The sequence below is a fragment of the Pseudophryne corroboree genome, chromosome 1 (genome assembly GCF_028390025.1).
Source record: "Pseudophryne corroboree isolate aPseCor3 chromosome 1, aPseCor3.hap2, whole genome shotgun sequence".
NCBI classification, from domain to species: Eukaryota; Metazoa; Chordata; class Amphibia; order Anura; family Myobatrachidae; genus Pseudophryne; species Pseudophryne corroboree.
In genome coordinates, this window is record NC_086444.1 from 969,314,203 (window position 1) to 969,386,291 (window position 72,089).

The following is a 72,089-nucleotide window of genomic DNA, read 5'->3' on the forward strand; positions in this document are numbered from 1 at the left end:
GAGTTCTAATACTTCTTTTCCTTTGAAGAATGTTTCCCTCCTGAACTTTGTTAAGACCCTTGATATATTTGAAAGTTTCTATCATGTCCCCCCTTTCCCTTCTCTCCTCCAAACTATACATGTTAAGATCTTTTAGCCTTTCCGGGTAAGTTATGTGATGTAGGCCATGCACCATTTTAGTTGCCCTTCTTTGTACACTCTCTAATGTATTTATATCCTTCTGGAGACAGGGTCTCCAGAACTGGACACAGTATTCCAGATGGGGCCGTACCAATGACCTATACAGTGGCATTATCACTTCTTTTTTCCTGCTACTGATTCCTCTCCCTATGCAACCAAGCATCTGACTTGCCTTTCTCATTGCTTTGTTGCATTGCTTTCCTACCTTCAAGTCACTTGAAATAGTGACTCCTAAATCTCTTTCCTCCTCAGTAGTTTCCATTATAGTACCCTTGATACTATACTTAGCCTTTGGGTTTTTGAGACCCAAGTGCATGATTTTGCATTTTTTAGCATTAAACTGTAGTTGCCACGTTCTTGACCATTTCTCCAGCCTACCTAGGTCATTAATCATTTGTTTGACCCCTCCCGGTGTGTCTACCCTGTTGCATATCTTTGTATCATCTGCAAAAAGGCATATCTTCCCTTCAATACCATCTGCAATGTCACCAACAAAGATATAAAGAGAACTGGACCAAGTACAGATCCCTGGGGTACTCCACTGGTAACATTTCCCTCCATAGATTGCACTCCATTAACTACGACTGTCTGTTTCCTATCCTGCAACCAGGTTCTTATCCATTAACTGATTTATAATCCACCCCCAGGCTTTCAAGTTTATTTAGCAGTCTGCGATGTGGGACAGTGTCAATTGCCTTACTAAAGTCTAGATATGCTACATCCACAGCTCCCCCTTGATCTATTATTTTCATCACAGAGTCAAAAAAGTCAATAAGATTTGTTTGGCATGATCTTCCACCAGTAAATCCATGCTGTTTTGGATCCTGTAAATTGTTTGATTTAAGATATTCCACTACTCTTTCTTTTAATAGTGTTTCCATTACTTTCCCTACTACTGATGTAAGGCTTACTGGTCTGTAGTTACTTGCTTCTTCCTTGCTTCCACTTTTGTGCAGTGGAACTACATTTGCTCTTTTCCAGTCCTCTGGAATAGCACCTGTATTTAGTGACTGGTTAAATAATTCTGTTAAAGGTGTAACCAGCACATCTTTTAGCTCTTTGAGTATCCTTGGGTGTATCCCATCTGGTCCCATTGATTTATCCACTTTTAGTTTTGAAAGTTCTGTTAGGACCTTCTCCTCTGTAAATGTATTTTCATCTACCTTATTTTTATGAATGTCCTTGCAACTTAACTGTGGCCCCATCCCTTCTTCTGTAGTAAATACTGAGCAAAAATAATTATTTAGGTGATCTGCTATTGCCTTGTCTCCCTCCACCAAATGCTCACTCTCTGTCTTAAGTCTTATTATTCCTCAATTTGATTTTCTCCTTTCACTTATATACTTAAAAAAAGTTTTGCCCCCTTTATCTACTGACTGGGCCATTTTCTCCTCAGCTTCTGCCTTTGCACATCTGATCACTTTCTAAGCATCCTTCCGTCTGTCCAGATACACCTCTTTGTCGTTATTATTTTGAGTCTGTTTGTATTTCCTAAAAGCCATCTTTTTTGCTTTCACACTAGTTGATACTTCTTTTGTGAACCACACTGGCTTCCTTTTCCTGGTGCTTTTCCTAACCATTTTGATACAAAGGTCTGTTGCACTTAGTATTGCACTTTTCAGTTTTTTCCACCTCTCCTGCACTCCTTCCAAGTTCCTCCAGTCTGCCAATTAATCACTTAAATATCTCCCCATTTTTGCAAAGTCAGCATTTCTAAAATCCAACACCTTTGTTTTTGTGTGACAGGAGTTGGATCCTGTCTTTATACTAAACCATACTGCTTGATGATCACTGGATCCCAGGTGCTCACCCACATATATATCAGATATCCTATCACCATTTGTAAGAATTAGATCTAATATTGAGTCTTTGCGAGTGGGCTCCCTCACCAATTGCTTGAGAGATGCTCCCTGTAAGGAATGTAGAAATTTGCCACTTGTAGCTGAACTTGCAAAAGACCCCTCCCAATTTAAATCAGGTAAATTAAAGACTCCCATGATTATGACTTCTCCCTTTAAAGCCATTTTAGAGATGTCCAACAATAGGTTCCTGTCCAAATCCTGCCCCTGGCCTGGTGGTCTATAGATCACCCCAATGCGAATAATGTCCTTCTTCCCAGTTTCTATGGTGACCCAAAGGGCCTTAGTTTTGGCTTCAATATTTTGTATTAAAGTAGCATTTATGCTTTTTTTCACATACATTGCTACCCCTCCTCCTATTCTTCCTATTCTATCCGTCCTAAATAAATTGTATCCTGGTATAGCTAAGTCCCAGTCATGATTCTCATTGCACCAAGACTCTGTAATTGCCACAAAATCCAGGTTATCCCTTGTCATTATCGCAATTAGCTCTGGAATTTTGTCTCCTAAGCTCCTAGCATTTGCAGACATAGCTTTAAGAATTTTGTCTGTAATCAGAGTACTCTGATGAAGGATTAAACTTCGAAACATCAGTACTGTGCTGGTGGTAGTGCAGTGTCTTTATTTGTATGTATAAGTCCGGTGAGTGCCGCCACTAACAAATTGCCTATAATATATATATATATATATATATATATATATATATATAGCCCAGATGTGAAGACAGCACTCGGATACTTCCACACTCACATTAAAATTAAGCAAACATGTGTTTTTATTCGTCAACTGTGTGTTGTTTCCTTATGAAGGGGGTTCGGCCCCCAAAACGTTGAAGAAAAAAAACACGTTTGCTTAATTTAAACACGAGTGTGGAAGTCTCCTAATGCCGCCTTCACATCTGGGCCATATTGGGGCTGCACACCCCGCAAGAAGGGCACTGGAGCCATTACCCTGGCGGAATAGGGGATGCCGGACTGAACGCTGGTTTTATATATATATATATATATATATATATATGTGGAGGAAGCAATGGCACTCCCCAAGCAATAACAGGCAAAGCAGCCGGTGCCCTCACAATAAATGCATATAATAGAATGGAGGTGCGGCACTCACGGCTTACAATAACGGACACATCGCGGTCACGTCTTTATAGTAACGTTTCAGTGCCCCAGCACTGTCGTCAGACTTTATTAAAGAATAAAAGAATAATACACATACCTTTATAGCAAGTGAACAAGAAAAGTGAAACCACGCTGGACGCCGGGACCGGGACGAAGCACCCGTCCAGTGGCAGCAAGTGATGACATCATATTACTGAGCACCAGTAAACGAATACCAATACACCCTCATCACCATGGTGATACTAAAAACAGGAAGTAAGCGGAAGAAATGCAGCAGTATAGTAAATGATGGATATAATACCATAAATAACACAGTACAAAATCAATACTGTAAGCTGGCAACAGAAATAGCAACAAACAGATCAATGAATTATAATGCCAACTAATATACCAAACTAACACATAAAAATAGCAGCATGTAGAGCCAGACCGAATAAACATTCAATAGAAGCAAGCATATGAAATACCATCATTCAGACCTTTAGGTGCTAGGACACCCAAGCGCATAATCCAACGGGTCTCACATTGTAATAGTTTGCGTGATCTATCACCTCCTCTAATAGAGGGAGGGATCTGATCGATCATACGATAACGCAAACTATTAAGGGGGTGGCGAAGCTCGACAAAATGACGAGCAACAGGTTGATCTGAGCAGCCACTTTTCAGTGCATTCCTAATTACAGAACGGTGCGCAGAGATCCGTTCTTTAAATTTACGTTCGGTCTTGCCCACGTAGCTAAGGCCACATGGGCAAATGAGCTTGTAGACTACAAAGGTTGAATTACATGTTAACAAGTGGTTAATAAAAATCATCTTTCCAGTATGAGGGTGTGCAAACCTGTTACCTGTCAAAAGAAATTGGCAGGTAACACATGTACAACGTATACAACCTGTCTGTTGTGAAGTAGGAAGTTTTTTAGCAATATCCGATTTCACAAGGATGGGCAAATTAATACATCATTATTTACGAAACCAACTGACCGTAGTATGCTTTTACAAGCTACTAGTTGCCATCCTAAAAGCCTTATACGTGGTTTGCCTTATTCGCAAATGATTCGTTTGCACAGAATTAATTCTAATATCGAGGTAGCTGCTAAACAAATTGATATATTGATTACAAAATATGTCCAAAGGGGTTACTCTTTAAGTGATTTGCTTGACACCAAGGCTAGAGTATTGAAAATTGATCGTGACACACTTTTGGTATCTAGTTCTAGAAGTTCTAACAACTCCAATAGATTCCCTTGGGTTAATAGAAACAATGTATCTTCCCCTTTAATCAATAACATCACTAAAAATCATTGGCCCATGATTGAGTCTGACCATAATTTAGCATTAAGTCACACTCGTCTTATGCCCTGTTATTCCCGTGGTCGCAATTTACGTGATTTCCTTGTGAAATCGGATATTGCTAAAAAACTTCCTACTTCACAACAGACAGGTTGTATACGTTGTACATGTGTTACCTGCCAATTTCTTTTGACAGGTAACAGGAGTGCACACCCTCATACTGGAAAGATGATTTTTATTAATCACTTGTTAACATGTAATTCAACCTTTGTAGTCTACCAGCTCATTTGCCCATGTGGCCTTAGCTACGTGGGCAAGACCGAACGTAAATTTAAAGAACGGATGTCTGCGCACCGTTCTGTAATTAGGAATGCACTGAAAAGTGGCTGCTCAGATCAACCTGTTGCTCATCATTTTGTCGAGCTTTGCCACCCCCTTAATAGTTTGCGTTATCGTATGATCGATCAGATCCCTCCCTCTATTAGAGGAGGTGATAGATCACGCAAACTATTACAATGTGAGACCCGTTGGATTATACGCTTGGGTGTCCTATCACCTAAAGGTCTGAATGATGGTATTTCATATGCTTGCTTCTATTGAATGTTTATTCGGTCTGGCTCTACATGCTGCTATTTTTATGTGTTAGTTTGGTATATTAGTTGGCATTATAATTCATTGATCTGTTTGTTGCTATTTCTGTTGCCAGCTTACAGTATTGATTTTGTACTGTGTTATTTATGGTATTATATCCATCATTTACTATACTGCTGCATTTCTTCCGCTTACTTCCTGTTTTTAGTATCACCATGGTGATGAGGGTGTATTGGTATTCGTTTACTGGTGCTCAGTAATATGATGTCATCACTTGCTGCCACTGGGCGGGTGCTTCGTCCCGGTCCCGGCGTCCAGCGTGGTTTCACTTTTCTTGTTCACTTGCTATAAAGGTATGTGCATTATTCTTTTATTCTTTAATAAAGTCTGACGACAGTGCTGGGGCACTGAAACGTTACTATAAAGACGTGACCGCGATGTGTCCGTTATTGTAAGCCGTGAGTGCCGCACCTCCATTCTATTATATACATTTATTGTGAGGGCACCGGCTGCTTTGCCTGTTATTGCTTGGGGAGTGCCATTCCTTCCTCCACATATGTTGGTTTATGCGGGTGGTCACTGCATAGATCTGTTTGGGCACCCAGTACCATTCACTTGGATTCGGAAGAACCGGGTGTACTCTTTGCCGCTCACTGCTATGTGAACTTTTGGAACGTGAGACTTATATCATTTTATTGTGGTATTTTTTGCACTTTATATCACTTTTGCACTTTTTGGACATTGTTTTGCACAGTACTTTAATGATAAGTTAATACAGCTTGGTCGTTTTTATACACAAATATGGCAGCTGATAACCATGACCAATAATCCTATCTTAATTACCCTATTGGTGATACGTTGACCTTCTCTGAATCTGATGCTGACTCTCGCCTATATGCTACTGGTATTAATGATGAAGCCGAGGCAACATCATCTGATGTAATTTTTTGTGACCTTTTAAAATTAAAAAAGAAGGAAACCGATTTTTATTTGCACGGACTGTCACTCAGTGATTATTATAAATCTAAAAAGATTCCACGAGGATTCCGCATTAGGAACTGTCCCACCATTGGCCGCTACGATCCTGCATTTTGTAAACGCTGGAGAGCTATTCTGAATAAGTGTAGTTTTGATTTACTCCTTTTAGTAATCGAACAATCCACTAAAGAGCTTGAGAAGATAAAACAAAAAATAATAGCTTTTGAAACCATACACCTGCCGGTCTTGTCATCGGATAAAGATAATGACTGGATTAATAAATTGCAGACCCAGGTTTCTCAATATAAGCGTGATCTTATCCGCTTTAAGAAAGATAAGCTGGCTAAAGTGGAACTTGATTATGAGAAACACACTGTATATAAATGGCTTAGTAATGACAATCCTAGAAGTGACTCTCGTCCTTTTTTTAGGAAATATAGAAAACCTTTTTCTCGGTTTGATACTGATACATCTAAAGATTCCGGTAGCTCTAATAGTGACTTTGATGCTAATGGACACACTAGTGGCCCTTTAGGAGTAGCTACAAGAGCAATTGCAAAGCCAAAGGCAGGAACTTCACGAGGCGTGGAGGCCAAAACAAAAGGTAGGGGGCGTGTAGGAAGACCGCCTTACAAAAGGAACTAATATTCAATCTCTCCTCTTATGATCTCAGTGCATCTGAATGTAATTTGCTTGGTAAAGGGCTTTCTTTTGTGCCAACTGTACCCTTCAACGAGCTTCAATGGAACATTGAAAAAAATTATCTTCAAAGGAAACAAACTCAAAGAATTTTTCAATAATAAAGATTCTGAGCACACCAGCACTGTGCCTAAACAATTACTTAAGTTCCGTTCACCATCAACCTTTGATCCTCTCTCCAGTAATTCATCAATCAAGACCTACATGCGTATGGTTGATCAACAGGTTTCTACATCTATTGGAACTTTTGAAAACCCACATTCCAATCTAACTAAACTTGAACGTGAAGCACTTCATACTTTGTCCAATAATCATAATCTCATCATTCGTCCAGCGGACAAGGGCGGAGCTATCGTTTTGCAAGATCTTTGTGATTACCGCCTTGAAGCCGAAGTCAATTATCTGATTCTTCAATTTATCAAAAATTACATCATGATCCTACCGTGAAGTTTAAGAGGGATCTTAGTGAAATTCTCCAACAAGGTGTTGATTCAAGTTTGATTACACAAGAACTGATGGATATCCTTATTCCAGCATTTCCCACCACCCCTTTGTTTTACACATTACCTAAGATACATAAAAAATTGGACCCCCCTCCTGGACGCCCCATTATTGGAGCAAGGGGTTCCTTGTTCCAACCGGTTGCGACCTATATTGATTCTGTGCTGCAGCCTTTGGTTCAAAAAGAATCCACCTTCCTACTGGATACTACTACATTGTTGAACAAATTGGCTAATTGTTCTATTAATTTTGAAAATTGCTGGCTGATTAGCGTTGATGTTGTCAACTTGTACACTTCTATTCCGCATTGTTGTGGTCTTCATGCTGTCAGGAAATTCATGTTGCAAAGTGGGCTATTTTCTGCTTTGTACATTGAATTTTTTCTAATTGATTTTGACAAAAAACTTCTTTCTATATGATAACCAATTTTTCTTGCAGGTTAAAGGTTGCTCAATGGGCTCTAGCGCAGCCCCTTCTTATGCAAATACAGTAATGTTTGCCGTTGAGCATGATTTATTTTTTATGGATCCTTTAATATCTAGCAGATTGGAGTTTTTTTCACGCTTTATTGACGACCTTTTGATTGTCTGGCATGGTGATATCTGTGATTTTATTAAGATCATTGATACCCATAATGCTGGGTCATCTCCCATCAAATTTACTTATAATTACAGTAGAGAACAGGTTTCTTTTCTGGATGTCATGATTTCTTTGAAGGATGGGCAAATTAATACATCATTATTTACGAAACCAACTGACCGTAATATGCTTTTACAAACTACTAGTTGCCATCCTAAAAGCCTTATACGTGGTTTGCCTTATTCGCAAATGATTCGTTTGCACAGAATTAATTCTAATATCGAGGTAGCTGATAAACAAATTGATACATTGATTACAAAATATGTCCAAAGGGGTTACTCTTTAAGTGATTTGCTTGACACCAAGGCTAGAGTATTGAAAATTGATCGTGACACACTTTTGGTATCTAGTTCTAGAAGTTCTAACAACTCCAATAGATTCCCTTGGGTTAATAGATACAATGTATCTTCCCCTTTAATCAATAACATCACTAAAAATCATTGGCCCATGATTGAGTCTGACCATAATTTACCATTAAGTCACACTCGTCTTATGCCCTGTTATTCCTGTGGTCGCAATTTACGTGATTTCCTTGTGAAATCGGATATTGCTAAAAAACTTCCTACTTCACAACAGACAGGTTGTATACGTTGTACATGTGTTACCTGCCAATTTCTTTTGACAGGTAACAGGTTTGCACACCCTCATACTGGAAAGATGATTTTTATTAATCACTTGTTAACATGTAATTCAACCTTTGTAGTCTACCAGCTCATTTGCCCATGTGGCCTTAGCTACGTGGGCAAGACCGAACGTAAATTTAAAGAACGGATGTTTGCGCACCGTTCTGTAATTAGGAATGCACTGAAAAGTGGCTGCTCAGATCAACCTGTTGCTCGTCATTTTGTCGAGCTTCGCCACCCCCTTAATAGTTTGCGTTATCGTATGATCGATCAGATCCCTCCCTCTATTAGAGGAGGTGATAGATCACACAAACTATTACAATGTGAGACCCGTTGGATTATGCGCTTGGGTGTCCTATCACCTAAAGGTCTGAATGATGGTATTTCATATGCTTGCTTCTATTGAATGTTTATTCGGTCTGGCTCTACATGCTGCTATTTTTATGTGTTAGTTTGGTATATTAGTTGGCATTATAATTCATTGATCTGTTTGTTGCTATTTCTGTTGCCAGCTTACAGTATTGATTTTGTACTGGGTTATTTATGGTATTATATCCATCATTTACTATACTGCTGCATTTCTTCCGCTTACTTCCTGTTTTTAGTATCACCATGGTGATGAGGGTGTATTGGTATTCGTTTACTGGTGCTCAGTAATATGATGTCATCACTTGCTGCCACTGGGCGGGTGCTTCGTCCCGGTCCCGGCGTCCAGCGTGGTTTCACTTTTCTTGTTCACTTGCTATAAAGGTATGTGTATTATTCTTTTATTCTTTAATAAAGTCTGACGACAGTGCTGGGGCACTGAAACGTTACTATAAAGACGTGACCGCGATGTGTCCATTATTGTAAGCCGTGAGTGCCGCACCTCCATTCTATTATATATATATATCCCGGAAAGAAGCAGCACTCTAAAAAGGTTGTTTCAAATAAGTGGTGGCAGTTCCACATTGCAGTAATATACACACTCACTTTTCACAGCAGGATGAAAAGATAACGGAATAGCACTCACATTTAAGCAGGGTTTATTGGTCCAACAGCATAACACAGTAATAATCAGCGGCGGCCCGATGGCCGTTTCAACCACGCTTCTGTGGTTTTCCTCAGGGGCTAAAAGAGACTCATCACCAGGTGTGCTTATTTATAGAAAAAAAGGCTCCAAAACCACTTCCCATGTCACCAGCATGACCCGGAGCTGTCCGCACTCCCATTGGTCCAAATGTTGTGACAGTGTGGGCGGAGACCAAAATGTAAACAAATCCGCCCCCTGGCTTAAACACCAGGTGAGAGCAAGCCACATTATTACGTCTATCACATTACACCTCCCTGGGGTGTGACATCGCTGTGAACAGGTAAACAATGCCTGGATTAGTATATTAGAGAAGTGTGAAAAAGAACGACAGTTCCCTGACCTTTAGAATATACACAAAGCCAAACTACACCATTTAGTGCAAAACAGCTCTATAAAGTGCAATGTTGGTGGGACGTGAAAAAGGCTGTGATGCATCTGACAGTGGCCACCAGCATAGACAATAAATATAAAGAGATTATCAGGTGCAGATGCAAAGTAGGTGCATGCCCCAGAGAACCTTTTATCTTTCTCTATTTGGGAGTCAAATATAAATGTCCATTCAATACAGCACCCAGTATTCCCTGGAGGTCTCCCATCCAGGTACTGGCGGGGCCCATCACTGCTTAGCTTCCAAGATCGGACGGGTATTGGGCATTTCCAGCGAGGTCTGGCTGTAGCAAATAGAAACAAAATCCTAGGCACACATTGACTGTACGTAGGACATGCACCTTCCTATTCTCCTCCACCAGATATAGCTAAATAAATGGCACTCGGCGGTGCCCCAATGTAAATAGCAAAATGTCTTCAATTAAGCAGTACCTTAGACACACGGCGGTGTCATCACATCAATATATCCAGTTCAGGCGCATACGGCAATGCACAATAAAGAGTCTAAATACTGCTAATTGTGGACAGGGTTAAAGAGTCATTTGTGAAGTATTATCATAGTTAATACAGTCATATTCATCAAGGGTGAAACATCAAAACAGAGGGTATAACCCTTCAAAGACAGCATCCAAAACGGAAATCTTCATTCAGACAATGGGGGATAAGCATCGTAGCCTGTGGATCCATTGTAGTTCCCTCTGTATCAAGATCCTGTCCCTGTCCCCTCCCCTTCTGAGCGGAGGTATATGGTCAATAATGCAGCATTTGAGTTGATTAGTAGTGTGATTAGCTGATCTGAAGTGTCTTGCTACTGGTAAATTAATTAGTTCTTTCAAGTCAGTACTGGTGTTAAGGCTTTTCTTGATGGAGGAGCGATGTTGGCTTAATCTCTCTTTCATCATTCTGCTGGTCTTGCTAACATAAAGTAGGTTACACGGACATATCAAAACATACACCACGAATCTGCTGTTACAGTCAAGTCGGTGTTTTATGGTGTACTTTTTATTGTCCCTTGGGTTCAAAAAATGATTACCCACCAACAAAAATTGACAGTTGGAGCATCCTGTGCAGCGGAATACTCCTGTCTTTAATTTCAACCAAGATGTCTTGGATATCATACTTTTCTTTGAATAGTCCGTGACTACCAATAAGTCTTTCAGGTTCGGTCCACGTTTATATGTAAAGCGGGAATATTCAACTATATTCTTTGCTAAAGCTGGATCACTAGTGATCAGTTGCCAATGCTCCAAAATCTTCTTCCGAATAAAGCATGAGGCTGTGGTATACATACTGCAAAAATGTAACTTGTCTGGACCTACAGTCTCCGTGGGCACTATTTAGTTAGAAGGTCTTCCCTCCTAAGTTGTCCTATTCTAGTAAGAGCTTTTTCCACTTCTGCCTTCGAATAGCCCCTCTCCAGAAATCTTTGGCTCATTGCTTTCAAGGCTGTGGGTAACAGGGCTTGATTGGAAGTTATGCGCATAACGCGGAGTAGCTGTGAGAACGGCAGTCCTCTCTTCAGAGGAGCTGGATGGAAGCTGGATGCCAGTAGTAGAGAATTCCGGTCCGATGTTTTGCTATATATGGAGGTAGAGATCTCATTTCCCATCTTGTCAATGGATATGTCCAAAAAACTAATGTGGCACCTGCTAAATGTGAGGCTGAACCTAATAGATCCTGATTTGCTGTTAATATAGTCAATAAATTCCAGCAATTTAGATTCACCACCCTGTCAGATAAAGAACAAGTCATCAATGTATCTGACATAAAACAACAGATGTTTCCTAAAACATCGATTGCCAATTATGTGGGCATATTCATACTCCACCATGAAGATGTTGGCATAAGATGGGGCCATATTAGACCCCATCACGGTCCCTTGTTTATGTAAGAAAAATGCATTCTCAGAAAGGATTTTTTTAATGAAGAATCAAATGTATGAGAAGTGTGAGGTATTCCGCTGGGGGCCCAAAGTAATTTGCATTATTGGAAATCATATTCCGGCAGGCCTGTATGCCCTGTTCATGTGGGATATTCGTATACAGGCTGGAGACATCAAGTGTTACCAGTAGGTCATCCTGTGGAATCTCATTAATGCGTTTCAACCTCATCAAAAAGTCAGTGGTGTCTTCAATGAAGCTCTCCATGTGTCTCACGATGGGTTGCAGATAAAAGTCCACCACTTGGGAGAGTGGTTGGCACAGGGATCCCCTTGCCGAGATAACTGGCCTTCCCGGAGGCTGGGTCAAAGACTTTTGTATCTTTGGCAAGGTGTACAAGATAGGTGTCCTAGGGTGTGACTATGTCAGAAAATCCACTGTACTGGAGCTGATATAGCGATTATTGACCCCTAAGTTGATTGCAGCATCTGTCTATTTCTTATAGTTATTTGTGGGGTCATGGTTGAGTCTCTGATAACAATTAGTGTCAGCAAGTTGTCCATAGATCTCATCCTTGTAGTATTCATAGTTCAGAAGCACGATCCCACCTCCCTTGTCGGCTGCTCTGATGACCAGATTAGAGTCTTCTCATAATGTTTTTATCGTTCTTTTTTCTTGTAGTGTGATGTTATGAAAGGAGATCTTCTGTTGCTCTGCAAAGGGAACTGTGTCTCGTTTGAGTAGCCTCAAGAATGTGAGAATTGAAGGGTTCGTGGTCGGAGGATCAAAATTACTTGGCCTCTTTGGTGGTCATCTATCCCTGTCACAGGTTCCTTCTCCTTCAAGGTATTCACTGATAGTGGATTGCGAGAAGTAGTCCTTTAATCTTAGCTGTCCGCCCAGATGATGCATGTCGACCTGCCAGTCAAAACTATTTTGTGTTGTGGGAACAAAGGAGAGTCTCTTATTTAGGAGGGAAAGCTCTGCTGTTGTCAAACTGTTCTGAGAGATTAAATACAACATTATTTAAGTGTTCCCCTGATTTCTTCTTCTTCCTCTGTTTCTCACCTCTGCGGGTGGGTAAAGAGGGTCAGACCACAGTTTGACAACATCAGAGCTTTCCCTGCTAAATAAAGCACTCTCCTTTGTTTCCACAATAACACAAAATAGTTTTGACTAGCAGGTCAACATGCACCGTCTGGGCGGACAGCTAAGATTAAAGCACTACTTCTCGCAATCCACTATCAGTGAAGAACTTGAAGAAGGAACCTGTGATAGGGATAGATGACCACCAAAGAGGCTGAGTAATTTTGATCCTCTGACCACAAATCCTTCAATTCTCACATTCATGAGGCTACCCAAACGAGACACAGTTCCCTTTGTAGAGCAACAGAAGATCTCCTATCATAACATCACACTACAAGAAAAAAGAGCGATAAAAAAATTACGAGAAGACTCTAATCTGGTCATCAGAGCAGCCAACAAGGGAGGCGGGATCGTGCTTCTGTACTATGAATACTACAAGGATGATATCTATGGACAACTTGCTGACACTAATTGTTATCAGAGACTCAACCATGACCCCACAAATAATTATAAGAAAGAGATAGATGCTGCAATCAACTTAGGGGTCAATAATTGCTATATCAGCTCCAGTACAGTGGATGTTCTGACACAGTCACACCTTAGGACACCTATCTTGTACGCCTTGCCAAAGATACAAAAGTCTTTGACCCAGCCGCAGGGAAGGCCAATTATCTCACCAAGGGGATCCCTGTCCCAGCCACTCTCCCAATTGGTGGACTTTTATCTGCAACCCATTATGAGACACATGGAGAGCTTCATTGAAGACACCACTGACATTTTGATGAGGTTGAAACGCCTTAATGAGATTCCACAGGATGACCTACTGGTAACACTTGATGTCTCCAGCCTGTATATGAATATCCCACATGAACAGGGCATACAGGCCTGCCGGAATATGATTTCCAATAATGCAAATTACTTTGGGCTCCCAGTGGAATACCTCACACTTCTCATACATTTGATTCTTCATAAAAATTATTTCCTTTTTGAGAATGACTTTTTCTTACAAAAACAAGGGACCACGATGGGGGTCTAATATGGCCCCATCTTATGCCAACATCTTCATGGTGGAGTATGAATATACCCCCATAATTGGCAATCAATGTTTTGGGATACATCAGTTGTTTTATGTAAGATACATTGACGACTTGTTCTTTATCTGGCATGGTGGTGAATCTAAATTACTTGAATGTATTGACTATCTTAACAGCAGACCGGGATCTATTAGGTTCAGTCTCACATTTAGCAGGTGCCACATTAATTTTTTGAAAAGGTATCCATTGACAAGTACGTACCCATTGACAAATGAGATCGCTACCTCCATATATAGCAAAACATCAGACCGGAATTCTCTACTACTGTCATCCAGCTTCCATCCAGCTCCTCTAAAGAGAGGACTGCCGTTCTCACAGCTACTCCGCGTTATGTGCATAACTTCCAATCAAGCCCAGTTACCCACAGCCTTGGAAGCAATGAGCCAAAGATTTCTGGAGAGGGGCTATTCGAAGGCGGAAGTGGAAGAAGCTCTTACTAGAATCGGACAACTTAGGAGGGAAGACCTTCTAACTAAAAAAGTGCCCATGGAGACTGTAGGTCTAGACAAGTTCAATTTTTGCAGTATGTATACCACAGCCTCATGCTTTATTCGGAAGAAGATTTTGGAGCATTGGCATCTGATCACTAGTGATCCAGCTTTAACCAAGAATATAGTTGATTATCCCCGCTTTGCATATAAACATGGAGCGAAAATGAAAGACTTATTGGTAGTCATGGACTATTCGAAGAAAAGTATGATATCCAAGACATCTTGGTTGAAATTAAATACAGGAATATTCCGCTGCACAGGATGCTCCAACTGTCAATTTTTGTTGGTGGGTAATCATTTTTTGAACCCATGGGACAATAAAAAGTACACCATAAAACACCGACTTGACTGTAACAGCAGATTCGTGGTGTATGTTTTGATATGTCCATGTAATCTACTTTATGCTGGCAAGACCAGCAGAATGATGAAAGAGAGATTAAGCCAACATCGCTCCTCCATCAAGAAAAGCCTTAACACCAGTACTGATTTGAAAGAACTAATTAATTTACCAGTAGCAAGACACTTCAGATCAGCTAATTACACTACTAATCAACTCAAATGATGCATTATTGACCATATACCTCCGCTCAGAAGGGGAGGGAACAGGGACAGGATCCTGATACAGAGGGAACTACAATGGATCCACAGGCTATGATGCTTATCCCCCAATTGTCTGAATGAAGATTTCTGTTTTGGATGCTGTCTTTGAAGGGTTATACCCTCTGTTTTGATGTTTCACCCTTGATGAATATGACTGTATTAACTATGATAATACTTCACAAATGACTCTTTAACCCTGTCCACAATTAGCAGTATTTAGACTCTTTATTGTGCATCGCCGTATGCGCCTGAACTGGATATAATGATGTAATGACACTGCCGTGTGTCTAAGGTACTGCTTAATTGAAGTCGTTTTGCTATTCACATTGGGGCACCGCCGAGTGACATTTATTTAGCTATATCTGGTGGAGAAGAATAGGAAGGTGCATGACCTACGTACAGTCAATGTGTGCCTAGGATTTTGCTTCTATTTGCTACAACCAGACCTAGCTGGAAATGCCCAATACCCGTCTGATCTTGGAAGCTAAGCAGTGGTGGGCCTGGCCAGTACCTGGATGGGAGACCACCAGGGAATACCGTGTGCTGTATTGAATGGACATTTACAGTATATTTGACTCCTAATCAGAGAAAGATAAAAGGTTCTCTGGGGCATGCACCTACTTTGCATCTGCACCTGATAATCTCTTTATATTTATTGTCTTTGCTCGTGGCCACTGTTAGATGCATCACAGCTTTTTTCATGTCCCATCAACTTGCACTTTATAGGGCTGTTTTGCACTAAATGGTGTACTTTGACTTTGTGTATATTCTAAAGGTCCGGAAACTGGTGTTCTTTTTCACACTTCTCTAATATGCTAATCCGGGCATTGTTTACCTGTTCACAGCGATGTCACACCACAGGGTTGTGTAATGTGATAGAAGTAATAATGTGGCTTGCTCTCACCTGGTGTTTAAGGCAGTGGGGGTGGATTTGTTTATATTTTGGTCTCCAAAAAACAGAATTTAGAAAACTGCAATACATCACAAGCGCTAAAAGACTTTAGTGCAACATCACCAGAACGTTCCTTTTGGGTTGGATGGAATGTTCTTTTTATCTGATGTTCTCCTTTGGTTCAGACCATTTAGGTATAGAGACTCCAACAGAGGTAGTATGGAATAAAACAGATATAATAAAAACCAATGTGTAGTAAGTTTTGTAAAAACCAAGGTAAGTATAAGTGCCTTTTTAAAGGGCTTTTTTTTCTTCTAGGAGACTATACAGAATCCAAAGCGTACCCCACTCACACTTTAAGCGGGGATATATAAGCACATCAAGGTTTCTTTATAAGGATGGTGGCTTCTACCGTTTTCTATACACCCAGTGCAGATCTCAAGGGGTTCAACCAAGCAAAGCTGTGAATGATTTAGATGTAAGGAGTTGATGCGTACCCCAGTACTCACACTAGGAAGGCGGATATGAAGCTTATCAAGGTATCTTTATCTTCTTAAAGTGGAAGTAGCGGTCCTGATGTAGTGTATTTCAAATCACAGATCAGACCACGTGGTCTGATCTGTGATTTGAAATACACTACATCAGGACCGCTACTTCCACTTTAAGAAGATAAAGATACCTTGATAAGCTTCATATCCGCCTTCCTAGTGTGAGTACTGGGGTACGCATCAACTCCTTACATCTAAATCATTCACAGCTTTGCTTGGTTGAACCCCTTGAGATCTGCACTGGGTGTATAGAAAACGGTAGAAGCCACCATCCTTATAAAGAAACCTTGATGTGCTTATATATCCCCGCTTAAAGTGTGAGTGGGGTACGCTTTGGATTCTGTATAGTCTCCTAGAAGAAAAAAAAGCCCTTTAAAAAGGCACTTATACTTACCTTGGTTTTTACAAAACTTACTACACATTGGTTTTTATTATATCTGTTTTATTCCATACTACCTCTGTTGGAGTCTCTATACCTAAATGGTCTGAACCAAAGGAGAACATCAGATAAAAAGAACATTCCATCCAACCCAAAAGGAACGTTCTGGTGATGTTGCACTAAAGTCTTTTAGCGCTTGTGATGTATTGCAGTTTTCTAAATTCTGTTTTTTGTATGTATAGCTAAATGTGGTGACATTTATTTGAAATCTGTTGCATCTAAGCTGCTTGGCGCCAGTGAGGACTACTCCCTAAACACATTTATTCTTATATTTTGGTCTCCGCCCACACTGTCACAACATTTGGACCAATGGGAACGCGGACAGCTCCGGGTCATGCTGGTGACATGGGAAGTAGTTTGGCTGTTTTGGAACCTTTTTTTCCTATAAATAAGCACACCTGGTGATGAGTCTCTTTTAGCCCCTGAGGAAATCCACAGAAGCGTGGTTGAAATGGCCGTCGGGCTGCCGCTGATTATTACTGTGTTATGCTGTTGGACAAATAAACCCTGCTTAAATGTGAGTGCTGTTCCGTTATCTTTTCATCCTGCTGTGAAAAGTGAGTGTGTACATATATATATTTATACATATATATATTTATATTATATTATATAAAATATGTATATATATATATATATATATATAGAGAGAGAGAGAATACATATATAAGTATATATATATATATATATATATATATATATATATAGATATATATATAGAGAGAGATAGAGAGAATATATATATATATATATATATATATAGAATATATATATTATATATACTGTGTATATATATAAATATAATATATATATACACATATATATATATATATATATATACAGCTAGTTCTTCTCACCATATAGACACTTCATATACATGATGGTACTCACAGTCATGCCACACACCTAATCTGGCACAGCATTCGATGGGTGCTGGGTCTTATTGTTAAATAGCTGCAGCAGGCAGCACAGCATGCTTGCATGTAAGGGGAGGCCGGGCTCTGTGAAGGCTTATGGGGGAGCTGCTGCAGCTGCGCATGCGCAGCAGCTTTCCCTGCGGCCATGTTTCTTTCGTCTTTATTGAGCTTCTGCACAATGAAGCTCCCGGTTAACACTGTTGGATCGGAGCTGAGCTCCGATCGCGGCAGCGGCTGGGAGGTGTGGTGACGGGCGGCCGGTGAGGGGACAATGGGACAAGCCAACTAGGATCTGGCATGGCGTCCCAGTGGCCCAATCCGCCCCTGTGCAGGGCTGCGCCTCCTGCGATTAGGCCATGTTCCCTGAAAAGTACCTGGGCCCAGCCAGGCTCTCTACTGCCCTGTTTGTTACTCCCATGTACAAGCTTCTATGAGTTATGTATATGCATAAAGGACACTAGTTTTATTACCAACCAAGAGCCACTACGTGTAACAGCCGACTGTAACAAGTGATTTATTGATAAAGAACCTGTTCACTTAAATTATTATTTTCTCTTGCTATTGATGTGCTGGACTATACTATTGATTTACTGGTTCCTGGTTTGGGGATAGTGGCTGTACTAGGAGATTATTTTATATATAATAGTCTACTTTAATTTTGTATAGAATCCTTAGCATTTGGGTGCACTGTATTTGTAAATATATTTGAAACAAATATTGCAAATATCTGTAAAGAGATCTTCACTATTGCTGATCCAGTGTTTTATTGAAACTGTAAATGTATTTTTTTATAGATTCTACTGCAAAATATTTAACTTTTTCTTGATTATACAACTGTAAGGGGTTCTATTATTATAGATGATTGTAGAATAAATAATATTTTCATATTGCATCTGAATTGTGTTGCATCTCTCTGTGTCTGGGGAATCCTTGCCTCTCTGTTGGGGAGTGGTATAGTGAGTAACTGTTGTTGAAAGAAGACTACCCCACCAAGGTAACTCATATCTGTACAAAGGGTGTAGTATGGTATGCCGGCGGCCGGGCTCCCGGCGACCAGCATACCGGCGCCGGGAGCCCGACCACCGGCATACCGACAGCGTGGTGAGCGCAAATGAGCCCCTTGTGGGCTCGCTGCGCTCGCCACGCTGCGGGCATGGTGGCGCACTACGTGGCACGTTATTTTATTCTCCCTCCAGGGGGGTCGTGGACCCCCATGATGGAGAAAAAGTGTCGGTATGTTGGCTGTCGGGATTCCGGCGCCGGTATACTGTGCGCCGGGATCCTGACAGTCGGCATACTGAAGACCACCCTGTACAAATACCAGTATCACCCATACCACTTTGGGGTATCAGATAGAGACTTGTTTAACCTGTAGAACTGATAAATCCTAGCTGTCTGACATAGCGAGTAGACTGTTCTCCTACAGAGCTCACTCTCTACTTTTCTATTATCTTGTTGGTATGAGGATATACAGCAGTCAGATGTGAAGAAGGGTGATTTCCCTCTCTCTATGTTCATGAATATGGCCTGATTAAGTGTGTACTAGACTAATACACTTGTTGCACAGTATATAGCATGAGAGCAAAAGCAGTCTCAGGGGATGTCAATTTGAATAGAGGGTGCTTATTGTGCCCCATAATTGAGTGCTTGGCTTAGAGTCTCCAGTAAAAGTTAATGAGTCCATAGAGCGTAGTGAATAGAGCACAGAGAATTCATTTTGTGTTACCAAAAACTAACACTGTGCTGAATTTAATGTTCCAGACCTTGTCAAACAGATCCTTCTTTCTCTCCTCAACCTCCCACTTTATTACTGTCTCAATCCCCCCTGCACTGATTATTAAAATCGCCAGTAACTATCTGCAGCCAGTTGAAAGTTATTGCGCAGACTGCTTTTTTACGCTGATGGCAGGTAGATCCTCAGCATCTGGTCTGCTGTTTCAGCTGCTGTGGGCAAGGGAACTGATGTGTACAAGGAAAATACTCAGCGTAGAAGTGAGTGGATCAGTCTGTGTTGGACAGGTGATATTCATGACTCATTTAGGCTTAAAATAACAGAAAACTTAAAACATAACAAAACACACACGGCAATGTTCTGATTAAATTGCCCCATGATGTTAAGCAGATTGTCTTGCACCCCTGCCCTAGGGATACTGGGCCATTGCAATCATTAGTGGGGCCCTGTGCTGTGCTCTACACTAGAAGAAGCTGGAACAATCAGTCAGTGGGGTCCAACCCTGGCCATCATGATTGAGGTGAGTGCAATTGATCTTCATTTTATTGTTATTTAAAGAATACACTGTCAGTGTAGAATGCAGAAATCTGAGGACCTGTACATTAGCTGCACGCTTAAATGTTTTGATCCAAATATGAATGAAATGATGCCTCTTACTGTACATTACTTCTGGGGGGTTTTATGCATATAGGGTTGATCCATACTTTCCTACTCTCCAGAAGGTGTTGGAGACTCCCAGAGACAAGAGATTTAAAGTCAGTAAGTATGGGTTGATCATTCACATTAGACTCTACTTATGGGACTTACAATTGATATTCCCTACCAAACAATTGGGAGATCTGAATCCATAAACTCAAGCAACTCAATAAATACATAAAAACAATAAGTCAGAAGTATTTGTAAGATACCACGGAGTAACACAGAATGTAGAATGTCTTTTATATCCAGACTTCATTAGTACTGTAGGAATTTAATTGGTAGGTACCCTGTCCTGGTAGGAGCAGTGCAAATGTCTCTTTTGCCTCTATGAACATGGCAATACTCAATGCTGTTAACCCATACCTCCCAACTTTTGATGCATTTGATCAGGGCTGTTTCTAGCCAATTTGGCTCCCAGTGCGAGATTTAAAAATGCGCCCCCCCATGACATAAAAAAATGTGCCCCCCCCCCCCACACACCTAGATGAAAAAAAACAACTTGCGCGCGCACCTGGCAAGGGGGCGTGGCCTCATCTAAATGGGTGTGGCCTCATTTAAATGGGCATGGCCTCGTCTGAAAAGTATACCTCACAATCCAGTTTTTGACCCTGCTCCAACAGATCACGACCACCACAGGAAAAAAAAATTCTACCATATTAAACCCCACACAGTAATGCCCCCTGCACCATATTATGCCACACACCGCAATGCCCTTGATACATTAAATCCCCACACTACGGCAGGCAAGAGTCCCCATTTCACACATTACGGCAGGTGTCCCCATTTTACACATTGAGAGAGAGAGAGAGAGAATACTTACAGAGGCGATTACCGCTCTTCGGCCCGCCTCACCAGTCGCTCCTCGCGCCGGCCTTTCCCTCTTCCTAACTTGGATCCCCCTCTGTACTCCGCTCGGGGGGGGGGGGAGTTTCGAGGAATGACAGGGTTGCGTTGTGACGTAACGACGCAACCGTGTCATTCCGTGAAACTCCGCCACCCAAGCGGGTTACTCGGGGAGAAATAGGAGGGGGAAGCAGGGAGCCACAGTTAGTGCCGCGGCGGGCACCCAGTGCGGTTGCACTGCTCGCCTGCCCCAAGAAACGGCCATGCATTTGATTCATATGAAAAGGGGGCGTGATATCAATGGAATGGAGGCATAGCCTCGATTGGGTGATATTTGACCTAATGGCATGTCCCCCGTTTTCCTCATTTTGGTGGTGTGCAGCTTGGCAGCCCACGGCTCACCTCCTTACACTGTTTAGATGCTGTGCATATGCAATGCCATCTATTGAGTGAACACCTGTTGCTTTGCAGAGCAGAGCAGCAGTGATCAAATGCTCCCCTACCCACGGGACACTGTGGCCTGTAGGTGGGACAGTGTGACAGTGTTCAAATACCAGGACTATCCCGCTGGAATCAGAACAGTTGGGAGGTATGGTTAATCCATACTTACATTTGCCAAGTGGAACACATTGCTTGCATCCGTGGATCAGCAGTTCCCACCTACATGTATCAGTAAATCATACATTTCATGTAATACCTTCACTTTCCAATATGCTAGAACTATAAGTCACACAAAGTGGAATCTCAACTTTCTAGTTACTGAAAATTATCAGCAACAGTCTTTCCAATTGAAAATAAGAAAACCCACTTTGCTAGGGTGTATACTATATGTCAAAACAAAAAGAAAATCAACTCAAATTTCAGAGTATAAAGTCAAACCCACAAAATAATTAGGAGAGTACATTAATAGCTACAATGTATAACTAGTCAGAAATGCTGCTTCATACATCTTAATAAGATAAAACCAGAAGTTACTGATCTCATGCAAGATTACAATTTACTCTACGGAATTTCTTAGATGCTTACTGATGAATGTCAGTGTACAGTGGGTCATAACTAGGTCAGCCAGCATTTAGCTTTACAAGAGCAATTCAAGTGAATGGAGGTTCCTAAATTCATACTACAGTATCACTTTTAAGGTTATCATGGAACTGTACATGGAATCGATACATGAAATCTGAAGAAATGCAATGTTTGATTATCTATCTACAGATGTGTCCTCATATACCTAACATCAATGCACCATACAGCGCTGAGACACCCAGTGCAGCTGAGCCGCCCCAAGAGGTGCAGCGTGCCATTTCTTTCTTTACATTTTGTATCTTATTTGCATTGCAGATGCAGCAAAACACTACTCACAGTGTACTGCAGACACAGGGCTGCAACATTCACCTTACAGGAATTTGTTTTAAACACATACAAAGTCTCTGATAGAGCACAACAGAACTTGGCATCAGGAAAGTCGCAGGCGCTGCATAGTAGCACTTCATACTCAGTCACACGGCTGTACAAATGTCTCAAATCAAATTAATCAGTGCAGTCTATCTAAGTAGATTTGTTGCTCCCAGTTGTTTTATTTGTGCGAATAAGATGCATATTTTGAGTGAAAAAGACACTCAGCATGTCCAAGTCGCCAGGGATCTTGCATGCCGAGAGTGGCTGTTTGGTGCGCCTGACGCGAGTAATGACACATCTCTATCTAAACTATGCTTGCCTCTTTGAGCCGCCATAGAAACTATGCTTGCCTCTTTGAGCCGCCATACATGCTTGCCTCTTTGAACACACACAGCACCAATCAGGTCTGAATTAGTCCCTTTATGTGAGGAAATTAGAATTATGTGAAAATTATTATAATTAATATGCAATTGTGTTATGTCATCTATTACACTCTAGAGGGTATATTTACTAAAATTCATAATTGTCGGGATTTGGTGGGAGATTAAACACGAATTACATCGGTAGTGTGAATTTGCAACTTTTTGGTTTTTTTACGTCTCATTTACTATGCTATCATATTCTGCATTTTCGTATTTTCCGATGTCGATGTCATTCGTAATGTCGGGCAGTGTTTTACGGGAGTGATTAGTAAAACACTGCCTGACAAAACACAATGAATCCCGTCCGGATCTGTGAGATCCATGCAGGGCTTCATTGTGTATATTATGAAAAGTGAAGAAAGAGTTAAAAATCATTTTAAAAAAAATGCGTGGGGTCCCCCTCCTAAGCATAATCCAGCCTCGGGCTCTTTGAGCCAGTACTGGTTGTAAAAATACAGGGGAAAAATTGACTGGGGTCCCCCCATATTTAAACAACCAGCACCGGGCTCTGCGCCTGGTCCTGGTGCAAAAAATACAGGGGACAAAAAACGTAGGGGTCCCAGCACCGGGCTCCACTAGTCAGAGAGATATTGCCACAGCCGGGGGACACTTTTATATTGGTCCCTGTGGCCCTGGAATTAAATCCCCAACTAGTCACCCCTGCCCGGGGTACCCTGGAGGAGTGGGGACCCCTTAAATCAAGGGGTCCCTCCCCTCCAGCCACCCAAGGACCAGGCCACTTAACCTCGCGGTCTACCGCAGACCACAAAGTTCCCACCATTGGATATAACGTAGCGCCGCTACGCTACATTGTATCCACAGTGCTCCGCCTGACTGACAGTGCAGGAGCGCACAGCCAATCAGGAGAGTGCCATGACGTGGTGCTCCCTGATTGGCTGAAGGTACCCTCTTTGACAGGAGTATGGGGGTCCCGACATTCGGGGAAAGGGGATCCATGTGTAAATATGGATTTCCTTTCAGTTCGTGGGTCGGGTGATCAGTTTGTTTTTATGCCAAGTCCCTGGATTATAACTTTTAAGAAGAGAACCGATGTACACTGGATTCTTTGTAAGTATAATTTTATTTACAAGTACTCCTGGATTCTACTGGACAAGGGGACTGAGTGCTTCGGGTCAACATAGGTAAGTATGTATGTATGTAAGTGTGCATGTATGTACATTAAAGTTTTACTGTCACGGTGTGTGTGTTTTGTTTTTATTTGGGTATTTTTTTGTAGTAGAACTATAGGTTCCAGTGGGCCCATTTCCCCCCGCATGCTGGTACTTGTGGTTCTCCAAGTACCAGCTTGCGGGGGAGGCTTGCTGAGACCTGTAGTTCTGCTACAGAAAACAATATTCTTTCTTTTTACACAAAAGGCTGTCAGCCTCCCATCCACCGCCCACGGATGGGGGCGACAGCCTCGGGCTGCACTCCTGGTCCTTGGGTGGCTGGAGGGGGGTCCCCACTCCTCCAGGGTACCCCGGCCAGGGGTGAATAGTTGGGGATTTAATGCCAGAGCTGCAGGGACCAATATAAAAGTGTCCCCCGGCTGTGGCATTATCTCTCTGACTAGTGGAGCCCGGTGCTGGTGTTAAAAATACGGGGGACGCCTACGTTTTTTTGTCCTCCGTATTTTTTGCACCAGGACCAGGCGCAGAGCCCAGTGCTGGTTGTTTAAATATGGGGGGACCCCAGTCAATTTTTCCCCTGTATTTTTACAACCAGGACCGGCTCAAAGAGCCCGAGGCTGTTTATGCTTAGGAGGGGGGACCCCACGCCAATTTTTTTTCATGATTTTTAACTCTTTCACACCCCTTCCCACAGATAAACATGCACGGATCTCAGTGATCCATGCATGCCTATCAGAATACGGGGGGAAAAAGCAGGTCTATTTGAAAACTGCTTTTTTTTACGATTTGTACTTTTTCACGGCAGTGTTTGGCTATTGCCGGCAGTGATTGTGAATACAAATTTTTAGTAAATTACCGAATTGTATAAAATAACAGGCGTGTTTGACCGATGGTGTATCCATTCGTATTTTTTTTTCTCTGCCTTCAAAAAAAAGACGAATGCCCTCATCACTGCCAAGATTTGAGTTTAGTAAATTCCTGAGTTGACACTTTGAACAAAAAACACTAAATCGGCCAAAATCGGGAGCTTAGTAAACATACCCCTGGGTACAGTATTCATGTGAGCCCTATTTTTCTATTGTTCACTTACACAGTACAACAGGGGATACTGAAAGGTTAAGTGATTTAAGGTACCATTGTCCTTTCAACAGAAGTGATCTTTATTTACCCAAATAACAGGAGATCCAGCTAAATTTATTGTCCCCTCCTTTGTTCCATTTATGCTCAGACAGGTTGGTTCTTTGTGGCTTATTCAGTCATCTTGATTAAAAAATATGTATAAATTACAGAAGAAAGCAAAACACACCCATATAGCCGGAGGCTATTATGGGGGTATAAATAGAGCTACCCAGATAGATAAGAGGGAGATGGCAACCTGGTAATCTGGTCTTGACAAAGGCTCTGCTGTGAGCCGAAACGTTGACCTTCTGTTTGTATGTGCTGTCTGGATTAAAATCTATCAATTTCACCCTGGAGAAGTCTGGTGAGTGCATCCTTATTTGTGCACAGATAGATAAGGGGAGAGATTATCTGCTCCTAGGCTAAGAAGGGATATACTGCCAGGGGTTTATTATGGGAACTGTCATTTTGGATTGCACTACTGAAGGGTGCTGAGCTGTTGTCACCCATACTTTTCAATAAACAACAGTTGATTTTCATCTACCACCGTGCTTGAGTGATTTGGAACCCTGTATCTTCACATTTGGTGGCAGTAGTGGGATCACTGAAGTTACAACAAGCATGGAAGCAAGATTGCACAGCAGAATGGAGACAACAGTAAAACAGAATGTCCACTGAAGGGGTTCTGAAAAGGTACAAGTGATGTGCCGTGGTACTGGCTAGAGTAGAGGTTGTCTGCACACTCAGCAGTACCAGGAGAAGCCTAAGAGCCACATTTCCAGGGGCCCAGCAAGTGAGCTGGTGTCAGTCCTTTGCAAGATAAAATGTTTCCATGGAAAGAAGATCAATGCCTCAAGCCTTGCAGAGCAGTGGAACTTGTGGATGGAGGTTAGTTGGCATATCGGCAGGCTGGGAAGGTGGATAGGTTATTTATTATTACAAAGATGCAGTACATTTGGGAGTACTGCAATGAATCTCAGTGGATGATCAGTGGATGGAAAGTATCCAGCATACAAGACAAATTGCGTCATCTGGGGAATGCGTTCATGCGCTGCTGAAGTGAGGCAACCACACGGAATCTGCTGGGGGAACCAAAGTTTGTAGAATTCAAGGAGAAAGTGATCACTACAGTGGCCCAAATGACACAAAGAATCCAATATCCAGGGACAGTAGGGCAAAACCAGAATAAATTGTCTTCCCAGACAGAGACAAAGGTAAGGTCCAAAATAGGTCTACTGCGACCTTGGCAGATGACCAATGAGTCCACCATGGGATTATCCGTTAAAGGAGAAGGGTCTTTGTCAGTGGGGCCCGCAACATCTTAAATAAATAAACATGCAGGAGTAAGTATCAGAATGTGAGCTGCAAGGTATCGCCTACCAACATTTAACATAGGCGGAAAAAATTATTTGCCTTATCGGCTGTCAAGAGGATCCCATCTGGGTTTTTAGTCAATACCAGAGTTGGATCATGCTCCAGGAATACCAGAAGGAAATTAATGAACATTTTTAGTGTCTGGAGGAGAACTTAGATCTAGCGGTGAAAGAATCAATGGACCAGGGGGTGATTGATACTCCAGAATGGTTAGACCAATGCTACTAGCTGGATGTGTAACGGAAATGCATGAAGCAGCTTCTCCAGCCTCCAAGGGTAGCAGCTGTCCAGCACATGCTTGGGGAGGCCATTGGAAATGAGAAATAATTGGGGCCTGCCATTCTGACACTCCAGGAGGAACTGCACTACAACTTCCCTTTTGCTGAGTTAGAAGATGAGGACTTGGTTAGAGAGTGCCAAGAACTGTCTGCCCAGTGTGTTACACTGGGGGAAGCCAACCCTGACCAGGTGAATGCAAGAAGGCACTGCCTGCAACTCCTTCTCTCCTCCCTGGGGGAATGTCACAGTGAAACTGGAATATTGTGTTCAGTTTTGGGCACCATTGTATAAAAAAGACATCAGTGAACTCGAAAGGGTTCAAAAGCGAGCTACTAAATTGATTAAAGGCCTAGAAGGACTGAACTGTAAGGAAAGACTTACTAGGTTGAATATGTATACACTAGAAAAGAGGCGCCTCAGAGGAGATATTATTAATATCTTCAAATATGTAAAGGGATATCACAAAGAGTTATCAGAGGAATTGTTTATTAGAAGACCAAAGTTTAGAACATGTGAGCACTCGCTGCGACCGGAGGAAAGAACGTTTCGAACGCAACAGAGGAAAGGGTTCTTCACTGTTAGGGCAATCAGGATGTGGAATTCCATGCCAGGGAAGGTGGTAATGGCGGACTCTGTAATTGGATTTAAAAAAGGAATGGATACTTTTCTGAATAAAAAAGCTATCCAAGGTTATAATACATAAATATCAACGTGGTTAATCCGGGGGTAACATTAGTTATAGTAGCTAACAAGTCATAAAACATTATTCAGCAAGTATGTAGAATCATCACAACTTAAAACAGGTTGAACACGATGGGCAATTTGCCTCTATTCAACCTCATGTTACTATGTTATGTAAACACTCTGTGACCAGTCTGAGCTGTGCTACAACTAGCCATTTGCGACTCGGAGGATGAGATATTGGCAAGTGAATGCCAGGTCAAAGATGATTTATTGGAAGTCCTGGATCAAGGATGTTGCAATGACCCTACAGAACATACAGCTGGGTGGATGTCAGGAAACATCACCTCCAATTGCTTTCTGTAGCTTAGGAAGAAGTAGTCACACAGTCTGTCTACAATACAGTCACAGAGCAACAGTTATTGAGTTTCCTGTATGCTGATTTGGAGGATATAGAAGTCATCACAGAGTGTCAACTAGACATGAGGAAAAGTCACTACGATCGCGATACCACCACTCAAGGCAACAGAACCGCCATGGGAATCCCCAAGTGAGCACCAACCAGTTCTTGCTACAGAGCTTTTCATCGTGTTGCGTTTGGGAGAGGGGGAATTGGCTTTTGAGGGAGAAGATCCGAACAGGGATCAGTCAGTCCTGACAACTTCTCTGCAGCCACATGGCGGATTACTTGAGGGAACAGTGGAAGTAGCTTTTGAAGGGGAAGAGTTGAGAGATAAATTGTCAGATCTTGCTACTTCCCTGCAGCCTAAGCTCAATTTGTATTTGGCACTAGGACAGGAGCCCCAACATGTTACTGCCATTGGGCAGATTTTTGTGAATGCAATCTGGGGAGGTGCAAGGTGAGCCCCACTCTGTATCAGGAGCCATGGCATAGCTATAATGGGTAAAGGCCTGCCATTGCTATGACACCCAGAGGCTTAGAGAGACCTGGACTCTGGTTATGAGGTTGCATACCAATTTCCCAGATTCTGCCTAATAAGGAATGGGTCTGATCCATTGCCCAGCATGAATTGTGTGTCATTTTCAGTGAGAGGTGTGTGTAGTGACTGTAATAATGGTAAGGGGGCACTGTAATGTGGCACGGTATGAAATAGAGACACTATAGGTTGGCATAATATGAAATGGGGCACTGTAACATGGCATAATTTAAACTGCAGGCCACTCTAATGTGGCACAGTATGAACAGAGTGGCACTGTAATGTGGCATAATATGAACTGGGGACACAGTGGTGTAATGTGAATTGGGGATACTGTGTGGCATAATATGTACTGGTAGCCCTACAATAATGAAAACTAGGGAACTACAATGGTTTATAAAATAAAATAGAGCACTACATGAGACATAATATTAACTAGGGCACTACTATTGTTCATCAAATGGGGTGTGGTATGCAAGGTCGACAGTAATTAGGTTGACAGGGTCTCTAGGTCAAAGTTTCAAAAGAAAAGAGAGACTCTGTGTTGGGGCACGCTTGAAAACTAAAACTTAACTTTTAATTAGAGTATGATAAAATTATCGTACACAGATAAACACACATATAATACTTTAGGAGAAGGTCATAAAAAATTATTATAGCCTCTCTCCACTTGTATTCTTGTATCTGAGAACTGATTCTCAATAGTCAAAAATAGGGGGATAAATAGGAGTAACAATTCTCCAAATAATATGAGTATTTAAGGTGACAGTGACACCCGAGATGAAAATATCAAAAATTTAATTTCAGCATAACAGAAAAAATTCCGACATGTGGTACATAGGCATTTGATATAATAAATTTTGACTATGATTTTAGTCCATCAACCAATGCCTATTGTGATGGTATATCCTGGTAAAGGTTAATCTGATATTTCTAAGTTTCTGATCAACATGTACAGTAAGAGAAAGACTCTAAATGAGTCAATGATCAGAAAAAATAATTGAATAAGAAGAAGGGAATATAGTTGTGAAATTGGTAAGGGTCAAAGGTTGCTCCAACACTTCTGCTTTTCACATGGATACAGAGGTATTTATTACTGCACCTAATATTCCCTAGCAGTCTCCCATCTAGGTACTAATCAGGCTATTCACTGCTTAGCTTCCAAGATCAGGCGAGATTGGGCGTAACCAGTGAGATATGGCAGTAATATCACATAGATTGTGAATGAGAGGGTGCATGGTTATTGGCACAAGATATAGGAAACGTATAGGTTCAGGGCCCATCTTCTGCTGTCCACTGTCATATAAAGAATATAGCGGACAGTAGATGACAGTGGCGGGTTACCTAGGCCTATTGAATATTCGTATGAAATTACACAGGTATCTTAAAGTTTCTTATGATAATACAGCATCCAAATTCAGATATTGCATATTCTTAATCATAACAGTAGTGGGCAGAAATGTTTTTGCTATTAGCGATGCCCCTAGGGTACAGCAATGGAGAACCGAAATCAGCTGTTGGAGATATCACATAAACATACGTGATCAGTAAAAATTACATAACACAAATTAAAGTATGCGAATGAAAGTAAAGAACATTTAAAACACGTTAGACATTTAACACTGTAGTTGAGTAATAAATAGCAGTTCAGCACCACTAAACACAGACGAGCCACCTTCAGGTGAAACGGCCGTCTGTGTTTAGTGGTGCTGAACAGTGCACGGTTCAGCTCACTCACCTCCTGGTATCGTATATTTGACGAAATTTTGGTAATCAAATTATTTATTATTTGTTAAATCTGCTATTTATTATTACTCAACTACAGTGTTAAATGTCTAACGTTTTTTAAATGTTCTTTACTTTCATTCGCATACTTCAATTTGTGTTATGTAATTTTTACTGATCACGTATGTTTATGTGATATCTACAACAGCTGATTTCGGTTCTCCATTGCTGTACCCTAGGGGCATCGCTAATAGCAAAAAAAATTCTGCCCACTACTGTTATGATTAAGAATATGCAATATCTGAATTTGGATGCTGTATTATCATAAGAAAATTTAAGATACCTGTGTAATTTCACATGAATATTCAATAGGCCTAGGTAACCCGCCACTCTCATCTACTGTCTATATTCTTTATATGACAGTGGACAGCAGAAGACGGACCCTGAACCTATACGTTTCCTATATCTTGCTCTTTCAGTACTCTCTCATCCTGACGCCAGTCACATAACTTCTCTGCAATGCAAAAGTAACAGAGAGACTGTGCGCAATAATGGACAGCAGAAGTACTCTTTCTGGTATGTGCCAATAACCATACACCCTCTCATTCACAATCTATGTGATATTACTGCCATATCTCACTGGTTACGCCCAATCTCGCCTGATCTTGGAAGCTAAGCAGTGAATAGCCTGATTAGTACCTAGATGGGAGACTGCTAGGGAATATTAGGTGCAGTAATAAATACCTCTGTATCCATGTGAAAAGCAGAAGTGTTGGAGCAACCTTTGACCCTTACCGATTTCACATCTATATTCCCTTCTTCTTATTCAATTATTTTTTCTGATCATTGACTCATTTAGAGTCTATCTCTTACTGTACATGTTGATCAGAAACTTAGAAATAGCAGATTAACCTTTACCAGGATATACCATCACAATAGGCATTGGTTGATGGACTAAAATCATAGTCAAAATGTATTATATCAAATGCCTATGTACCACATGTCGGAATTTTTTCTGTTATGCTGAAATTAAATTTTTGATATTTTCATCTCGGGTGTCACTGTCACCTTAAATACTCATATTATTTGGAGAATTGTTACTCCTATTTATCCCCCTATTTTTGACTATTGAGAATCAGTTCTCAGATACAAGAATACAAGTGGAGAGAGGCTATAATAATTTTTTATGACCTTCTCCTAAAGTATTATATGTGTGTTTATCTGTGTACCATAATTTTATCATACTCTAATTAAAAGTTAAGTTTTAATTTTCCAGCGTGCCCCAACACAGAGTCTCTCTTTTCTTTTGAAACTTTGACACGTACTATTGACTCTGGGTGCACCACCAACAACAGCAACTCCTTGAATACCGATTCAGGCATTTCTTATGCATATGCACTGTTGGTTCACAAGGGACAAATTTTACAAGAGCCCATTATAAAGAGATTTCTAGAGTCCTGTGCGGCACCAAACTGACCTTTTTCAGGGTCTCTAGGTCGACATGGTGTAGGTCGACAGGTGAAAAGGTCGACATGAGTTTTTTATGGGGGGTTTTGTGTCGTTTTCTCCGTACAGTGACCGGGAACCCCAATTAGTTCACTGTGTCCCCTCGCATGGCTCGCTTCACTCGCCATGCTTCGGGCAAGGTGCCTCGCTCCGCTGCCACTACGCTCGGCACTGGTTACCGTTCCCAATCATAGTCCACGTGGATCATTAAGTATGAAAAAGGTCAAAAAAAAAATTGTGATAAACTCATGTCAACCTTTTGACCTGTCGACCTAGAACATGTCAACCTAGAGACCCTGTCGACTTAGTTACTGTCGACCAATAGTGGTTGACCTAGTTACTATCAACCTAGAGACCGGATCCCCATTAAATGAACTAGGTCACTGTTATGGGGCATAAAATGAATAAATACTGCGGAGAGGTGTCTCTCAGGAATCACTGGGACAGGGGTAACTTCAATTGTTGCTATGGGGCCCACAAAGTTCTGGTTATGCCCCTGCCTCCAAGGGAAGCAGATAATTCTTATGTGAGCTCACAAATCAGTCCCGCAGCAAAATTCCAAACTAGTGGTGACAGGTTGCTCTCTGTGTCCAGTGTACAGAATGGAAATGGTACAATAGCTGCTCATGACAGATGGGAGTAGTCTGGCTAGTTTCAGGTCTAAAGGTTCTAAGAGTGATTGTCTCACTAATCTGTCTTCCTTATATACAGCTCTAAATTAAATTGTCTCTTTATTAGTTAATAGGTTTGCAGTTGTTAAGACAGGTGTGCAGCTTGTAATTTCATAGCGTTGGATTATAACTGTTTAAAAAAACACATATGACAATCTAGTAAATAAATGGTCCATACACAAACATTTATATCTCAAAAACGTATGCAAATTGTGTTTTAATTAGTAATGTGTCTTAATTATCAAATAATAACTTTATATAAATAAATATGAATTGTCTTACGTGCAGCTACACCTGTACTCTAATGTTGTGGGTTTTGGAGGGTCTGACTAAGAGAACCTGCTGCTTTTGGAATTGTATCCAATCGTAGTGGTGCTGGAGCCATGGGACGATTGTTTGTGCAATCAGAGCATTGTGTGCTGGTGTTACCGAGCCTGCAAGGTGCTTTCTAGCACTGCCCCGCTGCTGGCATTTTGACGACCAGGATCCCGATGTCAGTATACTGACCTCCGGGATCCCTGCTGCCGGGATTCCATCCCCAACCTGCTTTACCAGCTCATCCTCCTTTTGTCTATTCTGTAACATACTGTAGTGTTTCGAGCCAGACACATACTGGGGATTGACAATTCTGTTGCTTACTCTCTTTATATTTCTTTGGGATAGTTTCCACTCTGACTGGCTCCCCAGGCCATGGCTGTGGATGACCCCCTTCCTGTCCTTTTTTCTACCAGGTTGTTAGGTCAGAATGGAATTACTTGCCACATTATATAATCTGGCTTCTTCTGGTTCTAGAGGTGAGAGTGGTTGGCAGGCCATGCTATCATTTATCTGGGATCATTATTTATCTGGTACTGTAGTTCTAGGGCAGTGGTTGCAAGGTGTTTATCAGACCGACTTCTTGGTGACAAATGCTCTCAAGGGTTGGGTCAAGGTACACCTGGTTTGCTTGGATGCCAGGTGGCCTATTGCTTTGCCCCTTTTATTATTTTTTATGTATGTGACATCCAGTGGCATAACTAGAAATTTTTCTCCCCCAAGCCAAAAAATTCTACGGCGCCCCCCTTCCCCCATCCCCTATAATTGGCACTAGTAAAGGGATAAACCTGTGCGCACGTCACAAAAGGGGCGTGGTTTCATTGAAATGGGCGTGGCTTTGCATAAAGGGGCATGGCATTGCAGGAAAAGACTACCTCATAGCCCAGTTTTGCAACCTGCACGCCCAGACGTTGGCCACCACAGGAAAGAAAAAGAATCCTGATTCATGTCCCTTACATTATTTGTCATTTTTTCTCCTTATAGTAATGCCCAGTATACATTATGCCACATACCAGAGGCAGAACTCTGGGAGGCAACGGAGACATCTGCCACCGGGCTCCTGCTCTGAAGGGGGCACCTCTCCTCCCATTCTGTGACACCATTGAATTAAGTTAATTGATAGCTGCCACTGTCTTTTCAGTGGCCGACTTTCTCACTGGTCCCTGCACCTTACAAATCACACCCTTTTTATTACACTGTACATACACATTTTACAAGGGTCACACCCAAGATTAGAAACCACGACCTATTACACTGGAAGCAGACACCTTACTAGTGGAGCTATTTGCTCCTGTATAGGAAATATGAGAATTTTAACTATATGAAGATACGTCTCTGACAATTACATGTAGCTTCATATAGTTAGAATTTTCATGCTTCCTCTACAGGAGCAAATAGCTCCATCAGTAAAGTTTCTGCTGTCAGTGTAACAGGTCATGGGTTCTAATCCTGGGAATGACTTCTAAGAATTGTGTGATTTAAAATAAAACACAATTAAATGTATTAATACAGTATATACATTTTTTTCAGAACACTCCACACACACACATACACACACATATATACGCACACATACATACATTTATTTATCTCAATATAGGTAATAGGGGGGGGCACCAATATTTATCTTGTCTCCGGGCAACTGGGACGAACTTCCACCACTGCCACATACTGCAATGGCCCTTAGACATTATGCCACACACAATAATGCACATGACACAATATGCACACACCATAATGCCCCCGACACATTATGCCACACACCGTAATGCCTGTGACACATTATGACAGGAATCGCTATGCCCGTTATACATTATGCTACACACTGCAATGCTCCTGATACATTATAGCACATACAATGTCTGTGACACATTATGACACACACCGCAATGACCCTGAGACATTATACCACATACCACAATGGCCGTGATATAGTATACCACACACCGCAATGCCTGACACATTATGACACACACCGCAATGTCCGTGATACATTATGCCACACACTGCAATGACCCTGAGACATTATGCCACATACCACAATGCCCGTGATATAGTATACCACACACCGTAACACCTGTGACACATACCACAATGCCCGTTATACCCTATGCCACACACCGCAATGCCCGTTATACATTATGCCACACTGCAATGCCCCTGAGACATTATACCACATACCACAATGCCCGTGATATAGTATGCCACACACCGTAATTCTTGTGACACATTATGACACACACCGCAATGTCCGTGATACATTATGCCACACACTGTAATGCCCATTACACATTAAGTCCTACAGTAAGGCTTCTAATTACTTTAAAATTACCTGCTCGTTGCCAGGGGTTTCATGCTCTTGGTTCCATGCACGGTGTCAGGGGTTTTCATGCTCAGGGTGTCATGCTCGTTGCCAGGGGTTTCATGCACTGGGTGTCATGCTCGTTGCCAGGTGTTTCATGCACTGGGAGTCATGCTCGTTGCCAGGGGTTTCATGCACTGGGTGTCATGCTCATTGCTAGGGGGTAATGCTTGTTGCTAGGGCTGTGCTCCCAGTGCCACATATGCCCCCAGTGCCAGATATTCCCCCAAAGCGCCAGGTACACACATGCCCCCAATGCCAAATATGCCCCCCCCAAGTGCCAGGTACATATATACCCCCCAGTGTCATACATGCCCCCTCAGTGCCACATATGCCCCCCAAGTGCTAAATATGCTCCCCCTCCCCCAGTGCCACATAAGCTCCCCAAGGTCCAGGTACAGCTCCCCCCCCCACCTGCTCCCCGCTGTTTTGTGAAGGAGGACATGGAGGGCAAAGCGCGCGCCTCTCCTGTGTCCATCCTGCGTATCCGGCATGCCTGTTAAATGAAGTGCCGGTTCCTGAGCCAATCAGAGATCACGAATGGGCACTTCATTCAATAGACCCGCCGGAGACGCAGGAGGGACACAGGAGAGGCGCGCGTGGTGCCCTCCGTGTCCCTCCTTCACAGCAGTGGAGGGAAGGAGGGAGAGGAGACAGCAGATTGACATGCGGACGGCTCGTCCGCATGTCAATCTGCGCTAAATCAGTGGTGGAACCCCCGCAGTCCTGCGCCTCCAAGCCACCGCGAGGGCTGCGGGGGCAGTAGTTACCCCACTGGTGACATCCAATGTTGTTTTTTGTGGAGCTTTGAGGCTTTACTATTTAGTTTTGCCTTTCCACTAGCATTTCATGGTGCTTTTAGAGTATGCATCTTGCACAACTACTGTGTCGGCTTTCGCCTTTCAGTGATGTTATGTTGAGTACTGCTGTTCTCTTGTGTAAATTGCAGCACACTAGGGGGGTAATTCTGAGTTGATCGCAGCAGCAAGTTTGTTAGCAATTGGGCAAAACCATGTACACTGCAGGTAGGGCAGATATAACATGTGCAGAGAGAGTTAGATTTGGGTGGGTTATTTTGTTTCTGTGCAAGGTAAATACTGGCTGCTTTATTTTTACACTGCAATTTAGATTTCAGTTTGAATACACCCCACCCAAATCTAACTATCTGCACATGTTATATCTGCCCCTCCTGCAGTGCACATAGGCCCTCATTCCGAGTTGTTCACTCGCAAGCTGCTTTTAGCAGCTTTGCACACGCTAAGCCGCCGCCTACTGGGAGTGAATCTTAGCATAGTAAAATTGCGAACGAAAGATTAGCAGAATTGCGAATAGACACTTCTTAGCAGTTTCTGAGTAGCTCCAGACTTACTCGGCAACTGCGATCAGTTCAGTCAGTTTCGTTCCTGGTTTGACGTCACAAACACACCCAGCGTTCGCCCAGACACTCCCCCGTTTCTTCAGACACTCCCGCGTTTTTCCCAGAAACGGTAGCGTTTTTTCACACACTCCCATAAAACGGCCAGTTTCCGCCCAGAAACACCCACTTCCTGTCAATCACATTACGATCACCAGAACGAAGAAAAAACCTCGTAATGCCGTGAGTAAATTTCCTAACTGCATAGCAAATTTACTTGGCGCAGTCGCAGTGCGAACATTGCGCATGCGCAATAAGCGGAAAATCGCTGCGATGCGAAGAAATTTACCGAGCGAACAACTCGGAATGACCCCCATGGTTTTGCCCAACTGCTAACAAAGTTGTTGCTGCGATCAACTCAGAATTAGGCCCTAAGATTGCTTGGTCTCTCTTCAGGCTTTATGGCTAGGAGGCCTCCCGCAAGGGATCATTGCTGGTCCATGGGGATGGGTCCTTGCTTTCAGTTTGGTTGCATTTTTAGGCTTTGTGTGGTGGCTTTGGGGCTATATCCTGAGTATGACACTCATTCATTTCGGAATGGCGTTACTACCTCTGTGTTAGCTGTGCACCATTTTGGGGATGGTCAGTTACACTCCTTTTTGACGTTTTAAGGCTACTGCCATTGCAGAGTCTTTATTTCCATTTAGGGGATCATTCCGACCTGATCGCACGCAAGCATTTTTTGCTGCGATCAGGTCACTACTGCGCATGCATATACACCGCAATACGCAGGCACATCGTACGGATACAAAGCGGTTCATTGCTGAGCGATGGATTTAATGAAGAATCCATTCGCACAGCCGATCGCAAGTAGATTGTCAGGAAGAGGGCATTTGTGGGTGGCAACTAACCATTTTCTGGGAGTGGTTGGAAAAACGCAGGTGTGTCCAAGCGTTTGCAGGGCGGGTGTCTGATATCAATTCCGGACAAGAACAGTCTGAAGTGATTGCAGCAGCTAAGTTCTTAGCTACTCAGAACCTGCACAAAACTTTTTTGTAATGCTCGGCTGCACATGCGATCGCATGCTTACAAAGCAAAAATACACTCCCCTATAGGTGGCGACTATCTGTTCGCAGTGCTGCAGAAAATAGCTAGCGAGCGATCAACTCAGAATGACCCCCTTAGTTAGCATAGTGAGCTGTCTGCCCTTTGTCCCGTGCCACTGAAGTCTCCAAGTTTAGAACTTATAATAATAATAATAATAATAATAATGATATAGTGCTCTTTCTCTAACAGGTCTCAAGGAGCTTTACAGACATCAAAAACAATGCATATAATACAGAGGATTTAAGTAATACAGCAATAGATAAGCCACACAGTCATAAAAGAAAACCTTAAGCACACAGAAAGCATAATGCATGATTGGTGTAGGCATTTTGGGTAATAACTTCCAAGGGTTGTGTATTCCACCCTCACAAGGTACCAAGTGCGGCAGCCATCTTGGACGCACAGCCTAGGATTACCCAGGGTGGAATAGTCTAGCCCTAGAAGAGATGACACAAAATGGGGGTGATTTCAGAGTCCTAAAGTTCAGAGAAGGGTTCCAACAAAACCACCAGATGAGGCAGCTATGTTGGGCGCACTTCAAAGGTTACACTGTGGGAGGTGAGCCATACAAGGGCCCAGTGCATACATGGGAAAACTGACACTAGTGTAGTAGTATGATGTATGGCGCAATGGCAGGGTGTGCAGTCAGTGGAGGCAAACATTACAGGAAAAGCACACAGTGGGGTGGAAGAGAAGAAAAAAAATAACAACAGAGGAGGAATAAACAATAGCAGGTAACCAGTGGCAGATGGAAAATTGGGATAACATTATTTTGATAAGATCATAGAACAGGTGGGTTTGAGAATGTGGGGAGCACACTCAGGACCAATGGAGATGTCCCTGCTGAGCCTGGTCCTGGTGCTCTCCCCCCACAGTTCCCTGCTCATCTTCAGGGTTAGGCCCAGGGGCAGACTTGATGTTCTCAGCCAGAGAGGTGGTAAGCCTGGTCCTGGAGTGAGGAGAGGCCACATAGTGATCCTGAGTTTTGTGGTTGCAAAACAGTCTTTCTGTTTTATTGTTGGTTTGTTTGTCTTCTGTTTTCCTTTGGTTTAACACAGGTATAACACTGCCATTGATTTTAGCTGCCACTTTATAACTAGCCACTTCATATACTAGGCACTGCAGCATCCTAAAGGACTGGCGTCCTGACCTGTACTGAATAAATAAGTCTACAGACACATGTCCATCCTGATTACAACCCCATCCCCACACAGCAACCCTCCACCTACAGCAAAAGTTGTTAATCAAACCAAACAAATGTAAGGTCAGTAAACCCCACTCTATCACTAAAAGTTCTTTGCATAGTACGGTTATAAATCCACTTAGAACAGCTTTCTAAAGTTTTAACCATGCAATGTAAGTTAGAATAGTCTGCAATATTGTTTACCTAGTAATATTTATGTAAAAGCAGTTGGAATAGTTTTCAATATTGTTTACCTAGTAAAATATCAGTAAAAGCAGTTGGAATAGTCTGTAATATTGTTTACCTATTAATTTTCAGTAAAAGCAGTTGGAATAGTCTGCAATATTGTTTACCTAGTAATATTTCCGTAAAAGCAGTTGGAATAGTCTGCAATATTGTTTACCTAGTAATATTTCCGTAAAAGCAATTGGAATAGTCTGCAATATTGTTTACCTAGTAATATTTCAGTAAAAGCAGTTGGAATAGTCTGCAATATTGTTTATTTACCTAGTAATATTTCAGTAAAATCAGTTGGAATAGTCTGCAATATTGTTTACCTAGTAATATTTATGTAAAAGCAGTTGGAATAGTCTGCAATATTGTTTACCTAGTAATATTTCAGTAAAAGCAGTTGGAATAGTGTGCAATATTGCTAACCTGTTGATGAGAAGGGGAGAGGAGGAGTCAATTTGCAATTGATATCAGTTGAAGATGTAACTAATGACATTAAGGTATAACACTGCCAATGATTTTAGCTTCCACTTTATAACTAGCCACTTCATATACTATGCACTACAGCGTCCTAAAGGATGGGTGTCCTGACCTATACTTATGACCTATTTAACTCCAATTACAATTCTCTGTGTTTTTATTTGTAGGTTTATGTGTAGCAAGGACAGAAAAAGATGTTCTGCAGGTACAGTATACAGTGTTTTTAAAAGGAAACTGAATAATACATTTATTACAGAGGTGCAAAAAGCTTTTCTAGATCACTGCTTAATGTATGATTGACATTAGTCTATGAATTACCGAGTACTTGGCTATTTTATGTTTCTAATTTGTATTTTTTTCCAGAGGATAGTTTCAGGCAGTTTGCCATGTTTTATTGCTTCAGTAAGCATGGAGAGCTCAGAAATAGAAATGTTGACCATTATACAATTTTTGATGTTTCCAGAAACCACATTTAGAGGAGCGTGAGAACATTTTCATTAGTGCACTGCAAGATTTCTGTGTCCTGGGAATTCTAGGCTGAATATACCCAGCACCTGGGAAACTGGCCAGAAGTTGTTAATGTTAACCACAAAGGATTTAATTCTCCCACTCTCCATAGTCCAAAGAGGGTTAGGATTGTGTTGGAATGCAGTATAAAGAATTTGGTATGATTTACATAAAAAAATAGAGTAATCACTTGGCCCTTAATGTGTAACAAAAGCTGTGATGTTTGGTTAGAAATGTGCATGCCTTTTATTAAGTTAAATAAACAGTTCAATTTCAGTTACAAAACATACCAAGCTAACGTTTTTAAAAACATTCATAAATTATTTAAACATAAAGTCATAGGGGTAAATTTACTAAGATGGGAGTTCTATTTAAGATGGGATGTTGCACATAGCAACCAATCACAATTTACTTCTCATTTATCTAGCATCTTGTAAAAGATAATACCTGGAATCTGACTGGTTGCTATGGGCAAGATATCATCTTAAATAGAACTCCCATCTTAGTAAATTTACCCCATAGCGTTTTTACTATTGCCAGTTGTACCATTTAACGGTATAAGGACTCCAGGTCGACAACAAAAAGGTCGACACACCTTAGGTCGACGTCAATTGGTTGACATGCCTTAGGTCGCCATGGACAAAAGGTCGACATGAACAAGGTCGACCTGGAAAAAGGTTGACATGAGTTTTTCACAATTTTTTTCTTTTTTTGGAACCTTTTCATACTTAACGATCCACGTGGACTACGATTGGAACGGTAACCTGTGCCAAGCGAAGCGATAGCGGAGCGAGGCACCTTGCCCGAAGTTCGCTCGCCATGCGAGGGGACACGGTGCACTAATTGGGGGTCCCGGTCACTCTACGAAGAAAACGACACCAAAAAAACATTAAAAAATCATGTCGAGCTTTTTCCATGTCGACCTTGTTCAGGTCGACCTTTTGTCCATGTCGACCTAAGGTGTGTCGACCAATTGGCATCGACCTAAGGCGTGTCGACCTTTTTGTTGTCGACCTGGAGTCCCAGACCCCCATTTAACATGCGTGCACGCATACACTCTATGCAAACAGCATTTGCTAGATTAGTAAATACATTTAAAAAAACAAGTAATCAGAGGCAAATAAACACAGTCTTACTTATAAAACATTCAGGTATTCATTTAGTGTTAGCAAGACTGGCAACAGAAATCTTGAGGCCCGGTACAGTGATATGTCTGGGGGCCCCCTCACATTATATATACTGTATATAAGTGCAATGGAATTTGCTGCACTATGGGGGTAATTCCAAGTTGATCGCAGCAGGAAATCTTTTAGCAGTTGGGCAAAACTATGTGCACTGCAGGGGAGGCAGATATAACATGTGCAGAGAGAGTTAGATTTGGGTGGGTTATTTTGTTTCTGTGCAGGGTAAATACTGGCTGCTTTATTTTTACACTGCAATTTAGATTGCAGATTGAACACACCACACCCAAATCTAACTCTCTCTGCACATGTTATATCTGCCTCCCCTGCAGTGCACATGGTTTTGCCCAACTGCTAAAAAAAATTCCTGCTGCGATCAACTTGGAATTACCCCCCTATGTAAGAAACTGTTGATAAATACAGTAAATAAATACATGTATTTATTTATTTATTTATATACATATATAAATATGTATATCTCTTATTCCTTCCCCACACACCCCACAGTCTGTCTCTCCCCAATGACTCCATGCTGCATTCCCAGCTGCCCCACCCCATCCCAAAGCCCTGTATCCCCTCACCAATCCACTCTTAACCTGGGAAGATACCTGTGCTTCTGCACTCCCCAGTATCCAAACCTGAACACCACGCAGCAGATACCATTAGGCCCTCACTCCCCACCAGAAGAGGCCGGCGCAGGGCACATGAATCCTGGTCAGTGGAGCTGCAGCATGTCCTGTAACTGCCTGCAACAGAGCTGGACCCGGAAGAGCAGACACACACTTGTGCCGCACAATCACTGTGTGTGAGAGGCTCCTGTCACTCTGAGGCTGCGCCCACACAGCCTACAGCTCGCTGCCCTATTTGGACATTACTGCTTACATCCCTACCAGGCACTAAGTGGCATATCCTTGGGGACCCTCTGACCCATAGGGCCCGGTACAGGTGTCCCCTTTGACTCCCCCTGTCGCCGGCCCTGAGTGTTAGATGCAAATCCAACTACAGATGTGCCTTCATACACAATGGTGGATTTCCCACTAGTCACGTGCCTAGGGGCACCATCTGCTGGGGACGGCACAGCAGGCCATCCCCCACAAATTCCTCATTAACTTCTGCCTGTGCCACTGCAGTAAACAGGGCACAGGCATGTTCAGGTATGTGCTGCTCACTGAGCAGTGCTCAGTGCTGCCCACAGTATTCTCTCCCCCTAGCCTACCTGCCACTGATACCACTGACATACTGTACTTACCATGGCAAGAGCAAGGAGAGTGGATGGCACCGGGCTGTCACTCACTGATGGGAGGGAGTGTGTACATAAAGCGTGTGGTGCCTGCAGCCCCCTGCCATGTCACTGCCTGCTTTTTCTGTATATACTGACTGCTGGGCACATGCACTGCTGCCCTCTGTGCACTTCTGAGAGCTGGGTACATGCTGCCCTGTGTATGTACTATTCTTTGCTGGGCACTTTCTGCCCACTGTATGTACTGACCAGGGCCGGCTCCATGCCTACTAACACCCTGAGCGAGAAAATCTTCAAATGAAGAGTGGGCGTGTCCTCCTAACGTCATATTATCACACCATAAATAAATATATTTTCACACCCCCTCTACGCACACAATTAGCAGCCTTACACATAACAGCCACAGTAGTGTTCCTTACACACAATGGGGGTGATTCCGAGTTGTTCGCTCGCTAGCTGCTTTTAGCAGCATTGCACACGCTAAGCCGCCGCCCTCTGGGAGTGTATTTTAGCTTAGCAGAATTGCGAACGAAAGATTAGCAGAATTGCGAATAGAAATTTCTTAGCAGTTTCTGAGTAGCTCGAGACTTACTCCTACATTGCGATCAGCTCAGCCCGTTTCGTTCGTGGTTTGACGTCACAAACACACCCAGCGTTTGCCCAGCCACTCACCCGTTTCTCCAGCCACTCCTGCGTTTTGCAACTCGAACGCCTGCGTTTTTTCGCACACTCCCATAAAACGTCCAGTTTCCGCCCAGAAACACCCACTTCCTGTCAATCACACTACGATCAGCACAGCGATGAAAAAGCTTCGTTATGCCGTGAGTAAAATACCTAACTTTTGTGTAAAATAACTAAGCGCATGCTCTCTGCGAACCTTGCGCATGCGCAGTAAGCGACTAATCGCAGTATAGCGAAAATCGGCAACGAGCGAACAACTCGGAATGACCCCCAATATCTCCAGTTTAGTGCCAGATACACATAGTGTCTACAGTAGTCAAGTGCCAGATAGACATGATGTGCCCCAGCAGTGTCAGATAGACATGACATGCCCCGCAGCAGTGCCAGCTACACAACATGCCCCACAGCAGTGCCAGCTACACATGACATGCCCCGCAGCAGTGCCAGCTACATGACATGCGCCGCAGCAGTGCCAGCTACACATGACATGCCCCGCAGCAGTGCCAGCTACACATGACATACCCCCCAGCAGTGCCAGCTACACATGATATGCCCCCCAGCAGTGCCAGCTACACATAATAGTGTTCTAGGATTTTTTTAGGGCAGGGTGCTGATCATGGAGAGGCCACATTTTTCATTCGGGAGGGCACATTTTTAAGTTAGAAGGGCAAAATTATGTACATACTGTAATGCTTTGTGTTCCCCTGCCTACATTCTAAATCATGGGCAGTGTGCGCCGAAGGGGAAGGGGCGTGGCCACATAATAGTGGCAATTCGCATTACACCACACAGTAGTGCAGCTAATACACATTGCACCAGGTAGAACCTCCTATACACACTGCGACAGGTAGAGCACGTTATACACTTTGCGCCAGGTAGAGCACTGAGACACACTGCACCAGGTATTGCACTGAGACACATTGCCTAGCCACAGATGCCTAGCGGGAACGCAACATGACATGCCCCCCAGCCGTGCCAGCTACACATGATATGCCCCACAGCCATGCCAGCTACACATGATATGCCCCCCAGCAGTGCCAGCTACACATGATATGCCCCCTCAGCAGTGCCAGCTACACATGATATGCCCGCAGCAGTGTCAGATAGACATAACATGCCCCCCAGCAGTGCCAGCTACACATGACATGCCCCCCAGCAGTGCCAGCTACACATGACATGCCCCCCAGCAGTGCCAGATACACATGACATGCCCCCTAGCAGTGCCAGATACATAAATGCCCCCACAGTGCCAGATATGCCCCCAGAGTGCCAGATACATAAATGCCCCCACAGTGCCAGATATACCCCCAGCAGTGTCAGATACATAAATGCCCCCACAGTGCCAGATACATAAATGCCACCACAGTGCCAGATACATAAATGCCGCCACAGTGCCAGATATGCCCCCATAGTGCCAGATACACAAATGCCAGCCACAGTGCCAGATATACCCCCAGCAGTGCCAGATACATAAATGCCCCAACAGTGCCAGATATGCCCCCACAGTGCCGGATACATAAATACCCCCACAGTGCCAGATATGCCCCCACAGTGCCAGATATGCCCCCACAGTGCCAGATATGCCCCCACAGTGCCATAAACATTAATGGCCCATAGTGCCCTGCCCAATACATAAATGCCCCCACAGTACCTGGCACCTGCTGTGCTGGGAGGAGGAGTGCTGAGGGCCGCAGACAGACTCTTGCTAAACTACAATGCGCGCTATGCACGCTGTGCGGCGCCGGCGTCTGACATCAGACGCTGGCGCCAAACAGCACGCATAGCATGCACAAAACAGTTTAGTCCGGGCAGCCGGCTGGCTCCAGGCATGAATATGGCGGCGCCAGCGTGCGGCGCCCATTAAGGGTGGCGCCCCGCGTGGCCGCTCTATTCGAACATGCCTGGAGTCGGTCCTGGTACTGACTGCTGGGCTCCTGCTGCTCTCTGTATGTACTGGCACTGTGGGGCTGTAGCTGGAGAGACAGAAGGGGGCTAGAGAGACACAGCAAAGCTGGAGCTGGAGACACAGAAGGGGGTTGGAGAGACACTGTGTGACTGGAGCTGGAGAGACAGAAGGGAGCTACTGTATGTTTAAGCAGGGCCACCTCTAACAGCTACTGGGTCGACTCTGCAGCCATACTTCCCCCCCAGACTGCATCAGAGCAGCTGCTTATCCTTTGTATCATATAGCAACAGCAGCACAAGTGAGAAGATGGAGGGGTAGGGGGGCAATAATGTTGTGCCTAGAGGTGGCCTGACCTTTAAATCCACCACTGCTCACACACCTTTGCTGTAGGTACGCTAAAGAGCCTTGCTTAGTAAGCCATGGACATTGTGATGTACCCACATCAAATATCCTTTTTTCTACACAATTTGTTCTTATTCGTACTGCTAAAATGACAAATCTACATTGCTTGTGTACACTGACCACTGGGGTTTGCTATATTTGTTCATCTGTGTGCGACTAAGTCACAAATCTGTGTAAAAAAGGATCCAACAGGAACTATTCCTCCTGCCACATTTTGTTAATGTTTAATCCGTGACATTACACATACTGTATGTTATAACAGTTCATCTGCAACAAAAGTAGCAAGCAGCCCTGGTACACTGTGGGTAGCTCTGTATTTGGCTATGATGTGACTAAGATGCTACTGTATATAAATATTCTGTACTACCCATTGCAGAGTGTCGGAGTTGCACTGAGCAACTCGAACCATATGGTGTGTCGTGATTATTCTTGTTATCTGATCCCAAAATATGGTATTGTTCAAACTGTATGTTTCTGTAGCAGGTTACATTGGTTTCCACAGGGAAACATCGGGGTGTAGAGCGGATCTTGATCCACAGGCACCAACAGGCTAAAGCTTTAGACTGTCCCAGGATCCATTGGGGCCTCCTCTATAACCCCGCCTCCAGGCACTGTGATCTCAGTTTCAGTTGGTGTCTGCTGCTAAAAGAAATCCTGGGCCCTGGTACAACAATACTCCCGAGTGGGTGTGGCCACATTATGTATATTTATATTTATCTGCGCCACTTCTTAAACCCACGTGCCACGCCCAGCCAGCTGCATGCCTGTCCCTCCCAGTCCCTGCCCACTTCCTGGAGCTTGCTGATTCTGGAGAGGCCATCCAGAGCTGGCTGAAGAGATTGAATCGAGCAGCGGTGTGGCGGATGGAAGTGGCTGTGAGGGACGTCCACGACAAGGGACAAACAGCCAGGTGACACACACATACACCCCCCTCCCGGCCACTGATTTATAATAAGAAAAAATATCCCACCCAAAAAATGGCTACTGGTGTGCTCTGGTCTGGGCCCTCTGGCATAGCCCCCCTCTCTTGACATCACTGTCTGCAGCAGCAGGTCACTTAACAGGTGGGCTGCACTGGGCAGCCCTGGAAAAACTTTTTCTGACAGAAAATGTCTTCAAAACTGGACTGTCAGCGCTGTATGTCATGGTGAAACTTAAGCGCCGCAGCTCCATCACCACCCAAGCGGTGTTGCATACTCACGCGGCCTGTTCCCAGGTACTTATTGTAGAGATGTTCCAGCATTAAGCATACATCGCAGTCGCTCTCCTGCTTCACGTGGCTGCTATTGGGAGGAGGTAAGAGGGTCCCCTAGGTGGAACCTGCCATTAAATCGCGTTCTGTCCACGACCTAGGGAGACGGGTCGCAGCGCTGGCGTTGGCACTGTCACCAAGCAGGGAGCCCACTAGACCACCAGGGCAATAGAGCACAGGTCAGGTGTTCTAACGCCCCATTTAATAAGGCTCACTAGTACCTGGGGTGGAAGTCCTGCATAGGAGAGCCGGCGCTTGACCTGGCCCAAGGTGCCATCTACTGCAGATTTTCCCACCCTGGAGCTGCCTCACACTCTCCTTCACTCCCTGACTGAGACGCTGGGCGCCATTTTCTAAGCATAGTTGCAGCTGATCTCTGGGACTGCAGGGCAAGGTCTCCCTTGTAAAGCCGCCTGTAAACAGCGTTACAAACACTTGAGTATTCTACATGTCATTATACAGATAGCGTTAGTTAAAAAAAAGTGTACCTATTACAGGATATATTGTAGAGTATTTTGATATATACCTCTGGTCAAGGACCATGCTGTGTTATATCTATATCTGTACATATACTAGTCCATTGCAGTTTTATTGTCATAATAATTATCTGCATTGCCTGTGACTGTGTGTGCCTGTATCTGCTGTCTGGTTTCACTTTCGGTGTTTCCCAGATATATCTATCAGTATATTCTGTACCCTAAGGGGCTAGGTGTGTCAGGTGTGTATATAATATACTATATAAATATATATATATATATATATATGAATGAAGAAAATGTTTTTATAGATCAGTGCGCTTTATCCAACGTTCGAAAGTCCCTTCGAAGGGTCGCCAGATATCACCATGCAAAGACTTAATTAGTTGTATTGAGTCAACATCCAAAATCGTCTAGCAAGTTTTCTCAGGTTCTATGTACACCTCCCAAACTTCTTTGGTGGCAGCTCAGTTCCTCAAAAAATGACCTGGGTAGGTTTAGTCATGAATTTCTGTGGAGGTAGGGGAGAAGAACAAGCGCCATATGGTTGTTAGGCGCGGCGGTCTTCGGCCGTGCCCTGACTGAGCAGCGGTCACGGCCGCCGCGCCTCTCTCCTTCCCTGTCCCCCGCACGGCACCTAGCAACGCCAGGACGCCATGCGCACGATAGCCGCCGGGTCCCTGGCAACGCAGGACGCCGTGCGTGCAGGGCCGCCGGGTGCATAGCAACGGGGAAGTCACAGGTGGACCGCGTTCCCCGTTGCTAAGAATAGTTAATTAGGTTGCTCGTGCAGCAGGGCAGCTGCACGGCAACTAGTAATTAGGGTCTGGGGGCTGGTCCTGCTGGCCCTCCTGTTATTGGCCAGCAGGGCCTTTTTATGTGAGCCAGCACACTGCAGCCCCGCCGGTGATAGCTTCTTGTATGCTGTTCCTGCCTTGCAGAACTCTGTTCCTGTCAGCCGTGTTTGGTGGATCTTGCTCCCTGCCCTTTGGTACTTTTGAGGTCCGAAGCCGGTCCTGGGAATCCTTCTAGTCCTTGCGAACCTGTTTGTCATCTGGGGTTCTCGCCCGGTTTCGTGAGTAGCGGCTTCTGCCGCTTAGTGTTTACTTTACTGTGAATTGGTGCATTTGCGGAGGTTTCCGCTTTCACTGTCCTCCCCGGAACTCTGCGGTGCCGTGTAGGGGAGTGGACAGTGGTTTATTTGTAGTTCTTTTTCCTTTGGCGGCGTGCCGCACATACGTTTAGTTTTTAGGTAGTTTATAGCCCCTAGCGTGGTTGTTTCAGTTAAAGGTCCCCTTGTTATTACCCTGTCTCAGTTCACGCCTTGTCTCTCTTTAAGACCTGAGGGGGCATCGGAGTTGGGCAGACCTAATCCGCCCTTCAAACGCGGCTGCCATGGGCCCAAGAAACCATAGTCGTTCAGGCGTGAATTGATAACACGGGTAAGACAACGGAGGTAGGGTGCTAGGGGCTATTTCCTTCCCATTTCCCAATCCCAGCATTCCGTCTTGGTGCTCAGGACTCACTACATAAGATCTCCCCTGTCCTGAGCATCAGGATCTTAACATTATCACCGGCCCACATAAAAAAAAAAAAAAAAAGGGGTTTAATTTTTTCCGTTGTATTGGTGGGCCTAGAAATTCGGCCTCATGAATCCGGCAGGTTTAGGGCCAAACCCCAGTCAGCTTTTGGTTAACCAAATACAGGAATTAACTCAGATGGTTCAGGACCTTACTCTTCGGGTGAGATCGCAGGAAGATCTTTTGCGAGCCTCCCCGAGTATGGTTCCAGAACCAAAGATGCATTTACCTGACCGTTTTTCGGGTAACCAAAAGGATTTTTTAAATTTTAAGGAAGCTTGTAAGCTTTATTTTTGTTTAAGGCCCCGTTCCTCTGGTACTGAGTCTCAGCGGGTCGGGATTGTGATGTCTCTACTTCAGGGTGATCCACAGACCTGGGCGTTTGGGCTAAGAGCGAATGATGCTGTTTTGTTATCAGTAGACGCCTTTTTTAAATCCTTAGGCCTCTTATATGACGACCCAGATAGAGAAGCATCAGCTGAGAGTCACCTGCGTGCCCTTAAGCAAGGCAAAAATCCAGCAGAGGTGTATTGTACCGAATTTCGCCGTTGGTCGAACGACTGTGGCTGGAATGACCCGGCCCTGCGCAGTCAGTTTCGCCTCGGACTGTCGGAAGTGATTAAAGACAGTCTCCTTCAGTACCCCGCTCCTGAGACTCTAGACAAACTCATGGAGCTCGCTATTAAAATTGATCGTCGTCTCCGAGAGCGGAGGGCTGAAAGAGGAACAACTTTTAGGCCTAATCCATGTGTATATACTTTTCCTGAGGACGTCGAGGAGCCCATGCAAATGGGTCTCTCCCGGCTGTCCCCAGAGGAAAGAACCAGAAGGTTAAGTTCTGGTCTTTGTTTGTATTGTGGTGGTAAGGGACATATCGCACGTAACTGCCCGAACAAGCCGGGAAACGCTCTGACCAAGTGAATTGTGATCTGGGTCTGCAGTTAATCTACTCTAATAATTCTCTATTAGTTCCGGTAAAGATTTCCTTTGGCAGCCTCAGTTCGTTGGTGTCGGCCTTCGTCGACAGTGGAGCTGCAGGAAATTTTATGGATTTAGCTTGGGCTAAGGCTTTAGGCGTTCCACTGATACCCTTAGATAGACGTATCACCATGCACGGCTTGGATGGGGGTCCGCTTTCCAATGGGGTTATTACTCACCGCACACCTCCAGTATTGCTGACAGTGGGGGCCCTACATTCAGCAGAAATAGAATTTTACCTTACACATTGTCCGGCAGTTCCAGTAGTTTTGGGTCACCCCTGGCTTGCCTTTCATAATCCCACCATAGATTGGCGGTCTGGGGAGATTTCCCAATGGGGTCCTTTTTGTGTTAAGGAGTGTATTTCCCATCCTGTCCGGGTTGCGGCAGTTACCCCAAAACTTATTCCTCTGGAATATCAGGATTTTGCTGATGTGTTCTCCAAGGGTAATGCGGACATTCTGCCTCCCCATCGGTCCTATGACTGCGCTATAGCTTTAGTTCCCGGGGCCACTTTACCTAAGGGGAGATTATATGCCCTCTCCGGGCCAGAAACCACGGCTATGGATAATTATATCCAGGAAAGCCTGAAAAAAGGCTTCATTAGGCCTTCGAAATCTCCTTTGAGTGCAGGATTCTTTTTTGTTGAGAAAAAAGATGGGTCGCTCAGACCATGTATTGATTTTCGGGCTCTGAATAAAATTTCTGTTAAAAACACCTACCCTTTGCCTTTGATTTCAGTAATTTTTGATCAGTTACCCTCTGCCGTTATCTTCTCAAAAATTGATCTTAGAGGAGCTTACAATCTCATCCGAATAAGATCTGGGGATGAGTGGAAGACGGCTTTCAGCACACAGTCGGGTCATTATGAATACCTGGTGATGCCCTTTGGGCTGTCAAATGCTCCTGCGGTATTTCAAGACCTCATCAATGATGTTCTTCGTGACTTTCTTGGAAAGTTCGTTGTCGTTTATTTAGACGACATTTTGATTTATTCTGAGTCTATGGAACAACATATTACCCATGTGCGTCTGGTTCTACAAAAACTACGGGAGAATCATTTATACGCAAAACTAGAGAAATGTGATTTTCACATCACGGAAGTGTCCTTCTTGGGGTATATTATTTCTCCCCAGGGATTTTTCATGGAACCGAAAAAACTCCAGGCCATCCTTAATTGGGCGCAACCCACAAATTTAAAAGCAATTCAGCGCTTTTTAGGGTTTGCAAACTATTATAGGTGGTTCATTCATACCTTTTCTGATTTGGTCGCTCCTATAGTAGCATTGACTAAAAAAGGAGCGGACCCTTCCAATTGGACGCCTGCAGCCGAGTCTGCTTTTCGGGCCTTAAAGCAGGCCTTTGTCTCGGCTCCTGTTCTCAGGCACCCTAACCCGGAGCTCCCCTTTATAGTCGAGGTAGATGCCTCAGAGGTTGGAGTGGGGGCTATCCTATCTCAGGAAGATCCGGAGTCTCAGGAATTACACCCTTGTGCCTTCATGTCCAGGAAATTCTCCTCCGCAGAATCCAGCTATGACGTTGGTAATCGAGAATTGCTGGCAGTTAAATGGGCTTTCGAGGAGTGGAGGCATTGGCTGGAGGGAGCTAGGCATACTATTACAGTGTTTACTGACCATAAGAACCTGCAGTATATTGAGTCAGCTAAACGGCTTAATGCTCGGCAGGCACGTTGGGCATTGTTTTTTACTCGTTTCAGGTTTATTATCACCTTCAGGCCCGGTTCCAAAAATACTAAAGCTGATGCCCTGTCACGTTGTTTTCTTCCGGTTCACAATAACCATCCTGCTACTACCCCCATAGTTCCATCATCTGTCATCCGGGCAGGCCTCACACAGGATTTATTTACTCAGTTAGTCCAGCTTTAACAGCAGGCTCCTAAACCGACTCCTGCTGATCGTCTCTTTGTACCTGAATTTCTGAGAGGCACTGTTTTAGCTGAGATTCATGACAACAAAGTCTCTGGTCATCCAGGTATCACTAAGACCTTGGAGTTAGTCTCTCGCTCGGTGTGGTGGCCTAGTCTTTCTAAAGATGTAAGGGAATTTGTCCATTCCTGTCAGGTTTGTGCATGGCATAAGGTTCCTCGTTCATTGCCGATCGGGCAACTCGTACCTTTAGCCGTTCCTCTCAGGCCATGGTCACATATATCCATGGATTTCGTGGTGGACCTTCCTCTTTCAGACGGATTTCGAGTCATTTGGGTGGTAGTAGATCATTTTAGTAAGATGGCTCATTTCATTGCTCTTCCCCGATTACCCTCTGCTCAAGGGTTGGCAGTCTTGTTTCTCCGTCATGTGTTCAGGCTCCATGGGTTGCCCAGGGATATTGTCTCTGATCGGGGTCCGCAATTCATTGCTCGTTTCTGGAAACGTTTTTGTGCCTCATTAAATATGAAACTCTCTTTAACATCTGGGTACCATCCACAATCTAACGGACAAACCGAACGAGTTAACCAGTCATTAAAACAGTATTTACGGTTGTATTCGGCCAAACTCCAGAATGATTGGTCTGAATTTCTTCCGTTAGCCGAATATGCTTATAATAACTCTTGTCATTCTTCCACCAAGGAATCCCCATTCTTTTCAGTCTTTGGCTTTCATCCTAGAGCCAACTCTTTTTTTCCTCATTCTCCAGTCTCCTCGTTGACCTTAACCTCCCATCTCGGAACAATTTGGAGAAAGGTGCACCTTGCCTTGAGAAAAGCTGCCTTCCGAGAAAAGAAATTTTCTGATAGGCTCCGACGTCCTTGCACTTTTAAGGTGGGAGATAAGGTATGGTTGTCAACTCGCAACATCAAGCTCCGACAACCTTCGGCTAGATTGGGACCCAAATTTATTGGACCATTCCTTATCATTAAGAAGGTCAACCCAGTTGCTTTTCGGCTACGCTTGCCGAGATCTCTCAAAATTGGCAATACTTTTCACTGTTCTCTTTTGAAACAGTATTTTTCTTCCAGGTGGAGAAGGTTTTAGATTCTAAGCTTTCTCGGGGTCGGCTCTATTTTTTGGTCCACTGGAAAGGTTATGGCCCTGAAGAAAGATCTTGGGTGTTGGATAAAGATTTACATGCTCCCAAGCTGAAGAGGATTTTCTTTCAGGAGTTTCCTCAGAAACCTGGCTCTAGGGGTTCTTTAACCCCTCCTCAAGGGGGGGGGTACTGTTAGGCGCGGCGGTCTTCGGCCGTGCCCTGACTGAGCAGCGGTCACGGCCGCCGCGCCTCTCTCCTTCCCTGTCCCCCGCACGGCGCCTAGCAACGCCAGGACGCCATGCGCACGATAGCCGCCGGGTCCCTGGCAACGCAGGACGCCGTGCGTGCAGGGCCGCTGGGTGCATAGCAACGGGGACGCCACAGGTGGACCGCGTTCCCCGTTGCTAAGAATAGTTAATTAGGTTGCTCGTGCAGCAGGGCAGCTGCACGGCAACTAGTAATTAGAGTCTGGGGGCTGGTCCTGCTGGCCCTCCTGTTATTGGCCAGCAGGGCCTTTTTATGTGAGCCAGCACACTGCAGCCCCGCCGGTGATAGCATCTTGTATGCTGTTCCTGCCTTGCAGAACTCTGTTCCTGTCAGCCGTGTTTGGTGGATCTTGCTCCCTGCCCTTTGGTACTTTGGAGGTCCGAAGCCGGTCCTGGGAATCCTTCCAGTCCTTGCGAACCTGTTTGTCATCTGAGGTTCTCGCCCGGTTTCGTGAGTAGCTGCTTCTGCCGCGTGTTGCGGCCTATGCCGCTTAGTGTTTACTTTACTGTGAATTGGTGCATTTGCGGAGGTTTCCGCTTTCACTGTCCTCCCCGGAACTCGGCGGTGCCATGTAGGGGAGTGGACAGTGGTTTATTTGTAGTTCTTTTTCCTTTGGCGGCGTGCCGCACATACGTTTAGTTTTTAGGTAGTTTATAGCCCCTAGCATGGTTGTTTCAGTTAGAGGTCCCCTTGTTATTACCCTGTCTCAGTTCACGCCTTGTCTCTCTTTAAGACCTGAGGGGGCATCGGAGTTGGGCAGACCTAATCCGCCCTTCAAACGCGGCTGCCATGGGCCCAAGAAACCATAGTCGTTCAGGCGTGAATTGATAACACGGGTAAGACAACGGAGGTAGGGTGCTAGGGGCTATTTCCTTCCCATTTCCCAATCCCAGCATTCCGTCTTGGTGCTCAGGACTCACTACATAAGATCTCCCCTGTCCTGAGCATCAGGATCTTAACAATGGTGTAGTAATTTAAGTAAATGGTAAATTATAGATACGTTTATATGAGTTAAGTACCGGATGTAATCTTGAAATCAAGCCTATCAGTCTCTCTTTCCCAATGGCTGTTCCCCACATGTATGTCAGGAGATTTTATATATTTATATAAGCACAAGATTTCAAATTTTAAAAAGTGTATTTATGTCCTGAAGTTGGTTTCCATATACCCCTGTTTGTATATACAAACATAAATAGGTGCTATGGTCATTAGACACTTGTATTCAAGAAATTTATTGCACCCATAGATGCCCGGTCTCGGCATCATAACCGGTACCTGCTACTTCCGGGGATGCATGCGGCATCCACCTCACTTCCGGTAGTATTTAAAAATTAAACTGTGAGCACCAAATATGTTTTTGAGCCATTACCTTTACTTTTTGCTGTACTAACAAGTACTCACTAATAAGTATTATTTCCCGCCCAGACCGCCTGTAGCGACGGAACGGACAATTATCAGGACTTGACGTCACTTCCTGTTTAGAGCCGCTACTTCCGGGAACTGATATAACGTGCTCAAGTTGTTATATACTACCAAAAATACTATCCAATCTACTCCTCCTTTGCTACATTACAATTATAGGCATTATCGGAGGTGACAGCACTTGCGTCACTTCCGTGAGTAAAGAGGCCCATTTATTATGCATTACTCCATTATAAGGAAGCAGGAAGTGACGTAGCAGTAAGGACGCGTCACTTCCGCCAATGTAAGAGCAGACTTCAGTCACTGGGGCTGGCTTGTAGGAAGTAACCGGAAGTGACGCGGCCGCGGCCGGTACGAACCACGTCACTTCCGGTAATCGAGTACACACAAGCGGTGACTTAAGTCACTGCTTGCGTGTTTTGTATTAGAGATATGTATCCCACTTACTTAACCACTGACCTACCAATGTTTTTGATATATTTCTTATGTATGTTTATCATATTGAGGATCCAGGTTGATCGAGTGCAACTTCCGGTTCTGGAAATGACGTGAACCGGAAGTAACCACATTTCTAGACAGAAAGTGCTATAAATATGTGTATATTTTGTGGCTCTGTATTCTCCTGAGGAAGCCTAAAAGGCGAAACGCGTTGAGAGACTGACCTACCTATCTACTGCCTGTATCACTGAGCTAAGATTTTTTACTTTATCATTTTGTATTTGTTTATTAAAAAACTTTTAAATTGTTATACAAGGCAGTTTGTTGAAATTGAGTGAACAGCATACTACACAGGACTTGCTTGGGTTATCTGGATAAAAGCTTATCCTATGTTTGACTAAAGCATTGACTTGGTACGCATGATATATAGGGGAGGGAACCCCAAAATATTTACGATGGTACCACACTATATGGCGATGATCTTTGTCTCCTGACATACAGGTGGGGAACAGCCACTGGGAAAGAGAGACTGATAGGCTTGATTTCAAGATTACATCCGGTACTTAACTCATATTTACGTATCTATAATTTACCATTTACTTAAATTGCTACACCATATGGCGCTTGTTCTTCTCCCCTACCTCCACAGAAATTCATGACTAAACCTACCCAGGTCATTTTTTGAGGAACTGAGCTGCCACCAAAGAAGTTTGGAAGGTGTATATAGAACCTGAGAAAACTTGCTAGACGATTTTGGATGTTGACTCAATACAACTAATTAAGTCTTTGCATGGTGATATCTGGCGACTCTTGGAAGGGACTTTCGAACGTTTTCTAAAGCGCACTGATCTATAAAAAAACATTTTCTTCATCTTTATTGTGGTAATCTAGGTTGGAGCTGCTGTCCTTGTTCGGTGTATAATTAATTTATTATAGAAAATGTTACGTCTTTGTGGCCTAAATAAAAAAAGATCAGATCTATGCCAGAAAGTATTTGACGAGGAAAAAACCCTGAGCAATGTAGTTATAAATGAAAATGTTGATTCTTTGTTCTGGGATATAGAGAAAACCCTTGTAAAAGAGATAAGGGTTTGGTGGGACATTAAGGGATTAGAACATTACCTTAAGGTAAATAGAGTCCCAAGAGGTTTGAGATTTAATAAAAATCCGACATTTGGCACAGATAGAGCTGAATTCATGAGTGAGTGGGACAAAATTTTGCATGATTGTTCTCTGAACCTTATGAAATTGATTGTCAAAGAGAAAAAAACAGAATTAGCATCCATTGAGGAGACTCTGAAAAACAAAGACATTGTCCTTGGTAAATTTAAAGGTAGTGAGGAATATAGAATAAACGAAAAAGTGCTTAATAGGAAATTGGAGAAAATCGAGGAAGAAGTAATAAAGAACAAAGAACATAAATTTGTAAGAGATAAAAGGGACTATAAAAATAATAAGGTGAAAAATTGGTCCAGACTTCTCCCACAAAATAGAGGAAGACCATCTTATCGATCCAGGGATCTGTCCTGGAGCAACAATCAGAGGAATAGATCTGCATCATACCACAAACCAAGGTTTCTTCCCAAATCTGAGATATTGAGAACAGAAAACCGGTTTACACCTTTGGAACTACCCTCAACAAGCATGACTAATAGTGAGGACACCCATTTTTTAGACCGGAAACCACAGAGACCATACAGGGACAGGGACCAACATGGAAGAATAAAAGAGAATATCCATACAGCATCTCCATTAAAATGAAGATTTCAAGACGGGGGAAACGAGGAGGAAGAAGACGAAAACCCAAGAAAAAGATACAACAAATAATGGATCCAAAGGATAAAGGTTTATTCAACCAGTCTTCTCATGTTCTGACACAGCCACAGATTTCCTTACTAAGTAAAGGTACAACATTCGCACCTACACAGAAATCAGATAAGTTTCAAACATTTATAGATCTGAATAAATATATTCGAAACCTGACTCTCAAACGCCACTTTGCAAAAAAGGACACAGCCATCTTAACAAATTACAATGCATCGAAATCAGGATTAAAACCAACGTCTAAATTCTATCCTTTGGAATCTAAAGGCTCCCACATAAACATTTTTTACGACTTGGTCAAAAAGGATTTAATTGAAGGTGAGGAACCACAAATAAAGAAATAAAATCTCAGCAACTCCGAGAAACATGCCTTAAAAGAACTCCGGGAAAATGACAAGATTATTCTCAGACCGGCTGATAAAGGTGGAGGTCTGGTTGTACAGAATAGAGAAGATTATATTAAAGAGGCTCATAGATCACTAAACGATACGGAATCATACAAAAAACAACCGAAAGACCCTACGGATGAATCTATTGAGGAACTGAGGGCCATTCTTGTTGCAGGTTTATATAAGAATATAATCACTAAAGATGAATACCAGTACCTCATGAATAACAATCCCATCATCCCCATCAAGTACCATTTGCCCAAGATACATAAGAAGTGGGACTGCCCACCCGGAAGACCTATTATAGCCGGCATTGACTCCCTAATGGCACATCTTTCTGAATATGTGGACGTTTTTTTAAAACCACATGTACAGAACCTTCCCTCTTTTTTAAAAGACGCCACCAGCGTTTTGAGCCTTTTACAGAATTTTGAATGGAAAGAAACCTTCATATGGACTACCACAGATGTACAAGCTCTGTATACAAGCATTACCCACGAAAAAGGGATAGAAGCATGCTGAGAGAAATTGGAGTCTGATCCCAACATCACCAATGATCATTGCGAATTTTTATGTTCTCTTATCGAATTCATTTTAACCCATAATTATTTTAAGTTTTTGGATACTTTATTTTTACAGGTCTGTGGTACCGCTAGGGGTACAGTTTTTGCTCCGAGTTATGCGAATATTTTAATGGGGATGTGGGAACAACGCTTAATTTATAACAATCCGGTTTTTAAAAACAACATTCGTTTTTATAGATGCTATATTGACGATATCATCATGGTCTGGGATAGAGACATAGAGTTTTAATTGTTTTATGGAATTCATTGGTACAAATGATTTTAATTAGAAATTTACCTGTACGACAAGCAAGAACCAAGTTGAATTTTTAGATTTGATATTAAGTAGTGATGGTGAGAAAGTAACCACGAAGAATTACATAAAAACAGTTGACACTAACGGCTACCTACATTATGACAGCAGTCATACCAAAAAATGGAAAAATAACATCCCTTTCTCGCAGATGTACAGGATAAGGAGGAACTGCAGTACTCATGAGACCTTCACAGACCAGTCTATAATATATGCAGACAGATTCAGAGAAAGAGGCTATCCTGAGAAGATTATTAAAGAAGCTGTTGATCGTGGCGAGAAACTAGACAGAGGAACCCTAATTCATCCAAAAAAGAAGGAAATGAAGAAAAGCACCATAGTACCATTCATTACTAAATACAGTTGTGAAGAAATGAAGATTAAAAAATCGTTTTCAAGAAACTGGCATATCCTAAAAATGGACCCTGTGCTCAAAGAAATTCTCCCAGAACATCCACAAGTTGTTTTTAGAAAATCCCAAAATCTTAAGGAAATCCTGGCACCCAGCATGATTAGGAGTAATGTGAGTACTACTCAAAGCCTTCCCAAGTGTAAAGGCATGTACAAATGTGGACACTGCAATATGTGTAGGTTTGTCCACCCGAATAGGAAATCCTTTTTTAATACTGAACAGACAAGGGAATTCAAGATGAAGGATTTCATCAACTGTAACACCACATCTGTAATCTATGTGATTGAGTGTGGATGCCACCTTAAATATGTGGGCAAGACAAAGACTCCTGAAACTTCGCATCCAGGAACACGTACGAAACATCAAAAATAAAGTGGAGAGCCACCCCCTCTCAAGACATTTCGCTGAGATTCACAATTCAAGCACGGAAACTTTTACATTCAGAGCCATTGAACACGTCAAATTAGGGCCCAGAGGGGGCGACTTGCTGAGAAAACTATCCCAACGGGAGATGTACTGGATTTTTACTTTAAATACCCTCCAACCACAGGGTCACAATGAAGGCTATGAGATTGCCCCTTTTTTATGAAGTACTTGTAGGGACCCCTAGAGGAAAGATTATGCATTTATCGCTGGTCTCCAAAATCGGATATTTTACATATCCCCTTCTCCTCCTCCCACCCTCACTTCTGGGTTAGATCTATTATTTTCTACGATATGAACCAATATATATTAATACCAATATCGGTCATATACACATATGATGCTTTGTTTTTCTATGTATATTTATAATGTTTATGTTGATATATTTTAGAGTGATTTGATGACTGATACTAAATCTATATTTATCAATAATGATTTTATATATTTATATAAGCACAACATTTCAAATTTTAAAAGTGTATTTATGTCCTGAAGTTGGTTTCCATATACCCCTGTTTGTATATACAAACATAAATAGGTGCTATGGTCATTAGACACTTATATCCAAGAAATTTATTGCACCTATAGATGCCCGGTCTCGGCGTCATAACCGGTACCTGCTACTTCCGGGGATGCATACGGCGTTCACCTCACTTCCGGTAGTATTTAAAAATTAAACTTTGAGCACCAAATATGTTTTTGAGCCATTCCCTTTACTTTTTGCTGTTCCAACAAGTACTCACTAATAAGTATTATTTCCCGCCCGGACCGCCTGTAGCGACGGAATGAACAATTATCAGGACTTGACGTCACTTCCTGTTTAGAGCCGCTACTTCCGGGAACTGATATAACGTGCTCAAGTTGTTATATACTACCAAAAATACTATCCAATCTACTCCTCCTTTGCTACATTACAATTATAGGCATTATCGGAAGTGACAGCACTTGCATCACTTCCGTGAGTAAAGAGGCCCATTTATTATGCATTACTCCATTAGAAGGAAGCAGGAAGTGACGTAGCAGTAAGGACGCATCACTTCCGCCAATGTAAGAGCAGACTTCAGTCACTGGGGCTGGCTTGTAGGAAGTAACCGGAAGTGACGCGGCCGGTACGAACCACGTCACTTCCGGTAATCGAGTACACACAAGCGGTGACTTAAGTCACTGCTTGCGTGTTTTGTATTAGAGATATGTATCCCACTTACTTAACCACTGACCTACCAATGTTTTTGATATATTTCTTATGTATGTTTATCATATTGAGGATCCAGGTTGATCGAGTGCAACTTCCGGTTCCGGAAATGACGTGAACCGGAAGTAACCACATTACTAGACAGAAAGTAGCTATAAATATGTGTATATTTTGTGGCTCTGTATTCTCCTGAGGAAGCCTAAAAGGCGAAACGCGTTGAGAGACTGACCTACCTATCTACTGCCTGTATCACTGAGCTAAGATTTTTTACTTTATTATTTTGTATTTGTTTATTAAAAAACTTTTAAATTGTTATACAAGGCAGTTTGTTGAAATTGAGTGAACAGCATACTACACAGGACTTGCTTGGGTTATCTGGATAAAAGCTTATCCTATATGCTTGACTAAAGCATTGACTTGGTACGCATGATATATAGGGGAGGGAACCCCAAAATATTTACAAAGATACTACACTATATGGCGATGATCTTTGACTCCTGACATACAGGTGGGGAACAGCCACTGGGAAAGAGAGACTGATAGGCTTGATTTCAAGATTACATCCGGTACTTAACTCATATTTACGTATCTATAATTTACCAATTACTTAAATTACTACACCATATGGCGCTTGTTCTTCTCCCCTACCTCCACATATATATATATATATATATATATGGTACGTCACAGTATTTACCCATTACTTGTATTCTACTGTGTACTCAGTCACAAAATACCGGATTTAATAACTGGTGTTGTGTACTGTGTCTACAGTCATATACTAACAGATTTATTCGCAGGTATTGTACTCTGGCTTTATCGTACTAAGGGGGTAATTCAGACCTGATCGTAGCAGCAAATTTGTTAGCAGTTGGGACAAACCATGGCCCTCATTTCGAGTTGATCGCTCGCTAGCTGCTTTTAGCAGCAGTGCAAACGCTAAGCCGCCACCCTCTGGGAGTGTATCTTAGCTTAGCAGAAGTGCGTACGATAGGATCGCAGCGCTGCTACAAAAAAAAATTGTGCAGTTTCAGAGTAGCTGCAGACCTACTCCTACCTTACGATCACTTCAGACTATTTAGTTCCTGTTTTGACGTCACAAACATGCCCTGCGTTCGGCCAGCCACTCCCGCATTTCTCCAGCCACTCCTGCGTTTTTATCTGGCACGCCTACATTTTTACACACACTCCTCTAAAACGGCCAGTTACCACCCAGAAACACCCACAGTAGTATAGTGAACCACTTTCTATCAAACTCAGTTTTGACAGGTGGCCACGCCCATATCCACCCCTAACCCCACCCAGATCCTCCCCTAACCCCGCCCAGATCCACCCTAACCCCACCCCTAACCAAGCCTCCTGATACGCCCACTTTTCATTCACTTTTGATGGTGTATCATAAAAATAAGCCTACAAAATCAGTTATAAGCGCTTTTTATACATAGTGTATTATCACTGATGATGCAACGATGTATATTATTCCCAATTGATTTATAAAATTAGTATTAACTCTTAATATTAATAATATTATATGAAGAAATCATTGTATCTGTTTAAAGTGTTTTTTTCTTTTTTCTTCTTCTTACTTTCACTGTGGGTCTGGGATCCTCTAACACGCTGAAAGTCCAGAGGGGGGTTGTAGATAAGCTACTGTATGTTTCAAGCATTTCAAACACACACACATCAGAGCCTGTGTTGATAGATAAGAATTGAAATATACATATATTGTTTGCTGACATATTTTTTTTTTCACTAAGTCACAAGTTGGTAACATTTTTAGATTTTTCACACTTATCATCAATCGCTAAGCAGAAATAGCCCATTAAACATTTTGGCTTATAGAATATTAGTTCATCACATCATATATGTGAAAGTACAAAAAAAATAAAAAATAAACAACATGTTGTGATAATCTCCAGGGCAATTCCACTGGATATTTATCCTATAATTTGGGTATAATTTTTAAACAAATAATACTATGTGATCATGTGCAATCTTTCTATCTACAACAGTATTATGTGTTCCAGAATCGTAATATATATGATAAATATATATCGTTTAAATAAGATACAGTAATCTCACACTGACATACATATGAAAACCGTGTTAAATGAAAGACACAAGCGTTATTGTGGCTTATAGAATATTAGTTCATCACATCATATGTACTTTCAAAAAGGGGCATGTTCAGACATGTTTTCTGTATGTCTATATATAAATATTAGATATATCAGTTTATCACCTGTGCATATTATATTGTTACACTGATGATATGTATCATAAAGGTATGAGTATGTGATAAAATTGTTACTGTTCCCTTGATATTTTAGAATATAAGGCATGTCCAGACATGTATATTACCGAAAAAAAGATTTACACCATTTATATCATTGCATACATACCACATATTATGGTGTATAACACTGTGTATAAAAATGCTTACACCAACAATGTTGTCAGCCTGTGATTAGTCAATTGGTAATATGATGGTAGGCGTTTACTCTAATTCTACATCCCTAGCACACTGTTACCCGCCTACCTCCTGTTCCCTGCGCGGTTTGCGCTTTCTTAAACTGGTTAATGTTGTTACATCCTGTTACACCTTTACACGCTGGAATAACTGTGAGATTTTGTACGTTACACAAGTTTAATTCGTGATTTTTTACAGACATTTAAATTTAAAACATGTTTCAAACGTAGCCGATTATGCCTAGTCACGGATCGGTTTCAATTAATTCTGCAAAATGATGTATGTTGGCTTTAATAAAAGCAGTTGTCTTAACTGACCGATCTATGTATTTTGGCAGGCCATTCATATACATCTCAACAATTTCTTTAATAATGTCATGTTTACATTTAGCACTGTGGCTCACACCATTAATGGGTTTTAACAAATATCCGGCATTTACACCCATGTTCTCAACACCTTCCCGTATCTTACCCATCAACGCATAAAATTGTATTTCAGCATATTGGGCTACTTGTTGTGTATTTTGAATTCCACCAGCTATGTCGGGTGATAACCCGTGCACCTGTACTACTACATTGGGCAAAGTATGGCCTTGTGATAAACCATGAGCCAAGGCACACACGTCGGTCGATGTGCGTGCCCCGGCATCCGTGGTAAAAATATTTGGGGGTTGCTGCTACACAATCAACCGCTGTTGTATTACCAGGAATTTTTGCAACAACGATTAACATTTCACCAGAACTACTCTGCTGTTTTTGTGTCATTGTCTCTATTTTGCTGTTACAGCGGCCACGTTACTGACGCTTGATACAGTTTGTAACGCAATCCTACTCCGTTGAGGCGCATCATCTTCGGAATACGACAATTTATTTTAAGATCTGTAAAATGCTGAATTATAACCTTTGTCGTTCATTCTTGGTTGAGGCGGTTTGCGTTTGTTCGGGTTGATACAGCCGTGATGTATCCCCATAACCAACGGCCTTGCATTCTTCTTTAGGCTGTTATGTCCGATCGAGGGCGTTGCAAATTGTTCGTTTGCCGTTTCAGCGACTGTTGTGCGAATTGATGTTTTCCCAATTATGCTAGGCCTGTGCATTAGCGCATCTGTAACATTGCAACTTGGTATCGTTGAATCATATCGTTGCGCTACAGCATCATCTGTAATACATATATTATAGGGTTTTTTTTTTCTCCAAGTCATAGGGAGATCACAAAAGTCTCTTACACTACATCTGTTATTTTAGATAAGAGCTTAGCTACACCACCACACCGTTGTGCAAAATTAACCCTTAGATGGTGCAACTTAGAGGAAGAATGATAAAGTCCCAATTTACATTATCCCAATATGGTATATTACTACTCTATACCAATATTCTTTACAAGCCATCATATGGAATGGATCATGTTGTGCACTAACTAACATTTGCAACTTAGAGGAAGAATGATGTATATTATACCCATAGTCACAGATACTGGTCACAGATACTCAATGCAGAGGAATGGCACATTAGGTGTAAAATGAAATATTTGTTTTCCTCACAGGACTGTGGTATCTGCAGCTCCCACACACAGCTGTGGTTTAGCCTTCTGGGATCTTCCATGTTGGTAGACCCATTTGAATTTGCTACCAGTATTAGCATTGGAAGCCCTTAAAAAATACCAATTGTCGCAGTAATGGGCTTACCTATAACTCTGCCATTGGAAAGGTATAGCGGATGAAATGTAGTTCATAGGGGTTGTATTCTAATCCAACCTCTTCAGATTTCATACGGCATCAGTGGTTTATCTGAATGGGCATAAAATTTGTTCTCCTTGTTATACAAGGCATTGGGACTGTATAACGGTAGAATCCTCCCCCTGGTAAGGTTGCTGGGAAAGGGGAAGAGATTAGCAGGGACAAGCATTGCACCTGGCTCCTGAATACACACTGCCTCATGAAAATGTTATAGTGGATGCTGAAAGTTCCATTTTAACTTTCTAAGGTGTGTCAATGTTTTTTCCTTTTTTTATTTCAGGCGTTCAGTTATGCAGGTGGTTTACGTTTATCTCGTCTTTGCTGGGGATTTTGTTGTTGTTGTTTTTATTGCCAAATGCTTTTAATGAAATAGTGCAATCTGTCGGCCTTGTCAGCATGTCATTAAATTATTCTACTACGGTTCTTTCTGAGAATATAGTTAAACGTATAAAGACAAATAGATCACTTTTTACCACTATTATTATACACATGTCAAGTTAACCTATAAACTCCTGTGAAATATATATGCATGTTATCCATTGTAATTGTTGATGTCTGGCAGATATAACGGCCACCAACATACATAGTTATGGATGTTAGAAGTCACTTCGGATCTCCATCCTGCATTATCATTGACTTTTATACAGTGCTTAGAGAAAAGGGTCCAGTACTCTGATAACCTATGGCAACAAGTTGGTGCAAGATTTACAGTCATTTCCATTCTTTAAGAATTAAAATGACTCCAAGAAAATAGGGGTTGATACTGCGTCCCACTGAGTGCCATCAGAAACAACATTGCTGTAACAATTCCTTTAATTTGCAATAGTAGTTAAATAGACTTTAATCTGTGTTCCCCATGGATATTCACATATGTATGGTTAATTTTATTTATAGCACATTAATTGCCAGTTATTGATTTATAATTATTTGTATATCTACATCTACTGTAATTTATATGTGATAAATCCATGTTCTCCACCTGGAAATAGTAAACTTTTCTTACAATTGTTATCAAAGGATATATAGTGTAAAGGGCCTATCAAATTTGCCCTTAATATTTGCATTTAGTAATAATACTGGACTTTGCTGCAGCAGTTTGCTAATATTTCACCCCTAGACTATGAAAGCGATGTTGAGACGTTTCTAAAATTAGATTACTTACATTTAAAAATAAATAATTTGTGGAGTAATCCTCTCATTCATGGACATATTGTGTTTAATTTTTGCATAATGTTATTTTCCATATTTTTCCAGTAAAACTTAAAGTTAGCATTGTAAACGTTTGATGTCCAATAGGCAAACAGACATAACGCTCTAAGGGTTTTGATGGGGCTGCGCAGACCAAGATTGGTATATAAAAACATTACTTACAGAATATAGTACTACCAATCACATTAAAGGTAAACATCTTACTACACACGCTGTTATTTGCTTCATTAAAGCAATCATATCAAATGTACTTGTATTGCATAATGCAAAAGTCTCCAGCAAGGTAGAAAACTGTAATATTTATTTCACATAGTTCAACATAGTGCTCAATGCACCGCTGTACCCAAACCATGGTAGCACAATAGGTGAGAAAGCAGCTATAAGCATGACACACTTAGTTTGCAAGTATACAAACCTGGCAACAGAAAATGTTCACACAGAAGCTCCTATCAGACATTTATACTATTACATGTGAATCACATGGCTTCCAGCAGGGGCATAGCCAGAACTTTATGGACCCCATTGCAACATTTTGAAGGAGCCCCTGTCCCAATGGTTCTAGAGAGACACCTCACCACAGAAGTTGTTCATTTTATGTCCCATAATAGTGCCCTACAGTAGTTGATTTTCTAATCCATAGTAGTGCCTTAGTTAATGTATTCCCTATAGAAGTGTAGTAGTTTATTTTATGAACATTAGTAGTGCTCTGGTGGTTCATATTATGTCACTTTGTAGGGCTGCCAATTCATATTATACAACACAGTACCCCCAATTCACATTATGACATACAGAGTCCCCAGTTCATATTATGCCACATTACAGTGTACAGACTTCCTATTATGCTACATTATAGTGCCTCCACTTCATATTGTGCCATAGTGCAGTTCCCCAGTTCATGTTATGTAACATTCTAATGCCCTCCAGTTTATTTTATACCACATTACGATGAGCAGGTACTGGGGCATAACTAGATATATTATAGGCCCCTAGGCAAAAATTTGTAAGGCACCTATGTATTACCCAATGGTGAAAAATGTTTATAACACATGTAACTGTGACAGGGAAGTTGAGCCCCTATCGGCTCTGGGCCCCATAGCAGCTGCACTACCTGCACCTATGGTAGCTACACCCTGTATATAACACATGTAACTGTGACAGGGAAGTTGAGCCCCTCTCGGCTCTGGGCCCCATAGCAGCTGCACTCCCTGCACCTATGGTAGCTACGCCCTTGGCTTCCAGTTTCCATTAGAATGAGCATGAAACTGTCACATGTGACTCTGTATTAAAAACTGGCAGAGCCCTGGAAATGATGATTGCATGCACTATTTATTTCATTGCTCTGTAGTTGGTTTTGCCTGAATTGTACTCACTAGTAAAGTGGTTCCCAAACGCGGGCCTCAAGGCACCCTACAGTCCAGGTTTTAGGGATTTCCATATGTGGATTTCATTTATTTATTTAGACATATATTGTGCCTGGGGAGGAGGGTAGCTATATGTTTCTGCAGGCAACGGCATAGTTTAACTTGTGGAATAGGCAGGCCTCCCAGCTCTTATAGAACTACAAGGCACAGTAAGCCCTTCTAGTCATCTATTTATTAAGACATATATTGTGCCTGAGGAGGAGGGTAGCTATATGTTTCTGTAGGCAACGGCATAGTTTAACTTGTGGAATAGGCAGGCCTCCCAGCTCTTATAGAACTACAAGGCACAGTAAGCCCTTCTAGTCATAGGTCTTGCAGTTCCATAAAAGTTGTAGAGCCACAAGTCTACACTGTATTGATGGGGCCTTAGTATTATTACAGGTTGAGTATCCCTTATCCAAAATGCTTGGGACCAGAGGTATTTTGGATATCGGATTTTTCCGTATTTTGGAATAATTGCATACCATAATGAGATATCATGGCGATAGGACCTAAATCTAAGCACAGAATGCATTTATGTTACATATACACCTTATACACACAGCTTGAAGGTAGTTGTAGCCAATATTTTTTATAACTTTGTGCATTAAACAAAGTGTGTGTACATTCACACAATTCATTTATGTTTCACATACACCTTATACACACAGCCTGATGGTCATTTAATACAATATTTTTAATAACTTTGTGTATTAAACAAAGTTTCTGTATACTGAGCCATCAGAAAACAAAGGTTTCACTATCTCACTCTCACTGAAAAAAGTCCGTATTTCGGAATATTCCGTATTTCGGAATATTTGGATATGGGATACTCAACCTGTATTATTGTTATCATTTATATGGTGCCACATGGGTTCTGCAGCGCCTTACAAAGTACATTAACAAGTGAGCACAAAAAAACAAGACTTACAGTACAAGAGACTGTAGGGCAAATACATGGTATATAATAACTGCGGCATCAGGAGACAATACGCTGAAATAATTTGCTTGTATTTCATATGTTATAAATAGCTTTTGTGACTTATGTTATTACATTGTTAGATTTACACACAGCTAGTATTTTACATAATTGTCAACAATGTGTGTGGGTTACCCGCTGTATGTCAGCCATTTGTAGAATTGGTCAAGGACTGTAAACCTGTGTGATGGTGTTTTGTTTATTTAGTTTTTTGTAATGGCCAAACCAGGTGGCCGCTGTAACAGCAAAATAGAGACAATGACACAAGAACCGCAGAGTAGTTCTGGTGAAATGTTAATCGTTGTTGCAGAAATTTCTGGTAATACAACAGCGGTTGATTGTGTAGCAGCAACACCCAATATTTTTACCACGGACGCCGGGGCACGCACATCGACTGACGTGTGTGCCTTGGCTCACGGTTTATCACAAGGCCATACTTTGCCCGATGTAGTAGTCCAGGTGCACGGGTTATCACCCGACATAGCTGGTGGAATTCAAAATACAGAACAAGTAGACCAATACGCTGAAATACAATTTTATGCGTTGATGGGTAAGATACGGGAAGGTGTTGAGAACATGGGTGTAAATGCTGGATATTTGTTAAAACCCATTAATGGTGTGAGCCACAATGCTAAATGTAAACATGACATTATTAAAGAAATTGTTGAGATGTATATGAATGGCCTGCCAAAATACACAGATATGTCAGTTAAGACAACTGCTTTTATTAAAGCCAACATACATCATTTTGCAGAAGTAATTGAAACCGATCCGTGACTAGGCATAATCGGCTACGTTTGAAACATGTTTTAAATTTAAATGTCTGTAAAAAATCACGAATTAAACTTGTGTAACATACAAAATCTCACAGTTATTCCGGCGTGTAAAGGTGTAACAGGATGTAACAACATTAACCAGTTTGAGAAAGCGCAAACAGCGCAAGGAACAGGAGATAGACGGGTAACAGTGTGCTAGGGATGTAGAATTAGAGTAAATGCCTACCATCGTATTACCGATTGACTAATCACAGGCTGACAACATTGTTGGTGTAAGCATTTTTATACATGGTGTTATACACCATAATATGTGGTATGTATGCAATGATATAAATGGTGTAAATCTTTTTTTTGTTAATATACATGTCTGGACATGCCTTATATTCTAAAATATCAAGGGAACTGTAACAATTTTATCACATACTCAGACCTTTATGATACATATCATCAGTGTAACAATATAATATGCACAGGTGATAAACTGATATATCTAATATAAATATAAACATACAGAAAACTAGAGATGAGCGCCTGAAATTTTTCGGGTTTTGTGTTTTGGTTTTGGGTTCGGTTCCGCGGCCGTGTTTTGGGTTCGAACGCGTTTTGGCAAAACCTCACCGAATTTTTTTTGTCGGATTCGGGTGTGTTTTGGATTCGGGTGTTTTTTTTCAAAAAACACTAAAAAACAGCTTAAATCATAGAATTTGGGGGTCATTTTGATCCCAAAGTATTATTAACCTCAAAAACCATAATTTACACTCATTTTCAGTCTATTCTGAATACCTCACACCTCACAATATTATTTTTAGTCCTAAAATTTGCACCGAGGTCGCTGTGTGAGTAAGATAAGCGACCCTAGTGGCCGACACAAACACCGGGCCCATCTAGGAGTGGCACTGCAGTGTCACGCAGGATGTCCCTTCCAAAAAACCCTCCCCAAACAGCACATGACGCAAAGAAAAAAAGAGGCGCAATGAGGTAGCTGTGTGAGTAAGATTAGCGACCCTAGTGGCCGACACAAACACCGGGCCCATCTAGGAGTGGCACTGCAGTGTCACGCAGGATGGCCCTTCCAAAAAACCCTCCCCAAACAGCACATGACGCAAAGAAAAAAAGAGGCGCAATGAGGTAGCTGTGTGAGTAAGATTAGCGACCCTAGTGGCCGACACAAACACCGGGCCCATCTAGGAGTGGCACTGCAGTGTCACGCAGGATGTCCCTTCCAAAAAACCCTCCCCAAACAGCACATGACGCAAAGAAAAAAAGAGGCGCAATGAGGTAGCTGTGTGAGTAAGATTAGCGACCCTAGTGGCCGACACAAACACCGGGCCCATCTAGGAGTGGCACTGCAGTGTCACGCAGGATGTCCCTTCCAAAAAACCCTCCCCAAACAGCACATGACGCAAAGAAAAAAAGAGGCGCAATGAGGTAGCTGACTGTGTGAGTAAGATTAGCGACCCTAGTGGCCGACACAAACACCGGGCCCATTTAGGAGTGGCACTGCAGTGTCACGCAGGATGTCCCTTCCAAAAAACCCTCCCCAATCAGCACATGATGCAAAGAAAAAGGTTAGGTGGTATACAATTATGGACGGACTGCCTGCCGAGTGCAGACACAGAGGTAGCCACAGCCGTGAACTACCGTACTGTACTGTGTCTGCTGCTAATATAGACTGGTTGATAAAGAGATGTCGTAGTAGTATGTATGTATAAAGAAGAAAAAAAAACCACGGTTAGGTGGTATACAATTATGGACGGACTGCCTGCCGAGTGCAGACACAGAGGTAGCCACAGCCGTGAACTACCGTACTGTGTCTGCTGCGACTGGATGATAAATGATATAAAAAATATATATATATCACTACTGCAGCCGGACAGGTATATATTATATATTATATAATGACGGACCTGCTGGACACTGTCTGTCAGCAGAATGAGTTTTATTTTTATAGAATAAAAAAAACAACAACACACAAGTGAAGTCACACGACGAGTGTTTAACTTTTTCAGGCAATCACAATATAAGTATACTACTAACTATACTGGTGGTCAGTGTGGTCAGGTCACTGGTCAGTCACACTGGCAGTGGCACTCCTGCAGCAAAAGTGTGCACTGTTTAATTTTAATATAATATTATGTACTCCTGGCTCCTGCTATAACCTATAACTGGCACTGCAGTGCTCCCCAGTCTCCCCCACAATTATAAGCTGTGTGAGCTGAGCAGTCAGACAGATATATAATATATATAGATGATGCAGCACACTGGGCTGAGCCTGTGCAGTGCACACAGATATGGTATGTGACTGAGTCACTGTGTGTATCGCTTTTTTCAGGCAGAGAACGGATATATTAAATAAACTGCACTGTCTGGTGGTCACTCACTATATAATATTATGTACTCCTGGCTCCTGCTATAACCTATAACTGGCACTGCAGTGCTCCCCAGTCTCCCCCACAATTATAAGCTGTGTGAGCTGAGCAGTCAGACAGATATATAATATATATAGATGATGCAGCACACTGGGCTGAGCCTGAGCAGTGCACACAGATATGGTATGTGACTGAGTCACTGTGTGTATCGCTTTTTTCAGGCAGAGAACGGATATATTAAATAAACTGCACTGTCTGGTGGTCACTCACTAGTAAACTCTCTGCACTCTCTACACTTCTACAGTACTCCTCCTAGTCCTAAGCTCCAGTAAATCTCTCTCTCTTATAATCTAAATGGAGAGGACGCCAGCCACGTCCTCTCACTATCAATCTCAATGCACGTGTGAAAATGGCGGCGACGCGCGGCTCCTTATATAGAATCCGAGTCTCGCGAGAATCCGACAGCATCATGATGACGTTCGGGCGCGCTCGGGTTAACCGAGCAAGGCGGGAGGATCCGAGTCTGCTCGGACCCGTGAAAAAAACCATGAAGTTCGGGCGGGTTCGGATTCAGAGAAACCGAACCCGCTCATCTCTACAGAAAACATGTCTGAACATTCCCCTTTTTGAAAGTACATATGATGTGATGAACTAATATTCTATAAGCCACAATAACGCTTGTGTCTTTCATTTAACATGGTTTTCATATTTATGTCAGTGTGAGATTACTGTATCTTATTTAAACGATATATATTTATCATATATATTATGATTATGAAACACATAATACTGTTGTAGATAGGAAGATTGCACATGATCACATAGTATTATTTGTTTAAAAATTATACCCAAATTATAGGATAAATATCCAGTGCAATTGCCCTGGAGATTATCACATGTTGTTTATTTTTTTTTTTTTTTTTGTACTTTCACATATATTATGTGATGAACTAATATTCTATAAGCCAAAATGTTTAATGGGCTATTTCTGCTTAGCGATTGATGAGAAGTGTGAAAAATCTAAAAATGTTACCAACTTGTGACTCGGTCCTCGAGATCTACCAACAGTTCATGTTTTCCAGGCCTCCTGGAGATCTGTAGAATTGTCAGTTAGGAATGAATGCAGCACATCTTAATTAGTAATGACTACACCTGTGCACCAGCTAGGTGGTCTGGAAAATGTGTACTGTTGGTAGATCTCGAGGACTGGTTTGGCCAGCCCTGATAGATATATATATATATATATATATATATATATTTCAATTCTTATCTAACAACACAGGCTCT

General features: G+C 42.5%; 3 pseudogenes; 1 reads left to right on the plus strand and 2 right to left on the minus strand.

Annotated features, from left to right (window-relative positions):
• Positions 1-10,112: 10,112 nt before the first annotated feature.
• On the minus strand, positions 10,113-10,232 carry LOC134946720 (5S ribosomal RNA; annotated as a pseudogene).
• A 19,354-nt stretch (positions 10,233-29,586) lies between these two features.
• On the minus strand, positions 29,587-29,705 carry LOC134936745 (5S ribosomal RNA; annotated as a pseudogene).
• Positions 29,706-30,842: 1,137 nt separating this feature from the next.
• LOC134936749 (5S ribosomal RNA) lies at positions 30,843-30,961 on the plus strand (annotated as a pseudogene).
• The last annotated feature ends 41,128 nt before the right edge of the window (positions 30,962-72,089 follow it).